Source organism: Hyaena hyaena, unplaced genomic scaffold (genome assembly GCF_003009895.1).
Source record: "Hyaena hyaena isolate Hyena2069 unplaced genomic scaffold, ASM300989v1 scaffold_45, whole genome shotgun sequence".
Taxonomy (NCBI): domain Eukaryota; kingdom Metazoa; phylum Chordata; class Mammalia; order Carnivora; family Hyaenidae; genus Hyaena; species Hyaena hyaena.
In genome coordinates this window covers 4,123,834-4,191,112 of record NW_024080677.1, presented here as the reverse complement: position 1 = coordinate 4,191,112, position 67,279 = coordinate 4,123,834, and the positions used below count along the sequence as shown (strand labels likewise).

Here is a 67,279-nt window from a genome sequence, read left to right as displayed (position 1 = left end):
TACCATACTGTCTTGATGATGACAGCTTTGTAGTAGAGGCTAAAGTCTGGGATGGTGATACCTCCCGTTTTGGTTTTATTTTTCAGTATTACTTTGGCTATTCGGGGTCTTTTGTGGTTCCATACAAATTTTTGGATAGTTTGTTCTAGTTTTGAGAAGTATGCTGATGCAATTTTGATTGGAATTGCATTGAATGTGTAGAGTGCTTTAGGTAGTAATGACATCTTAACTATATTTATTCTTCCTATCCATGAGCATGGAATGTTTTTCCATTTCTTTGTGTCTTCTTCAATTTCCTTCATAAGTTTTCTACAGTTTTCATCATACAGATCTCTTGTATCCTTGGTTATGTTTATTCCGAGGTAGATATTTTACTTCTTTACACAAATTAACTCATTCCACTCTTTACAAGAGCCTTTTAAGATAAGTACAACTAGTACCCCAGTTTTCCATGTGGGAAAATGGAGGCAAAGCAAATTTGAGTATCTCATCCAAGGTCACACAGCAGATGGCTATCAGAGATGGGATTTGAACTGAGTGGGTCTGGCTGTAGAGCTGAGTTTGTCAACCTCTGCACTGTTCACACGTTGGGCCAGATCATCCTTTGTTGTGGGGAGCTGTCCTGGGTGCTGCAGGAGGATGATTAGCAAAATCCCCGGCCTCTACCACGAGGCGCCAGCAGCACCAACACCGCTGCATGGTTGTAACAACTGAACCTGTCTCCAGACAGCAAGTGCCATATATCCTGTGGCAGGCATCTCCCCACCGAGAAGCGCGGCTCTGAGGCCTGGGCTGTTTGCTCTGTGCTGTGCCGCCTCTGAACCTACTTCCCGTATGGGGGAATCGACAGCTCCACCTCATCACGGAGGAGTTAAGTGCTCGCAGAGTGATGGAACGGGATGTTGAGAAGCTGAATGCTGTAGAAAACAAAGGAACAAAGGATGCACTGATAATTAGAGGGGTGTCTCAGAGGTGTGGAGGGTTAGAAGCATGATGTGAAGGAAGAAGATCAGGGCCATGTTCCCAGCTGTTGACTCTGGAGGAGATGAAGACAGAAGGTTAGTTATATTTGGGGCCAGTGAACTATCTATTCTGCACTGTCCAGTAAGGTAGCTATATGTGCCTGTTTAAAGTTAACTAAAATGAGAGGTGCATGTGGATGGCTCAGTCGGTTGGGTGTCTGACTTCAGTTCAGGTCATGATCTCAGGGTTCATGGGTTCAGGCCACACGTCAGGCTCTATGCTGATGGCTCAGAGCCTGGAGCCTGCTTCAGATTGTGTCTCCCTCTCTTTGCTCCTCCCCTGCTTGCGCTCTCTCAAGAAAAATTAATAAATAAATAAAAACATTTAAAAATTGTTTAAGTGAGGTGTGCCTGGGTGGCTCAGTCGGTTAAGCATCCAACTCTTGATTGCAGCTCTGGTCATGATCTCATGGTTTGTGAGATTGAGCCCTGTGTCAGGCTCTGTGCTGACAGCATGGAGCTGGCTTGTGATTTTCTCTCCCTCTCTCTCTGAAAATGAATAAAAACTATTTAAAATAAATAAATAGATACAAATAAAATTTATTTAATTTAAGTGAGAAATTCAGTTCCTTAGTCACACTAGCCACATTTAAACTTTCTGGTCAAGGTGATACCTGATTTCTTTAGTGTACAGTTAATTATCTTTTCCTGGCAACTAATAAGAAATCTATTGGGTGGTGTTTAAGATCATGTGACTATCCTGTTCCTCGTCAAAAGTTCCTCCTAAGATTTAGCATCCATTAACGATTCTTGTCTGAACCAATCTTTTCCATGATGGCTTCAATCCTGTAGTATTCCTGAGTTCTGTCTCTTCCACCCAGCAGACACTATGCGCAGAGCGGTTGCTGACATAATGGACTGGGGCAGAGGACAGTGTAATGCAAGGAAGGGACATCATAGTGCCGCTCTTTTGTGTAAGTGGTCAGTTCATTTAGAAATGTTGGCTTCCGTATACAACCTTGTTATAAGCACTCAAAGAAAGAGGACCCCCTTTTGTCTATTTCCAAGTGCTTAATATCACTGATCCCCATCATCTACAATAGAGGATCCTAATTCTTCCTTCACACGTGTGTTCTGATGGTTGAGTGAATTGTTGTAAAAGTAGTTGACAAAGGATAAACACAAAGGCCTAAATGACCTGTAATGGTTTCCTTCTCCCCAGAGAAGGTGGGAACGGCCCCAGAGGGAGGCAGCAAGACACACCTAGTGTAGACGGCAGTGACACCAGGTCAGACAGAGCTCAGGTGAGCTGGGGGCAGGTCTCTGCTCAGGGATGGAGGCTGCCATCCAGTCTCTGAAGTCAGGTGTGTTAGGAGAGGAGGTGACACTGCACATTGCCTTCAAGGGACCATAGGCAAAATGGCAGAAGGAGGGAGAACCACCCGAGTGAAAGGAACTCTGTGCCCTTGGAATTGTTCCTTTGTCTATAGAAAGACAGGAAGGGGGAAGACCAAAGAGAAACTGAGTGGAGGGCCCTAATAGGGGCTTCAGGATGGATGGAGTCAGGGTAAAACACAGACACCTGCTGTGGTTATTTTAGAAAACATGCTGGAAAGATCGACTGAGCTCACGGAACCAGACATGGAGTAGATGTGACCACCAGTCAGGCAGCAGCAGGTGCTGGAGGATGGTGCTCGGATGGGGCCCCCACAGGGATGCACATTGAAAATATGCCGAGGGCTCTCCCTGGCTGGGGTGCCGTGTCGCTCTCTTTGCCAGTACAAGCCTCCCATGGCGCTCAGAGCCATGGACTCCAGTAGAGTCAGCCCATCCCTGGAGCACGGGCCCCTCCTGGACCCTCACACAGAGCTTGAGCAGGGGTCTGTTGTTTCAGGAGCCAGTGACCTCAAGGACGTGGCCGTGTACTTCACCCAGAGTCAATGGACCAGCCTGGACCCCATGCAGAGGGCCTTGTACCAAGAGGTGATGCTGGAGAATTATGCCAATATAACTTCCTTGGGTAAGTCCTCCCTCATCTCTGAACCAGCTCTGCCCTCAAGTCCCTTGGCTCCTTGGTGGGTCTGGGGTCTCCCATACCCCCAGGACTGATGCTTCCATGAGCCAGGCTCCGTAATCCCCAGTTTCAGGATTAGCTAATGGAGAGAGATCTAGGCTCACTTTGGTTTTCAGCAGCACTTGCCTCTTCCCTGTTTGCTGGTGAGAACTCTCCTGAAAGGGGTTTTTGCTCTGGGCACAGACAGCTGAGAAGGCCCCTGGGGGCCCCACCTCCACTGCCCCCCTCTTCCAGTGCCCTGGAGTCCCTGCTCCCATCTCCCCTGTGTGCAAGCCTCCCACCACCCCCTGTACACGCTGCAATGACAGAGCCTCCTATTCTCTCCAATGGAGCCAGAGTAAGCTTCCCCACCCCGCCCCAGCAAAACAATCTGAGCGTCCCTTAGATCTCTAGATTGTCTCAGCACCGACCTCCCATGGTGTGCTGGGGCTTTTTCACCCGCCAAGGCAGAAGGTGGACTGAGAAGGGGCGGCCGGGACTCTCCTCAGCTTCCTGTTCCTTTTCCTTCTCCTTCAGGACCATTTCCATTCCCCAAACCAGAGCTGATCCTCCAGCGGGAGCGAGGAGAAGCCCCGAGGGGCCTGGATCCCTGGGCCCTCACAGGGGAGGGGACCCGGGAGGTGTCCACACAGGTGAGCAGGAGAGCCTGCCGCTGTCCTCTTCTGGTTGGCCTCCTCCCGTCTCTTAACGGTCACTCTCATTCAGAAAAGTGCCCCTCGCTAGAGTGTCAGCCCCAAACTGGAAAAGACTCATTGAAACATTTCATGTGCTGTTATTTTACCTTGGAAAGCCAAAGCATTTCAAAAATATGGGGTGAAAAAAGGCCTTTTGGGGGGGTCAATTTAGGAATATAAATGCAATACAGTAAGAACGTGTTTCTATAAAAACATTGTAGGTATGAGTGTGTATGAAACTGTACGTGAAAATAGAATTCTTAGGAACTCCTAAACCCTATAGATTAGCTTTCAAAAGAAAGCCTGTTCATTTTTTGGGAATGAATGGTTTCCCTTTTTGAAAGACACAGAACTGAAGTGAATGAGAACCATCCAGAGACTGGGTATTCAGCCCTTCTCACTCAGTTGGCCCTGTTCTCATGCTGTTCCAGGGCTTGTAAACCAAATGTTCCTTCCTGATTCAGCCCCACTTCAGTTTTCGTCAGTGCCTTTGGGTTGATTCAGCACTTCCTGCAGTCGGCCTGCTGTTGCCAGGGTTTCCCTTTGCCACAGCTGCACATTGTCTATTTAGTCTGCCAACAGCTTTCAACCAGCACTGCCCAATAGAACACTGTAGAACAGCAATGTTCTATATCTGCATTGCTCAATATGGTAGCCATTATCCTCATCAGCCCTTGAAATGTGGCTAGTGCAAATGAGGAGCTGAATTTTAAATTTTGTTCCATTTTAATTAAATTTAAGTAGCCACAGGTGTCTAGAGGCTACCTCACAGACAGTGCAGCTGTAAATGATTACAAGAACAGCCTCCACCTGCCTTTTTAGCTTCTGGATCCGTGGTTTCAAATCCCACTGGGCATCAGAATCCTGTGCAGGGCTTGTTAGAGCATGGACTTGCTGGACACCCCCTCCAGAAGTTCTGACTCAGCAGGACTAGCGTGGGACCTGGGAATTTGCATTACTAACACGTTCCCAGGTGATGGTGATCCAAGGACCACACTTTCAAGACTATTGCTCTTGAGAATCACAAACTATATCTTTTTTTAAAGCTTATTTATTTATTCAGAGAAAGAGAGAGAGAGAGAAGAGAGCGGGTGAGACAGCACAAGCAGGGGAGGGGCAGAGATGGAGAGAGAGAATCCCAAGCAGGCTCTGTACCATCAGGGCTCAACTCAGGGCTCGAACCCATGAACTACAAGATCATGACCTGAGCCAAAATCAAGAGTCAGATGCTTGGGGCGCATGGTTAGGCATCCGACCCTTGATTTTGGCTCAGGTCATGATCTCATGGTTGTGGAATCGAGACTTACATTGGGCTCTATGCTGGTAGTTCAGAGCCTGTTTGGGATTCTCTCTCCCTCTCTCTCTCCCTTACCTGCACTCTCTCTCTCTCAAAATAAATACATAAACTTTTAAAAAAAACAGTCAGACATTTAACTGACTGAGCCACCCAGGTGTCCTTTAAACTGTATCTTTTAAACTGTGGGTTGCAACTCATCAATGAGTTGTGCTCAGAATTTAAAAATTACCCTGGAAGTTGGGGTTGGGGAGGTGTCTGGTTGGTTCAATCGGTAGATCATGTGACTTTTTTTAAAAAAAAAGTATATTTATTTTGAGAGAGACAGGGAGAGTGTGAGCAGGGGAAGGGCAGAGAGAGGGAGAGGGAGAATCTCAACCAGGCTCTGAGCTGCCAGTGCAGAGCCTGATGTGGGGCTTGAGATCATGACCTGAGCCAAAGTCAGACGCTTAACTGACTGAGTCACCCAGGCGTCCTCTAAGATTTATATTTTATATGAAAATATTTATATTTATATATAGATATATATATTTTTATATAAACTGACCCTGAAGATATGATGAAATATCATTATTGGAGCATATACTCAGCGAAAGAAGGAAGAATGAGGAGGACATAGCATCAGTCTGACAGTTGTGCAGCTGGACTGGTAACCTGTGTCCTCATACTGTTAGAGTCGGCAGTTAGTTAGATTCTAACAGGATACTTGGAGGCCAGCACTGAGGAAGTCATGGCCAACTGTTGGGAAGGTCAGAGGCCTGTCCTGGCAACATTCCACAATAAGCCAGATCAAACCAGACAGACCCAAGATGGTGGATGCCATGACAGGAAATAGCTAAATACCTGATCAAATTAGAATAAAAAGCTCTATACCCTGCTACCCACCCCAAGTAATGAATATTCCACCCCCTAGTTAACAACTGTCAATGAAAGAAACCAATCCCCTATGGATGCAGCTCTCCCTCTCTCTTTCTCTTACCTACTCTCATATCTTAAGAGTGTTCTTTTCACTTTAATAAACTTTCCCACCTGTGTTTCTTGTCTACTGTGCTATGTGTCTGTCTTTGAAGTCATTCTCATGACAAGACCAAGAGCTTCAGCAGCTCCTTCAGGTCTGGCTGGGTCAAGGGGTCTCCCCAGTTCACCAGGCAACAATACCAAGGGGGGTTTGTGGAAAACCTAGGATATCATAAAGTCAAAACAGTGAAAAATAGAAAGGCAACTAGGAATTTTTAAAAAGCTGTGCAATAAAAGAAATATAGTCTTCATATATCATTTGGCTCTGCAGTGAGCACTGTTTACATGGCATAGGGAAAAGGGCTTTCCGAGCTGCTGAAATGAGATAGGGATATTGTTGGGTGACATCTGGGCACTGCAATCATTATTGCCACCAGACAGATTCTGTCTGTATTGTGGGGGCCAAAAGGGCCCAGAATGTGTAAACATTCCTTTACATAGAAGTGCACAAATTTGTGTGTGTGTGTGTCTGTGTGTGTAAACTCTTCTGATTAGCTTATCTTGAGTATAAAAGCATGGCTCATGAAAGTTGAGTTCCTCCAACATACAAGGACCCACTCCAGGATCCTAGATGGGTAGCATGAGCTGTCTGATATACTGGATATACCAAGTTAACTTGCTATACCAGGACCCAGTAAGGCTCCGCTGAGCTATGCTGCACCTTATTCTGCTTTCTGTGGCTACCTTATTCTAATTAGATATTCTAAAACTTTGCTAGTTAAATCTTACCTAACCATATGTAAATGTTGCATGAAGTTTTCTCAGGGCATTTGTCATTTGCTAGCTTATGGCAGTGATAATTTGTCATTTGCTAGCCTATGACAGTGATAACTTCGCATTGTTTCCATTAGTTTCATATTTCTTTAGTTTTTACCTTTTTTGGTGTAAATGTTCAGATAAATAGACATTAAATATTATACATATGCTTTGTAAAATTAAAAAAAATATGTTTATTTATTAATTTTTGAGAGAGAGAGAGAGAACCAGTCCACAAGTAGGGGAGGGGCAGAGAGAGACACACACAGAATGTGAAGCAGGATCCAGAGAGCCTGATGTGGGGCTCAAACTCACAAACTGTGAGATCATAAGCTGAGCCTAAGTTGGACACTTAACGGACTGAGTCACCCAGGAGCTCCTTGTAAAGTCTTAAGTGTATTGCATGTAACACTTTCCTAAGAAAATGCTGAATGAAGATGTTCACACAGCCATATTGTAATTAATGAAAGAAATGACTTGTGTTACATCAAATGTTGAAATACTTGTGTTTATCTTAATAAAATTTGTGTTCTAGTATAAATTATATTAGACCTTAGAAATGTGTAAAACCTCCCCCCCCATGGAGATTAATAGTTTAATTAACTTACAATAAATGGCCTTAAGTCTTTTTGTTTTTAACACATTGCCTCATAATATGGGGAAGATGCTCTTGGTTTTTTTTAAAGTTTATTTTTATGTAATTTGAGAGAGAGAGAGAGAGAGAGAGTGCAAGCAGGGGAGGGGCAGAAAGAGAGAGAAACAGAGGATCTGAAGCTGGTTCTGTGCTGACAGCAGAGAGCTCATTGTGGGGCTCGAACTAATGAACTGTGACCTGAGCTGAAGTCAGATGCTTAACCGACAGAGCCACCCAGGTATCCCTGCTCTCGTTTAAAAGTCCTTAAAAGGAGCATCTTTGATGTGTCCTGGCTGGGTCCAAGGACCCAGAAGGGGGCTAGGAGACAGGGAAAGGGAAGGGAAGGAAAATGAGTCTTTTCTTTGCTTGGAGCCTGGGGGTTTCACTGAAGACAGTTGTCTGGCATACCTGTCTTCTCAGTAATCCAGGTGTCCTCCATAATTCACTTGTGCCCTGGAGCCAGGGGTCTTGAGTCATAGGTTGTGGGAAACTTTCATGTGACCCCACTAGGTTCTTAGATGTTATCTGTTGTATTGGAAGACTGCAAAGAAATAATTAAACCCTTGACCTTTACGAGGAGGACATACATTGTCTGTTCTCTAATGCCTGCATAAGGGAGGGATGTAGGTCCTAACAAGAATAGAAGCAGGAAAAGGAGTGGAAAAAGCAGCTTTTCATGGGGTCCCTTTAAGTTCTCCTGTTTTAGCCTGATCCCAGATCCTTTCCCTGATTCCATGTAGCCAAGTGACTCTCCTTCCCCCACCCAGGCAGAAATCTGGAAATGCGTTTTCTCAGACTGGCGAACCATAGATGTTCTTCTTTCAGGGACACCATGCACAGCGGAAAGGGCAGGAGTGACCCACCCAGTTCTAGAAAAGGATGCATACTGAATCTCCAGGCTCCTCTCCCTGCTCAGCCGTTCCTCCTACTCATGGAGAGCAGGGAATGTAGCCAGGGCTCAAGATCCTCTGGCTCCTGGGGTCCCAGATACACTAGGTTCGGCCACTCACCACTGACAAAAACCCATGGGCAGAGAAGCGAGCAGTGGGGAAACAAGAAAGGAATTTATTTCAGTGAGCAGACTAATGTCTCCAAGACTGTCTCAAAAATGATGAAAGTACTTCCAGGTTTATAAAAGGAAAATGTGGGATAAAGTGGGTGGGTATGTGCAGGTACCCAGTGAAGGTTAAAACGATCATTGTCTTGGACTCCATCACTGATAGGGTCTTGCTGGCTCAGGCCACTGCTTGTTGCTTGAAGGGGTAGTTTCGGTTCCCATCAGTGGATACTTTGCCCTATGGGTCTTTTACCTGAGCCAAGAGACAAGTTGGAAAGAAGGACCCAAGTAAAAAGTTTGAGGTCAAAATGGAGGCAGCCAGGGGCGCCTGGGTGGCTCAGTCGGTTAAGCGCCCCGCTTCAGCTCAGGTCATGATCTCACAGTCCGTGAGTTCGAGCCCCACTTGGGGCTCTGTGCTGACAGCCAGCTCAGAGCCTGGAGCCTGCTTCTGATTCTGTGTCTCCCTCTCTCTCTGACCCTCCCCTGCTCACGCTGTCTCTATCAGAAATGAAAACCTTATAAAATTTTTAAAAAATGGAGGCAGCCTAAGTCCTCTTTGAGAAGGACCATTCTTACACAGCACAGCAGTGCTCGGCTAGTAGAAGCCATGTCTCTGGAGCTATTCTAAGGAGTACGAGAATCCTCAGAGTAAAACAAAGTCTTTCCACATTGGCAGTCCCCAACAAGAGCTTCTGGGGATAGGGCGGGGACATTTGCTTGGATTGCAAATATGGAAGGAAGACAGATTGCGGCTGGCAGGTCTATCTGTACAGTGGGGTGCCCTGACATGTCTTTGAGGACTGGCAGAAGATGAGCTATAAAACAGGCAATAGGAAGGACGCCGAATCCACAGGGAAGGCTGCTGAGCCATGAACTGAAATGTTTCCAGGGGCGCTTGAGCGTCCGACTTCCGCTCACGTCATGCTCTGACGGTTGGTGGGTTGGAGCCCCGCGTCGGGCTGTGTGTGTGTGGAGTCTGTGACTCCCTCTCTCTCTGACCTTCCCCTGCTCACGCTGTCTCTACCTCTCTCTCTCAAAAATAAATTTTAAAGAACATTAAAAAAAAAATCTGTTTCCAGGGGGGACCTGGAACATATATCCAGGTATAGGGTGGGAAAGGGATCTAAGGCTAAATGTTAATTGCTCTTTCCCTAAACTGTGCCCCATATTGGAAGTCCCAGCAGCACTTGTATCTTCAAAAGCCAAACCACAATTAGAAAACAAAACAACTTGCAAGCACTTACTTTGCCAATCCACTAGCTCATTTAATTATCAAACCTCAAAAGCCCTTTGAAGTTGGTATCACTATTATACCCAGTTAGCAGATAAGGAAACAGGCAAAGAAATGTGCTGCTCCTCCCACAGCTAAGAAGAGGTACAGCGGGCCTAGGTAGTCAATAGTTTCAACCAATACACGACTGGCTGTTCAAGTGATGGGCCCCAGCCCTCTCCCCACTGCAGCGCAGCCACAGAACCCAGGCAGCTTTGGCGCATGTGGAGCAATGGTCCCTTCAAATACCTGAAAGGGCCTCCGGAAGCGGCAAATGCCAGGGAACCCTGCGTGATTCGCAGGATGCAACTCTGTGGCCCGAGCCGGCTCCACGACATCCCCCGGAGGAGCGACCGCGAGGGGGCGCTGCAGGGCCCGCGGCTGGAGCCGGTGACTCTGGCTCGGAGTTTCCCAGAGAAGAGACGGTGGCGGTCGGCGCCGGGCTAGGGAACCACGGAGGCCGGGAAGTTTCAGGTTCCTAGAGAGGAGGGGAAACGGCCCTACGTGCTTCCGGCGGAGCGGGTCCTAAGCTTTCCCGGGAGCCCGGGCTGGTCGCCTTCTCGCGCGTTCGCTGCGTCTGGGGCGCGCGACGCCCGTGGTCGCCTGGGCCCCGGGTCCGGGGAACGAGTTCTTCAATACCCGGTTCTCCAGTCCCTGGGCCTCTGTGGTGAGGGGGGCGGTACCAGGATTCAGGGAGCCCCTGGCGGACAGAGGGCGTTTGCGGGGTGCCCGGCAGCAGGGTCCTACCCGTCCTCGAAGCCCGAGGGCGCCGCGTGACACGGGGACCCACCATGCTCCAGCTCACGTGGCACCAGGTGAGCGCGCATCCTCTCCGCCTCCGTCGCCCGCCCTGCCCACCTTGACCGGCCCTCCCTCCCTCTAACGCCGCGAGACCCGACCCGAGCGAGCAGCTGTCAGCCTGCGTCCAGAGGGAGTTGGCCCGGCGTCCCGGGCCTGGGGTCCTTGGGCCCAGCGTTGGTAGAAACGAGACTGGACCCAAATTTAAAGCCACAAGAAAGGCTTTATTGGGGCTTATGCTCGAACACGGGAGAGCAGCCCAAGGGAAAGAACCCGCAGCCTGACCCTCCGAGGAGAGGTCAGGGGGAGTGTTTTTAGAGATACTTAGGTGGGAAGAGGGTGCTGTCTATGCAGGTAGGAGCAGGGATTTATTAGCACCTGCGCACCGAAAGGTCATGCATCGCATGCGTAATGAACACGTTATATCTCCACCCCCGGGCATGATTTTTAGTATTATAATGAGGGGGAAAGTGGTGGAGGTTCGTCCCTGGGGTGGATCTTGGAGCACAGTGGTTTGGACCGGTCTGGGTTTGCTCCTCGGCCGTCGCTTTGCTCTGCAAAAGCAAAGCACAAATAGGCGGTAGGGAGTTCTGCAAAAAAGTGCTAACTGCCAGCGGGCAGCGGAGAGTCTCCCAGGTGCACATGGGTCCTGTTCCCAGGGTTCCTCACGGTTTCCCAGGCTTGTATCTTTCATTTTGGATCTGTCACCATCAGGTGTGTTTGGACAGGGGAGGAGGAGTTGAGTAGGATGGACCGATGAGAATGCCCAAAGGAAGACAATCAGGGTGGAAAAACACGTGTAGTGGATGGATTGGGATACATTTGGCAATCGAGGCTGAGGAGTAGAAATTGACTACAAAGTGGAAATTTGCATCATTGCATACAGCGAATACCGTTTTCACTTCTGACGGCAAATTGAAGTCTTTCCTTGGATAAATTCTAGTATTGTTATTATTTTTTGGTAGATTCCATTGGATTTTTACGCAGACATGTCATCTACAAATAAAGACAATTTTATTTCTTTCTTTCCTGTCTGGATACCTTTTATCTCTTTTTCTTGCCTAACTGCACTAGCTCTAGCTAGTTCTAGCCTCCATTTCAATGTTTAGTAGCGGTGGTGAGAGCAGCTATCTTTGTCTTATTCTTGACCTTAGGGCAAGCATTCAATATTTCACCATTAAGTATCATCTTCACCATGGGTGTGTCCTCCCCCGCCCCCTCTCCCGTAAGTGCCCTTTATCAGATTGAGAAAGTTCTCTTCTATGCCTAGCTTCCTGCAGGAATGGATGTTGAATTTTGACAAATGTTTTTTCTATGTTGGTTGAGAGGATTATATGATTTTTCTGTTTTACTTTCTTAATATGGCAAATTACATTGATTTTTTTTCCCAAATATTCAACCAACCTTGCAGTCCTTGGATAAAAACTACTTGTTCATGCTATATTATTCTTTGACTGTATTTTGGATTCTATTTTGTTAAATTTTTGTTTAGAATTTTTGCATCTATGTTTGTAAGAGGTATTGATCTTCAGTTTTCTTTTCTTGTAATGTCCTTGTCCCATAGAATGAGTTGGGAAGTATTCCATCCTCTTCATTATTTGGAAGAACTTGCATAGAACTGATTACATTTCTTCATTAGGTGTTTGGTAACCAGTGAAATCATCTAGGTGTGGAGTTTTCTTTCTGACAAGTTTTAAAATACCGTTTCAGTTCCTTTGTAGATACAGGGGTGTTTTGTTTCTCCTTGAATGAGTGTTGGTGATTTGTGTCTTTCAAGGAATTTGTCTAAGCTGTGGACATTAATGGCATAAAGTTGTTCATAATAATTCCTTATTATCCTTCTATTATCTGTAGTGGCCATCTTTTTTATAACGAATATTGTTGATTTGTTTCTTCTCTCTTTTTCTGATTAATCTGACCAGAGATTTGTAAATTGCATTGGTCTTCACAAAGAACTAGTTTTTCGTTTTGCTGATTTTTTTCTCCATTTTTCTGTTTTATATCACTGATTTCCACTTGGATCTTTATTTTGTTTGTTCTGCTAAGTTTGTGTTAAATTTATTATTTCTCTAGATTCTAAAGGTGAATCTGAGGTCACTGAAGACCTTTTTTTCTTTTTAAATTTTGTAACACAGGCATTTAATACTATAAATTTTTTCCTAAGTACTGTTTTAGCACCATCCCTCATTTCGGTACATTGTATTTTCATTTTCATTTAGCTCAGAATACTTTCTGAATTCTTTTGTTTTGTTCTTTGATCTATGTGTTGTTTAGATATGTGTTGTATAGTTCATAAGTATTTGGAAATTTTCCTTGTGTCTCTGTTATTTCTAATTTATTTATTTAAAAAGTTTTTAACGTTTATTTATTTTTGAGAGGTGAGCTGGGGAGGGGCAGAAAGAGAGGGAGACACAGAATCCAGAGCAGGCTCCAGGCTCTGAGCTGTCAGTATGAGCCCGATGCGGGGCTAGAACTCAGGAACTGTGAGATCATGACCTGAGCCGAAGTTGGATGCTAAACTGACTGAGCCACTCAGGCACCCCTCTGTTATTTCTAATTTAATTCTGTTGTGGTTAGTGAACATTCTTTGTATGACTTGATCCTTTTGATTTCTTCTTTATAGCCCAGAGTATGGTCTACCTTTTAAAAGGTTCCTTGGACACCTGAAAAGAATGTTTATTTTGCTGTTGTGGGTGGGGTGCTCTGTAAATGTCCACTGAGTCAAGTTGGATAATAGTATTGTTCATGTTTGCTACATCTTTGTTGAGAGGGCTTATGGAAATTTCCAGTTACAATTATGGGTTTGTCTCTCTGTGGAGCTCTCCCCACTGTGGTGTTCTGTCCGGTACACTCCCGCTGTCTTGGTCTCCTCAGAATCCACCAGAGAATCTGCCAGGCTTTGCCTCATGTCCCCCTCCCTGTGTTACAGCCCTGAAACCCTTCCAAGGAAGAAGCGTGGGGACTCTTAGGGCTTACCTCTTTATCTCCCATCTCTTGGGGACACTGTCCCTTGTTGCCGTTTGCCACTAACCTGGGCACTTGCTTGATGTAATTTGTCTTGTTTTGGTTTAGGCAGGATAAACCCGATCCCTTTGACTCCATCTGGACGAGAAGCAGAAGTTTTCACTCTCAGCATTTTTAAAAACATTTTCCTGTTTGGGGCATCCTGCTGGCTCAGTCAGTAGACTGTGTGACTCTTGATCTTGGGGTTGTAAGTTCGAGCCCTGCATTGGGTGAAGAGATTACTTAAAAAAAGTCTTTAAAAAAATAAAGACAAAACAAAACAAAAGATTTCCCTCTTTGTTTTCATCAGGTAGTCTGTTGCCATCTCAACTCCCCAGCCCTCTTGTGTGTGTTGTGTTTCCTGCTCTGTAAGTCTTTAGAAGTTTTTATTTTTTTTAAAATGTTTGTTTACTTGAGAGAGAGAAGTGAAATTAATAAGAGTTGGATGTGGGGCGCCTGGGTGGCTTAGTCGGTTAAGCGTCCGACTTTCGCTTAGGTCATGATCTCACGGTTCGTGGGTTCGAGCCCCGCGTCGGGCTCTGTGCTGACTGCCAGCTCGGAGCCTGGAGCCTGTTTCAGAGTCTGTGACTCCCTCTCTCTCTGACCCTCCCCTGCCCACGCTGTCTCTCTCTCTCTCCCTCCTAGAAATAAATAAAAATATTAAAAAAAAAAAAAAAAGAGTCGGATGCTTAACGACTGAGCCAGCCAGGCTCCCCTAAGTTTTTTTTTTGTTTTTTTTTTTTAATGTTCTCACTTTTCCGAGACTTCTCAGTGATATGCCTTTTTGTAGGTATTTTTCATTTACTGCCGTAAGTACTCTGTGGGTTGCTTCTCCTCCCTGTTTTTATTTTTATTAAAAAAAAATTTTTTTTAATGTTTTATTTATTTCTGAGAGAGACAAACAGATAGTGTGAGCAGGGGAGGGTCAGAGAAAGAGGGAGATACAGAATCGGAAACAGGCTCCAGGCTCTGAGCTACCTGTCAGCACAGAGCCCGACATGGGGCTCGAACCCACGAACCGTGAGATCACGACCTGAGCTGAAGTTGGACGCTCAACCGAGTGACACCCAGGTTCCCCTCCCTGATGTTTTAATTTTATTTATTTATTTGTTTTTTTTTAAATTTTAAATGTTTTTTATTTATTTCTCAGAGAGAGACAGCATGAGCAGGGAGGGTCAGAGAGAGAGGAAGACACAGAATCGGAAGCAGGCTCCAGGCTCTGAGCTGTCAGCACAGATCCCAGTGCGGGGCTCGAACCCATAAACTGTGTGATCATGACCTGAGCCGAAGTCGGATGCTTAACCGACCGAGCCACCCAGGCGTCCCCCGTCCCTGGTGTTTTTAAACAGATAGAATATTTTATCAAGTTTTAAAAAGCAGAGCACACTTTAAAAACCCGGAACTCATCCTTGGTTTTGTATGATGATCAGTCTCCTTTTTGTTTGCGTCCCCCTCTGCCAGCAGTTAAGATGCAGCTTTCTCTGCTCTTCTGATTTAGTCACTATTCGTCCTAAGATTCTGTCCATGCCCCTAGTTTACTCTCACTCTTCTGTTGGGCCTTTGTGTTATTGTCACTTTAGGGAGATTAGGGAGGGAGTAAAGTGCTATGGGCTGTGTTTATATAGCTGTGCATGTACACACAAAACCCAGGCAAAGGAGCCGGAGGGGCCTACGGGCACGTAGCCCAGGGCCGGGCCAACTCGCACAGACATCAGCAGGCGAAGGAAGGGGCTGTTTGTGGGGATGACCGCAAAGGGGTGCACTGAGTCTTGGGCTCGCCTGTTGCCGAGGGCAATGCTGGCCGCAGGCTGGCTCCCGCGGGGAGGAGGGGGCACAGGAGAGCTGCCTTGTCAATGCCACCACCCCCAGTGAGTCTCTGCCCCAATACTTAGGCTCCTCTGGCCTCACACAGGGCTTGAGCAGGAGCCTATTGTTTCAGGAGCCAGTGACGTTTGAGGACGTGGCTGTGTACTTCACCCAGAACGAGTGGGTGATCCTAGACCCTTCCCAGAGGGCTTTGTACCGGGAGGTGATGCTGGAGAATTACGCAAATGTGGCTTCTCTGGGTAAGACGTCTCTCCTTGCTGTTGTCTCCCTCTGCTCTTTGTGCATCTGGTTTCTTCCTTAGACATTACGGCCTCTCTGACCCTCATGGGCGGTCGCTACGAAGGCTGAGCTCCCCAGAGGCTACTGGGTGGGGAGAGTTTCAGATCCTCAGGTTTTGAAACCTGCTGTGCCTCTGGCTCCGGGAGGGACTCTCCCATGCGTGGAGGGAAAGGGAGAGCTCTTGGGAGCTCAGTAGGGCCCTTTGGCCTCAGTCTTTCAAGTTCTTTGAAGAAGATCTGGGGGTGAATGGGGGGTTATTCCAGGACTCCAGCCCCTTCTGTGGGGGTTTTCTGTCCTCCGGATGGCATAGGCTGACTTCTCTTCATTTCCCTCCCTGGCTCAGTGAATGAAGAAAGAAAAAGACAGCCAAGAGGGGACGCTGTTTCCTGATTCCCTTTATCTTTTGTTCCTGTTTCTTTCTCCTGGGCAGCTTTTCTCTTCACCAGACCCGCTCTGGTCTCCCAGCTGGAGCGAGGGGAGCTGCCGTGGGGCCCGGAGCCCTGGGAAACTGCGGGCAGGGAAGCCCTCGGAGGCTTCTGTCCAGGTGAGCATGAGAACCTACCGGCTGCCTTTTCTGCTTGGCCCGCTTGCTGATTTTCACATTTCAGTGTGTATGAAGTGCTTCTTCTCTTGTGAGACTGTCTTCTTTCCTCTGGAATCGTTCCATGTGATTCTGCGTCCATGGTGGTAGCCACCCACCAAATGAGGAAGGCCAGTCTCCTCCGAGAAAGATATGGCTGTGAGATTTCTTTGCATGTTCCTCTTTGCCTCTCCACCTCACCCCCTGCTCAGGGATGCCGACTGACTCAGCAGCTGTTGAACCATGACCGCTCGAGTCCTGTCTTGTGGAAACAGTGAACTTTTCCGCCAGTTTGTTTTTGCGAAGATGAGAATGTCAACCATCTTGGAGGGAAAATAGACTTCTGGGATCTCTCTGGCCATCCACAGCTTCAGAGTACATTATTTATATGGGAAAAGTTTTTTGTAATGTTTATTTATTTATTTTTGAGAAAGAGAGAGAGAAGGAGAGAGAGTCAGCAGGGGAGGGATGGAAGAGAGGGAGACAGAATCCCAAGCAGGCTTCACGCTGTCAGCAGAGAGCCCATTGCCAGGCTTGAAGCCATGAACAGTTGAGACCATGACCTGAGCTGAATCCAATAGTCAGGTGCTTTCCCGACTGAGCCACCTAGGTGCCCTGGGAAATTTCAATTTTCAAAGAGAGAGAGAGCGAGAGCGAGCAAGGGAGGTACTGAAAGAGGGAGAGAGAGAAAACCCCAAGCAGGCTCCTCACTGTCAGCACAGAGCCTGATGTGGGGCTTGAACCCATGAACCGTGAGATCATGACCTGAGCTGAAACCAAGAATCAGACACTCAACCGATGGAGCCACCTAGATGCCCCACATTTTTTTTAAAGTAAACTCTATCCCCAGCCTGGGGCTCAAACTCATGATCCTGAGATCAACAGTTGCATGCTTTACCAACTGAGCCAGCCAGTCTGTTATGAGTTCCCAAACACTGACTTAAATAAAAATAAAAAATAAAATTTTATAATTTTAAAAATTATTTAAAAATAAAATTATTTTCCTAATGGAGATTTTCACACATATGCAGACACCAACACAACACACTCCGTTTCCCTTGCTTCTGCAGCCACCTGAAGCATGTCATCTTCTCCTCCACTTAAGAAAACTTTTATTTTAACAGCTGAACTTTTGAAGCAAAACTTGTCACAAAAGAAAGGTGAACGACTTCCTCATTTTGAAAGGTATTGATACAAAAATTAAAAATAACATACTGTATATTTTTGCCTCTTATTCTGTTTTACCCCTTCTCTGCCTATTAAAATTTGTGGGCTCTTCAGACTTCACAGAGAATGGCCATGAAGAATGCACAACTCCCTGGCTACTCCCAGCCTTGGGTTAAAATTGTGCCTTTCAGATATGATCCCAGGACTTCAGGCTCTCTGGATAAAAACAGTGTTTTCCAAACTGTTTGCTTCTTGACACATGAGGTTGCCCTGGCCTAGTGCTAAAGGTCATATTAGCCTGCGGAAGGCCTTCATAGCAGAGGGAAAATAGCCTTAGGCTTTCTCTGTCTGGTTAGTTTTAGGATTTCACGTTCCTACTGTCACATTAAACCGTATATACAGCCTGTACAGCCTTTTAGGAAAATCACAAGAGTCATTACCAGGTCCTGTCTGAGGCTTTTGTCCATTCTTAGAAGGGTTCTTCACATGTGCGGTGCTCTTTTATTTTAGAGGCAAGGCTCCAGATCTCCTTTCCTTCCAGCTGACGTGGTGTTAGCCCTGCGCGGTCCCCTGAGTCACACCGTGGGAGCCTGCTGCTTTACCAGAGCCACCTTCACCAGACAGAGATCATTCTCTTCTCAAAGATTACGACATGGATAGTGTTGTAAAACATAAGCAGCTCGTAAGGAGTTTCAGTTGTGGGACCTTTGTGGTCTGAGGTGCTTGATCTGCCCTTTCTTGAACCTGGTGGCCTTCCTCTGACCTCAGGGGCTCTAGCGGCCCCTTCTCTCTGTCTGCCCTCTTATCCAGCCCGTTCACTTGGGAGAAAGCCACTGGTCTTCCTGCCCTAGTAGGTAACACTCTTTGCTGTTTTCTAGTCTTTTCCCTCCTTGTGGGAATGCCTCCCGGCCTTGCTTGCCTCCACCCGTGGAGTCTTCATTTCACTTGTGGGGCTTTGCTGTGTGGTGACGTTTGGTAGCCATTTTGTGTGCGTATTAGAAAATAGCCACACGGTCAGGGTAGATTAGAACCACTTGCTCCTGTTTCCCCTTCAGCACAAGGAGTTTCTTTTTGCAACATCAGAGGCTGACACTTGTGTGTTTTTGTTTTTGTTTTTGTGATACCAGGGGGTGAGACCAGAGCTGAGAAGGAAGAATCGACTCCAAAGGAACACATTTCTGAAGAAACAGAGTCCCACAGACTGACGTTAGGAGGGCTGCTGGGGGACGTTCCCCAGCACTTGGACTTCGGGAGCAGCCTAGAGCAGCAGCAGGGTCACTGCACAGCTAAGAAGACAAAGTCAAAGAGGGGAGCTTTCCCAGACGGGCCGGCCAGCTCTCGCGAGGCCTGCACCGTGGAGAGTGTGGAGAAGTGGGAGCAATTTGGGGAAGACGTTAGTGTCGGCACACGACTCACTACGGATCAGGCAGTTCCTAGTGGTCAGAGATCATATGAATGTAGAAAATGTGGCAGATATTTCAGTCGAATGGCAGATTTTCAGGGATGTCACGCTGATGAAAGGTCTTTTAAGTGCAAAGAATGTGGAAAAGCCTTCAGATATAACTCATTACTAGTTCGGCATCAGGTAATTCACACTGGAAAGAAACCATTTAAATGTAAAGAATGTGGGAAAGGTTTAAGTTCGGACACCGCCTTGATTCAGCATCAGAGAATCCACACTGGAGAAAAGCCCTATGAATGTAAGGAGTGCGGCAAGGCCTTCATCAGCAGCTCCGTGTACCTCCAGCACCAGAGATTCCACACGGGGGAGAAGCTCTATGAGTGTAATGAATGTTGGAAGACTTTCAGCTGTAGCTCGAGCTTTATTGTCCATCAGAGAGTGCACACTGGGGAGAGACACTACGAGTGTAAAGAGTGTGGGAAACGATTAAGTTCCCCCACGGCCTTGACTCAGCACCAGCGCATTCACACGGGGGAGAAACCTTTCGAATGTAAGGAGTGCGGGAAGGCCTTCAGTCAGAAAATCACCCTGGTCCAGCACGAGCGAGTTCACACTGGCGAGAAACCGTACGAGTGTGAGGTGTGCGGGAAAACCTTCAGCTGGTGTGGGCGATTCACCCTGCATCGGAAACTGCACACGCAGAAGATACCTGTGCAGGAGTAGGGCCGTCTGTGGCGGGGGGCGCTGCGCCTCCTTGGTTCTCATCGTTCTCATGCTCTTCACGAGCACGCTCTTTACAGGGAGAAAGGAAACAAACCCCCAAAGGCACCAGCGTACAAGAAATGTAACTGGCTGATCCCTCGTGGGGTTAGTGGTGTCCCTGAGTGCCCCGCGAGATGGATGAGGGAGGGGTGTGTGGGAGGACCTGCATCAGAGAACACCACTGTGAATGATCAGGCTTAAGGAGGAGATCTTAAAAAGTTTCTAGACAAGACAAAAGATCAGGAATACAAATGCGTTGGGCTTCGTAACAGCAGGCTTGAAAGTTAGAGGACAGTGGTGTATGCCTTCCAAATTCTAAGGGAAAATAACTTCTGCCCAGAATTCAGCATCCTCAAGTGTGAGTTTAGTATAAGGTATTTCAGACCTTTTAGGTCTTGAGTGTTTTTTGCCCATGGATCCCTTCTCAGGTGTGCAACAGCAAAAAAGGAGTCAACCAGAAAAGAATGGACACCCTGTCACCATCTGTATATTAGGAGTCCCCTAAACTCGGAAACAAAGGGCCCTTGTCCGCGTGGAGCCGTGTGCACAGTGGAGGACATTCCTAGTAGGGTGTACATTTTCAGAGACCTACCTCAGGTGCAGGGCCCACCCACGCTACACACTCTTTAGTTACTTACCACCACTCAAGTTGCATTCTGTGCCTTTGCAGAAGTTGGGGTGTATGTACCCTATGAGTCAGATGCAAGGCCCTATCAAATTCATCCATCTCAATGCTGTTCTTTATCGTGGAAAAAGTGGCCATTATTTTCTGTTACGTGTGGACGCAAGGGGAGGTGTAAATGTGTTCTGTCATAGCATCCCTCTTTTGCAAGCTGCTTGATTTTACCCAGTACGGGAAGCAGAGTAGTGGGTAATAATACCGAGATGGGCAGACTTTGTTATGAGTCCAGGTGTGTTAGCTTGGTTAAGTTACAGACACCACTAATTTCCTTAGTAAAATCTGGATGACCGTCTACCTCATATGTTTGTGTTGAGGATTCACTGCATTAATACACGCCATAGTGCTTCGAACAAGGAGTAGAACGTAATAAACAAAAGTGTTATTTATTATTATAGTAACATTGCCGAGCTCTGGCTTCTGTATACACCTGTGAAGCAGTCACCACAGTCAAGGTTATAAATAGCCGCAACCCCCCAAACATTGCTTGTGCACTGCAGCTGCTGATCAGCTGTCAATTTGGATAAGTTTTGCTTCTCTAGGATTTTATATAAATATCATATTGTATGTACTCTTATTTTTGGCCTGGTGTCCTTTAACTCAGCATAATTATTTTGTTATTCACCCATGTTGCGTGTGCATTATATCTGGTTGTTTTCTCTTTTTCTTTTCTTTCTCTCTCTTCCCCTCCCTCCCTCCGTCTCTCCCTCCATCCCTTCCTAGCAGTATTACACTATGGATATACCAAAATTTGTCCATTTATCTCTTGATGCCCATTCGGGCTGATTCCAGTTTTTGGTTATTATAAATAAAGCTGCTATGAACATTTGTGTTTTAAGTCTTGGTAATGACATATGCTTTTATTTTTCTTGGGTAAGTAGGAGTGGAATGCCTGGGTCATAAGGTAAGTATATATTTACATTTTTAAGAATCTTCAAAACTTGTTGAAAAGTATCACTTTATATCCCTGCCAGCATTGCATGAGACTTACACTTCCAATACATCTTTGGCTATGCTCAGTATTGCCAGCTTTTAAATTTTAGGTATTCTAATAGTGTAATGCTGTCTGACGATTTTAATTTGCATTTCCCTAATGACTAATGATATTGAGCATATTTACATGTGTTTATTTGCCTTCCATTATGTCTTAGGTCAGGTGTCCATATCTTTTGCTTGTGTTTTTATTGGGTTGTTTTCTTTCTTTTTTTAAATGTTTATTTATTTTGAGAGAGAATGAGCACCTGAGAAGGGGAGGGGCAGAGAGAGTGAGAATGAGAAAGAGAGAGAGAATCCCAAGCAGGCTTTGTGCTATCAACATGGACCCTGACCTAGGGGTCAGTTTCATGAATTGTGAGATCATGACCAGAGCTGAAATCAAGCGTCAGAGGCTTAATCGCTTAATCCAGGTGCCCCTGGATTGTTTTCTTTCTTTTTCAAAAATTATTTTGTTTTTTGTTTGTTTATCTTGAGAGAGAGGAAAAGTGTGAGGGGAGAAGGGCAGAGAGAGGGAGAGAGAATCCCAAGCAGGCTCTACACTTAGTGCAGATCCTGCCTTGGAGCTCGATCCCCTGAATGTGAGATTGTAGCCTGAACTGAAATCAAGAGTCAGAAGCTTAACTGACTGAGCCACTCAGGGGCCCCTGGGTTTTTTCTTTTTGGGTTGTTTATCCATAAATTGTGGCTACAAGTCTTTTTTCAGATATGTGATTTCTAAACCTCTTCTCCCAGCATGTGGCTTGTCTTTTGATTCTCTTAGCCTTTTGAAGAGCTGAAGAGTTGAATATTGGTGAGGTCCAATATATGTTTGTTCTTTTATGGATTATGCTTTCAGTGTCATATTTAAGAAATCTTGGCCTTACTCAAGTTTATAAGGATTTTCCCTATTTTCCTTCTAGAAGTTTTATTTATTTATTTTTAGTTTATTTAGAAAGAGCATGTGTGTATGAGGGGCAGAGAGAGAGGGAGAGAGAATCCCAAGCAGGCCCTGTCCTGTCATCATGGAGCCTGATGCCGGGCAGGGCTTGATCCCACAAACTGTGCAATCCTGACCTGAGCCGAAATCAAGAGTCAGATGCTTAACTGAGCCACCCAATTGCCCCTTCTAGAAACTTTATAATTTTAGATTTTATGTTTAGATCTCTCATGTTTTTAAAATTTTTCATTAAAAGAAAAAAAATTTTTTTTTTTAAGAGAGTAGCACAGGTAGGGGAGGAGAGCAGAGGTGGGGAGAGAACCTTCCATGATGCAGGCTCAGTCCCATGACCCTAGGATCACAACCTGAGCCAAAATCAAGAGTCAGATGCTAAGCCCATTGAGCCACCCACGCGCCCCTCTTACTGTAGGTTTTATAAGTGTCAAAAGTTTGCCAAAGTTTTGGCCATTCTAGGTCCTTTGCATTTCATGGATTGTAGAATGTTTGGCAGTTTCTACAAAACATCCTCGGATTTTGCTTGAGATTGTATGGAATCTATAGGTCAATTTGGGGAGGGGGGATTCACATCTTTTCATAGTCTTTTGACTCAAAAAACATGGTAAACCTCTCCATTTATTTGGATCTTTATTTCCTCAGTATTTTGTAATTTTTACTATATAGGTTTTCACATCTTTTCTCAGATTTGTCTAAATATATAATTTTTTGATGCTATTACAATAGTAAGTTTCCAAATGTTCATTCATGGTATAGAGAGATCTAACTGACTTTTGTATTTTGGCCTTGTATCATGCCACCCTGCAAAACACACTTATCCTAATAACATTTTTTTTTTTTTTAATATTCTGTAGGGTTTTCTAACATTGAAAATCATGTTCATAAATAACCATTTTGCTTTTTTCCAATTCTGGGTTTCTTTTTTTTTTTCTTGCCTTATTGCTCTGGCTAGTGGCTGGGGATAGTGTATTTAGGGAGAGCCTGTCCCTGTGGCATTGGCCAGGTGAAGGATGTCCAGCTTCAGACTTTTAATTTTGCTGATACATGAGCAAACTCCCTGATAGCTGTAAAGGCTCAAGGTTCCCACCTCTCTGGTTCACCTTGCTGCCTAGCTGCCTATAGGTCAGCACTGCCTGTACTCTGTCCCTCTGGCAAGGCTGTTATGGGAAAAAACGGGACACTTGTTTTCTGCTCCCAATTTTCTCCTCTGATTGCCCATGATTCCAGTTATTCTCACAACTTGGGGATTTTTATTTGGGTCTATCAAAGCTTCCTCATTTATTCTCCCTACCCTATAATACCAGATGGAAGAATTTCATGTCCAACATTGTCCACCTTTCAAGCTAGATCTAATTAAAATTTAAGAAAATGTTTATTTTTGAGAGTGAAAGAGAGAGTGCAAGCAGGAGAGGGGCAGAGAGAGAGAGGGAGACAAAGCACAGAACCTGACGTGGGGCTCAAACCCGTGAACCGTGAGATCATGACCTGAGCCGAAGTTGGATGCTTATTCGACTGAGCCACCCAGGCGCCCCAAGCTAGATCTAACTGTAGTAACTGGCTAATACTTTTTAAGGATTTGTGATGCAGGTGTGTATGTGTGTGTGTACGTCCACCTATATATGTGTCCCCATCTCTAGATTCATAGTATATGTTCATTTTCATAGGTTTAGAGAAGGGACAGTGTGAAAATAGAAGTCCTCACATGCTATTGTCCCTGAAAATCTAATTCACTTATTTAAAACAATTGTATATAAGCTTTACAATAAAAATACCATAGATTTTATAAAATACGTGGGTTCCGTGATACGCAAAATCTCAGTGTTAGGCAGCCTCCATGTGGTCCCCGGTGACTGTAATCCTTACATTCATGCCCTTGCTCATCGCGTCTAATACTGATTATGACTGGCCTGTGTTGGTAGGATATTGAGTTGATGATGGTGTATGACTTCTAAAGCTAGGTCATAATACTAGCTGGCCTCGGCCTTTTTATTTTTTATTTTAAAAAATTATTTTCTTAAGTAAACTCTACACCCAACGAGGGGCTTGAACTCACGACCCTGAGATCAAGAGTTGCATGTTCCATCCACTGACTGAGCCAGCCAGGTGCCTCTGGCCTTGGCCTTTTGAATCGTGTACCTTAGGTGGAAACTTGTAGCCACGCTGTGAGGAGTGTGTAGGAGCTTGAGTGGAAAGGAACTGAAGCTTTACACCAATAGCCAGTACGAATTTGTCAGTCATGTAAGTGAGTTATCCTGGCGGCTCAGTCCAAATTTCAGATGAGTGCAGCCCTAGGTGACACCTAAATGGAACGATATGAGAGATCCTAAGCTCTATTTTCCAGCCAAACCACTCCTGAATTCTTAGTCCACAGAGATTTTGAGAAAGAATGAATGTGTGTGGTTTTCAGCCACAGTTTCGGGGTGATTATGCCCCAGTAGATACCTATTGTGTACTCTCCGAGACAGGACTTGCTGTTATAGTTGGTCAGTAACAGCCGAATTCCTGTGTAAGCACTCAGCCAGCCTTAAGGGTTAACTTGCTTCAAGTTAACACTCCTTACCTGCTGACCTCTGGCCCTTTGCCTGTAACAGAGCTAATTTACTTTCTTTGAGATTTGCAGACCACTGGGCTTGAGCGGTGAAGAACCAAAACCTTCCCAGGCCCCAGAAGCCAGTCTGTTTGAAGCCACCTTGGCTTTTTGATGAGTCCAGCAATTACTTTAGCAAACGATTTTTCTTTTTTAGGCCACGCAAATGATTTTGCTAACTTCCCTTTGTAGCTGTAGATCTTGCCCTCCTTTGCAGAAAGAAGACAGGGGTCACGAATAAAGAACCGGACCCCCATGCACAACCTGGAGCACGGAAAATGTTTGTAGCAAGTTTGCACGTGATCAAGAAATGCTAGAGGGCACTGCACTCCTTTTGCTGATTACCCCAAACCTCTTTAAAACCTCCTGGGCCGGGCAGAAACCTGGATTTGGGGACAAAAGTCTGCCGTCTCCCCCGGTTGCCTGCCTCCTGAAAAAATTCTCACATTCCTTTCCTCCGGCAACAGGCAGTCTCAGACTTGGGTTTGGTAACAAAAGGAGCAGAAAGTCAGAGCCAGACATTCAGGATCCTTCTATCTCCTAGCAGTGGGAGGCCAACTCCCCTCTACAGCGTTGAAGGGCTTGGTCAAGAGGACGCGTGTATCTGAAAATGTGTTCAATAAAAATATCAAAAGTCTGTTGATTTTGGGAACCACAATGGCAAGCCGAGGTCACTGGATTTTCAAAAGCTTGGTCACTGTTTTAAGGGCACTGATTGGCCTACTTTCAGGGATGTTTGCCACCAATTGGCTCACGTTCAAGAGCTTGGGCTGCCATTGAGTTGCTAACTTTCGTAGCAACCGGGCACCACCCAAGTGGTGTCATTGGCTGAAGAACAGCGAACCAAAGTTATGCAGATAAACGGTAATTACTTGAATATGAAAGACAGATTCATTTTAATCTGTTCATTCTCCGATTTTTTTTAACTTCGCTCAGCCAAACCTTCAGAAGAGACTGTAAGGGATTATCCAGATCTTTATTTGTGGAAGGTATGATCCCCCCCCCCCCCCCAGCCAATGTTTACATTGAAATTATGTGCCAGTTACTGGGTGTAAAAATACCTCTAAACTCCAGATTTGTTGGTAAATTTGGAAAAGCTAAACAGAAGACATTTAAGTCAATATAGAATAAAATCATTTACTATAGGACGTGTTGTGTATATAGAGTGTGTCTGGCAACCTTAGTCACCATTATTTTGGTAGTTAAATGAGTCTGTCCTAAAAGGCACCCCAACACGTGCAAGCCCCAGGAAGGGGGAGGGCTTTAAAAGGGCGGATGGAAACCATAGTCTTTTTTTTTTTTTTTTTAATGTTTTATTTCTGAGAGAGAGAGAGAGAGAGAGAGAGGGACAGCATGAGCAGGGGAGGGTCAGAGACAGAGGGAGACACAGGATCTGAAATAGGCTCCAGGCTCTGAGCTGGCTGTCAGCACAGAGCCTGATGCGGGGCTCGAGCCCACGAACCGTGAGATCATGGCCTGAGCCGAAGTCGGACGCTTCACCGACTGAGCCACCCAGGCGCCCCGGAAACCATAGTCTTCTTAAGAGCAGCCCAGCCTGGGCCTCTAAGAGGGGACACCCGGAGCCAGTCTCGGAGTAGAGCCAGCCGACAACCGACGGGCATTCCGTTAACTGCGGCCGCACCTGGGCCTAGAGGCTGCGGCGGAATCGCGCGGCGAACCAACCAAGAGGAGGTTTCAGCGGTCGCTGCGGGAGGAAGCCCGAGCCAAAGACAGCGCCGACCGCGGCGAGCCCACAGTCCCGCCTCTTCCGCGGGGCGGGGCGAATCACGTGGGCCGGACCGCGGGGACCACCGAGATGGGCTGCCTCCGCGAAGCCTAGAGGGGCCCTAGGCGCTCGGGCTCACTTCCGTGTCGGCTTGCCGCCGCCAGCGTTTAGGCGTTTGGAGGGGTAGAGCGTCGGCTCCGGCGAGTTCTACGTGTCGGGTCCGCCCGGCGCCGGCTTAATCGCTTTTCCTGGCGGCTCGTCGGCGCCTCCCTCCCTTGAGGTTGGGCCCAGTGTCGGCTCACCCCGCTCCCTGACGCGGAGCTCCGGCGTCCGGAGCTCGTCCGGAGCCGCCCGAGGTGGCTGCGGGGCCTTCTAGAGCCTTGGTCCAGCCCCCTGCCCACCGAAGCGCGATCCTCTTTTCTGTCCCAAAGAACTTGGCCCCACAGCCTCCCGCGCCCGCTACCGACGACTCTGTTTGGGGTCTCTGATTCCCTGGGCAGAGATCCCGGGCGGGTCTCCCTCCGGTCAGCGTCAGTCGCTGGAGCACTGAGTATTTTACTGTTAATCCGCATCTTGCTATCTCTGTCCCTTCTCTCCGTTGGCTCCGTTTTGGGGGGAACGGCATGGTTTCTGTAAGCGCGCTTTTGGGTTTCTTCAGACGCAACCGTGGGGATAGGATTCGTCTTGGGTCCCTCCATCCGTTTCGTGTGAATTGGCGCAGGAACGAACGTTTGTGGTCTGAGCAGGCAGAGAATTGTCCAGAGGACCCGAGCAATTCATGAGGCTGTGGGGCCATCGGCCACAAAGGAGCCTGACAGAGTCCCCTCCCAGTGCTGGCAGTGAGGAGACTGGGAAGGCTACAGGCGGCTGTGGGTGCTCAGGACAGGGTCCATTGCACTCATGGCTCTTCTCCTCTTAGCTCCTAAGGTTCTTGCTTTTCCAAATCAAGAAGGCAGTGCACGAAACCAGGGGACATCAGCCATGCTCCAAACAACCTGGCCTCAGGTGAGCTGAGCTTCTTTCAAGTCTTTTAAAATCACATTAGCTATCTGGTAATCAGGAAAGGCCCAAGAAGGTCCGACTTGGCCACGCTATGATTTCCCCCCCTTAAATGTATCTCCACAGCTCTGGCCGCCCACAGTGGTGGAGGAAATCAGAGTTTTGTGTATGAGAGTGATGGGTTTGGATTGCGTAGGGCTAAGTGGGAAAAGAGGCGCCCCAAGCTAAGAAGTCCTCTCGGAAGGTGGAAATGCATGTCACGTGCAAATTAAACTTGCCTGCTGACATCAGAGAAATTCTCTGTTGAAGAGATTGTCCCGCAAATTGTAGACGTGTCCCAGACAGACCCGCATGGTTCTTTCCATAGGCGCTTTGTCAGTGCCGCGTACACAGTGTTGGGTAACGCAGACAAGTTGCCTTTTTTCAGCAGGTTCTTTGAGCAAAATCGACAGCCTTTAAATAAATCAGTAATTACATGTTGCTAAATACGGTGCTTCTTGCAAGTGTAGTTGGCCTCACCTGGGAGGTCGTTAGAATTGCAAAATCCAAGGGCCCTGCCCTAGACCCAGAATCAGACCCAGGAGGAGGGTGTGTGGGGCCAGGAATCTGTTGTAACAAGCTCCTCAATGATTCTTACGTGCTTGCCTTTTTAAATTTGAGAAGCCCCAAAGAATCTCCCTCTCAAGGTAATGGTCAGGGAAGCCCTCATGGCAGAGGTAACGTGAAGTTGCGATCTCAAGGATGAGATAGAAACTGTTTTGGAAACTACTGAGGAGACAGCTAAAGAAGAGGTTTCCAGAAAGTAGGATGGCAAAGGCCCTGAAGTCAGGGAGAAAGCTGGGTGTACTCTACAGAGACAGGGAGAGATCAGAGGAAGTAGTTCACTGTGAGGTGGGAGAGAGAGGCTCATCTGTAAAGACTTTGGTTTCTATTCTGAGTTCAGTGGGAAGGCACTAAAGGACTTTAAGAAGGGTAGGTGACATTGTTGGATTTATGTATTAAAAAGATTTTCCAGGGGCACTTGCCTGGCTCCGTTGGTTGAGCATGTGACTCTTGATTCCCGGGTTGTGAGTTCAAAACCCCATGTTGATTATTTAAAAAATTTTCCCCCCAGTGCTATTGGTGAGTTGGTTGTAGAAGGATGTGAATCAGTTAAAAGCATATTGTAGCCTGGGACACCTGGGTGGCTCATTCAGTCAAGCGTCTGACTCTTGGTTTCTGTTTAGCTCATGATCTCATGGTTTGTGAGATCAAGCCCTACATCTGGGCTCTGCCCTGATAGTGCTGAGCCAGCTTGGGATTCTCTCTTTCTCTGTTTGTTTCTCTGACCCTCTCCTCCTCATGCTCGCTCTCTCTCTCAAAAATTGAAAAAAAAAAAAAAAGAAAAGCATACTGTAGTCCAGATAAGAGATATGTATTTTTAAATGTATATGTATTTTTAAATAGACTTTATTTTTAGAGAAATTTTGGGTGTATTAATAAAATGGACTAGAAAGCAGTTTCCATACACCCCTTGCCTCCATAAACACATAGGATAGCTCATTATCTTAAATATATAGATATAGATAGATTGATTGATTGATTAAATAAACTCTGCCCCCAGCATGGGGCTCAACCTCATGACCTCAGGATCAAGAGTTGCATGCTCTACTGACTGAGCCAGCCAGGCTCCCCTAAGAAAATTTTTTGAGTGCGATTGACACACAGTGTTACCTTAATTGAAGCGTACAACATAGTGATTTGACAAGCTTATACATTATGCTATGCCCACCGCAAGCATAGTTACCATCTGTCACCATGTAACATTATTACAGTGTCATTCACTATATTCATTATGCTGTCTCTCTTATTCCTGTGACTTAATTCATTCCATAACTACAAGACTGTGTCTCCCACTCCCCCCTCACCCATTTTGCCCAGCTCTCCACCTCTGTGACCATTAGTTCTCTGTATTTATAGATCTGATTCTGCTTTTTATTATTATTGTTTTTAGATTTCACATGAGTGAAATCATAGTGTTTGTCTTTCTCAGTCTGACTTATTTCATGTAGCATAATACCCTCTATGCCCATTCATGTCATTGCAAATGGCACAGTCTCATCCTTTTTATGCCTGCCTAATATTTCAGTGTGCATATGTACATGCATGTATATATGTGTGTATCTCACATCTTCCTCATCTATTTGTCTATTGATGGACACTTAGGTTGCTTCCATATCGTGACTATTTAAATAATGCTGCAATAACATAGGGGTTATCTTTTTTTGAATTAGTGTTATTGTTTCCTGTGGGTAAATACCCAGTACCGGAATTATTGGATCATATGGTGTTCTATTTTTATTTTTTGAGGGACTTCCATATTGTTTTCTACAGTGGCTGCACCAAGTTATATTTCCGCCAACAGTGCACAAGGGTTCCTTTTTCTCCACACCCTCACTAACATTTGTTATTTCTACACGTTATTATCCTTTGGTTTTGGCCGTCTTCACATGTGTGAGGTGATGTCTGGTTTTGATTTGCATATCCCTGATGATGAGTGATGTTGAGCATCTTTTCATGTGTCTGTTGGCTTCCCGTAGGTAGTCTTTGGAGAAATGTCTGTTCAGGTCCTCTGCTCATTTTCTAATCAGACTTTTTTGTTTTTGTTTTTGTGTTAAGTTGTATAATTTCTTTATCTATTTTGGATATTAACCTTTTAATGGCTATATCATTTGTAAATATCTTCTCCCATTCGATAGGTTGTCTTTTTGTTTTGTTGATGGTTTCCTTTGCTGTCCAGAAGCTTTTTATGTTGGTGTAGTCCCAGTAGTTTACTTTTGCTTTTGTTTCCCTTAGAAAACACATCTAGAAAAATGTTGCAATGGCTGACATCAGAGAAGTTACTGCCTGTGCTCTCTTCCAGGACTTTTATGGTTTCAGGTCTTACATTTAGGTCTTTAAACCAGCCTGAGTTTATTGAAGATACTGTCTTTTCACCACTCTATACTCTTGCTTCCTTTGTTACAGTTTAATTGACTGTGTAAGTGTGAATTTACTTCTGGACTCCTGAATTCGTTCCATTGGTCTCTCTATTTTGTAACAGTACCATACTGCTTTGATTACTACAACTTGGATAGCATCTCTCGAAATGTGGAATAGGGATACTTCAGCTTTGTTTTTCTTTCTCAGGGTTGCTTTGGCTTTTCTTGGTCTCCCCATAACCAACATTCCTCCACCAGAATGGTACTTTTGTTACAATTGATGAACCTACATTGACATATCACAGTCACCCACAGTCCACAGTTTACATTAGGGTTCACTCTTGGTGTAGAACATTCCATGGGTTACAAATTATAATGACACGTATCCAACATTATAGTATCATACAGGGTAGTTTCAAAGTCCTCAGAATCCACTGTGCTATACCTTTTCGTCCCTATCTACCGTTGATCTTTTTACTGTCTCCATAGTTTTGTCTTTTCCAGAATGTTATGTTGTTGGAATCCTACTGTATGTAGCTTTTACAGATTGGTGTCTTTCACTTCGTTTTATGCATTTGAGTTTCCTGTATGACTTTTCATGGCTTGATAGCATTATTCTTTTTAGCGCTGAATAACATTCCATAGTCTGGATATACTGCATTTTATCCATTCACCTACTGAAGGACATCTTGGTTGCTTCCCAGTTTTAGCCGTTGTGAGTAAAGCTGCTGTAAATGTCTGTGTGCAGATATAAGTTTTCAACTCATTTGGGAAGATCCCAAGGAGCACGATTGCTGGATCATATCGTAAGAGTACGTTTCGTTTTGTAAGAAATTGCCAAACTGCCTTCCAAAGTGTCTGTACCATTTTACACTCCTGTCAGCAGTGAAGGAGATTTCCTGTTGCTCCACATCCTCGCCAGCATCTTGTGTTTTCAGTGTTCTAGATTTTGGCCATTCTGATAGGTGTGTAATGGTGTCTTGATGTTTTAGTGCACATTTTCCTGTGACATATGAGGTAGAGCATCTTTTCATATACCTATGTGCCATCTGTATTTCTTTGTGAGGTGTCTCTTCTGGTCTCTTGCACATTTTGTAATGGGGTTGTTGTTACCTTTGAGATTTAAGAGTACTTTGTATACTTTGGTTAACAGTCCTTTAGCAGATAGGCTTTTTCTTTTCTTTTTTAATGTTTATTTTATTTTTCAGAGACAGAGATTGACAGAGTGAGAGCAGGGGGGGCAGGAACAGAGAGAGAGGGAGACAGAATCTGAAGCAGGCTCCAGGCTCTGATCTATCAGCACAGAGTCCCATGCAGGACTCAAACCCATGAACCATGAGATCATGACCTGAGCTGAAGTCAGATGCCCAACTGACTGAGCCACCCACATGCCCTGCAGATAGGCTTTTTCAACTATTTTCTCCCTGTTGGCTTATTTTCTCACTTACTTATGGTATTATCCTATTCTTTCTTCCCCTTCCTTCCTTCCTTCCTTTCCTTCTTTCCTCCCTCCCACCGACTCACCTATCCATCTATCCATCCATCCATCCATTCATTCATCCATCCATCTATCTATTTAAAGTTTGTCTGTTTTGAGAGGGAGAAGGGGCGGGGCAGAGGGAGAGCCAGGGAATCCCAAGCAGGCTACGCATTGTCAGCCCAGAGCCTGTTGCGCTGCTCAATCCAAGAACTGTGAGATCATGAAATCAAGAGTTGGATGCTTCATCTACAGAGCCACCCAGGTGCACCTTTCTTTCAGTGTTTAAAAGGAAAATTTGGTGCACCTGGGTACCAGGCTCAGTTGGTTAAGTGTCCGACTCTCGGTTTGGGGTCAGGTCATGATCTCACAGTTTCATGAGTTCAAGCCCAGCACCAGGCTCTGCACTAACAGTGAGGAGGCTGCTTGAGATTCTCTCTCTTTTCCCCTCTGTCTCTCCCTTTCCCCTCATGCCTTCTCTCTCAAAATAAATAAATAAACTTAAAAAAAAAGGAAATAAATAAAACATAAAAGGAAGATTTATTTGTAAAGTTTTATTTAGTTCAATACACTTAAAAGGAAATCACAGTACAATAAAAGATTTAAATCAAGGCCTCAGAATTTTATATAAACATTATGACTGAAATCTAAAAGTATTGGTATTGCATCTCAAATTTTCCCTGTTAATTTAAAAACTTAAATTTACATGCCTGCTAGGTTATTAAATGAAACTAGAATTAACAAACATGCCAAATGCTTCCCTTTGAACTGTAGACACAGTTCCCATTTTGAGTTTTACCAAAAACCCCGCGTGTCTTTAAATGTGCATCCAGTGTTCAGTGTAATGTGGTAAAAGAGCAACATTTAATAGAATTCTACTGCATTAACCTAAATACACTTACTGCTTACACACATCCTGTAGTACAACTGAGAAAAGCTGAAAATTGTTTAACGATGATAGTTTAACTCAATTGTTCGTAGGTGAATGTTTATATTCAAAAGAGGAAGCATAAATCTGAAGTATGGCCTTGTAATGTAGAGTTTAATTCCTGCTCATCTCCTCTTTCGAAACTTCTTTTTTTCAGAGTGTTTTGAGTAGTCTTCCACATTTACTTTTCCAGATGACTTTATTATTCTTATTATTTTTAAAAGTAGGCTCCATGCCCAACGTGGGGCTTGAACTCAACAACACTGAGATCAAGAGTCACATGTTCCACTGACTGAGCCAGACAGGCATCCCTCAGATGACTTTAAATGACCTCTTTTCTCTGCATAGATGTCATTGACTTTTTTGGTGGGAGAGTGGGTTTTCTTGAAATCCTAGGCACAATTGGACGTAATTGGCTTGTTTACAGATTTGATTCTTCCCGTTTAGAAACACTGTCTCCCCTTTATTCACTTTCAGTTTTCTTTATCTTCGTCTTGCACATTTTTGTTAGGTCTAGGCTTAACCATTTGCATATGAATGGCATCTAATTTTCTTCCATTTTATCTTCTTTTTTTTTTTTAAGGATTTTATTCTTAAGTAATCTCTACATTCATCATGGGGCTTGAACTCACAACCCTAAGATCAAGCATTGCATGCTCCACTGACTGAGCCAGCCAGCTGCCCACCATTTTATCTTCTAATTGTTAAGGTATTTAGGAAAACTAGTGATTCTGGTTTACTTATCCTGTATCTGGCTAACTTCGAGTTATCTTGTCAGTTCTAAATTTTTTCCATTTGTGGGGCACCTGGGTGGCTCAGTCGATTAAGCGTCCAACTTCGGCTCAGGTCATGATCTCACAGTTCATGGGTTTGAGTCCCTCATCAGGCTCTGTGCTGATACCTTGAAGCCTGGAGCCTGTTTCAGATACTGTGTCTCCCTCTCTCTCTGACCCTCCCCCAACTTTCTTCCCCCTCTCTCAAAAACAAACTTTTTTTTTTTAAGTTTTTTAATTTTTTTTTTTTTTTAATTTATTTCTAGGAGAGAGAGAGAGAGAGAGAGACAGCGTGAGCAGGGGAGGGTCAGAGAGAGAGGGAGTCACAGACTCTGAAACAGGCTCCAGGCTCTGAGCTGGCAGTCAGCACAGAGCCTGACGTGGGGCTCGAACCCACGAACCGCGAGATCATGACCTATGCGAAAGTCGGACGCTTAACCGACTAAGCCACCCAGGCGCCCCAAAAACAAACATTTAAAAAAATTATTTTTTCCATTTATTCCCTTGGCTCTTGGATATTTTTAGGCAGATAGTTACTTCATCTGCAGGCAAAGATGTTTATGCTCATTTCCTATGTGCTCTTTTTTCAGTCTTCTGCAGAAAGTAAAGTCTCAGCTCATGGTAAGGGATCAGCCATCAACTTTAGTGGGTATGCTCTGGTATTTTACTTATGGTGGCATTTGCTGGTGTTTCCTGACCCTCTTCATAACTTGAAAAAATTTTATTTATGGTCAAACCATTTTTCAAATTCGTCTAGCAAATTCATGTTAAGCATCTGGTACCTGCCAGGCACTGTGCTGTGTGTTAGCAAGCCAGTGACGAACAAAACTGAGTCCTTGCCTCATGGACCTCTGTTCTGCTGGGGGGGGCGGGGATCGATCATGAACAGTATAGTTTGTTGGATCATGAAAAGGCTGTGGGGAAAAATAGGGTGATGTACGCAAGGGTCATTCATAGGAGGAAGAATTAGTATATGCATGCCAACTTCCTTAAAGCAGTCTGTTTTCCTTTAATTATAGGCATTTTTTTTTTCATATTCTGGAACCCTGGGGACATTTGGGAGGAGCTGGGGAGGACAGTGGGGGAAGAAGAGATTGGTGGTGCCAGGCTGGGAGGAGGGAGTGGTGGGACCAGCCCTGGAGGCGCTAGGTGGTGGGGTTTGACCTGCTGCACGTGGAGGTGAACTTGGGCTCACCTGTGAGCCTCTACTTGCTGTCCTCAGAGGCCCTTCTGCTTTGGCGAAGCAGTGACCACCCTCAGGACATCATGGTTCTGCCTAGTGTGGGCATTTCTGGCTCGTATTTTGGGGGCCCTTTGGACCTCGTCATTGCCCAGTTTAAAGGCCAGCTCTTGCTTTGAAGCGTGTCCACATTCGTTCTTCTTTCAGTGTCTCCTTTTGAACCAAGTTCTCTCATTCTGGTTGTTTGAAAAGGACACCGTTGTAAGGACCTGGTGTGGAGTGCACAAACAGCAAGAGGGCCAGCATTTATCTTTGGGATACATTTCATCCCGCTTCCCCCAAAAGCAGTTAGTGTTCCTTCCCTTCTCCCTGGCCCTGGCGCCGACCCCAGTGCAAGGCTGCTCCCCAGAGAGAGGGTGGCACACAGGTTAGGGGCTTGTTGAGCCCCTCTTGGGAGGTCTTCTCGTTTTTGCTGGCTGCAAGAACAAGGCTGACTGCATGGGGTCCTGCGTATCTCCTAGGAAGTGCGCTCTAGGCGGGGGATCAAGGCGAGAAGGCACAGAGTCACGAAACCCCTACAAAGTGAGATCCAGTTTCTGTGGTCCCTCCTGTCCCGACTGTAGACACAGAGAAAGGAGCCAGTGGATACCATTAGGGACTGCCCTTGGGTTTCACAGAAGATTCAGAGGCTCTGGCTCCCAGGGTGGTGTGTAAGGCTTTGAAATAGCTGACGCCTCTGTCCACACTGGGGGAGGGAGTCTGTGTGGCTTGGTGGGAGCATGGTAGAGATGGATTGAAAGGTGCTGTTGGGAGTTAGGAGTTTGAAAAGCTGTTCTCCAAAGACGGGGCAGCACCCCGTGATGGTGAGGACCGGGGGTGAGCCATGTTTGAGGGGAAGCTCGTGAGCCTGGTATGGGAGGCACCCTGGTGTGTGGGAAGGGCCCAGGTTTGCTGTTTGAACTGTCTGGGCTGAAATCCCAGCTCAGCCAGTTCCTGGCCATGTGGTCTTGGGCAAAGTCATTAATCTTTCTCAACCTTAGTTTCATCATGGGAAAGCGCGAGTCATAATTCCTACCCCATATCTGTGTTTAAGATGAAATGAAATACACATTTTGAAAGTACCCACCTAAGAACCTGGTGCCAAGGGTCTTAATTCCCCCCATCCTTGGGGACACGGAAGTGGCTCCAGGGGGAGGCAAGGAGGGGCCCATCTTGGCAGAAGGGATGGAGCTCAAGACTGGGTGGGGGATGAATCTGTGCTCAGAGACGGGGCGCTGCTGACCTGCTCTGAGGATGGGTGGTCAGAGAAGAGGCCAGAACAGGCAGGCTGCAGGTTGCCCTCAAGAGAGCTTTCTGATCAGGTAAGGAGACATAAAAAGAATTTTGCAAAATGCTGGAAACATCTTTAAGGTGTGCTTCCTCTGTACTAGTGAAAGATGCTGGGGAAGACTAAGGAGACGCTGGGTGCTGAGAACAAACAGGGTGTGCGTTTGTTTGGGTGGGTGGTGACGGGGTGAGTGGCAGCGGCCTGCAGGGGCTGGTGTATAGAACAGAGGGCGAGGGGATTGTGGAGTACAAGAGGGTGGGAGGCACCAGAGGGACAGGGTCGAGAACATAGCGGTGGATGCAGTAAGCAGGCGGGGAGCCCCCGCTGCCAGGCTGTGAGATCGAGGTGACCGTCTGGGGCCTCAGAGCCACGTGGAGGGGAGAGCGTCAGAGTCTCCCATTTGGAAGTGGGAGCAGCGGCCGAGGGCTTGCCCCTGTGGGGTGCCGGGCGCCGCTCTTCTCAGCAGAGCAGACCTTCCATGAGGCGCAGAGTGGCAGACCCTGGGAGGCCCACCCCTTCCCTGCAGCCCAGACCCCTCCTCCGCCCTCACACACGGCTTGAGCAGGGCGTGTTGTTTTCAGGAGCCAGTGACCTTCGAGGACGTGGCCGTGTACTTCACCCAGAATCAGTGGGCCAGCCTGGACCTTGCGCAGAGGGCCCTGTACCGGGAGGTGATGCTGGAGAATTATACCAACGTGGCTTCCCTGGGTAAGGTCCCTCTCCGTGGTCCTTTGTGACATTTTAATGTCTTCCTCTGATGGTTTGGGTGTTTAGCTCCAGAGGTTGATTCTGCCGTCACGAGCCTCTGCAGATGTTGGGGGAGGAAACCCCTGGTTCCCTCAGGTTTTGAACTCAGACTTCCCTACGTGCCAGGGTAGGGCGTGGTTCTGGGCCCGGAGCGGAGGGGCTCTTCCTGGTGCCCTCAGTGAGCCCTTTGTTCTTCTATGCTGCCCTGCTCTGGGGGTGTTGGTTTTCTGCCTGTGGGGGAGTCTCAGGATACCCGGACCCGTGTTCTCCCTGAGGGCGTCTCTCTCTTCAGGTCGGGGCGAGGGTGCAGTTTCTTCTTGAGGAGAACCGCTGTCTCCATGCCATGCCTGGGAGCGCAGCTTGGAGCCCTTCCTCAGAACCCCTGGGCAGCTCACGTGGTTTCCTGGGCATCTCATTCTCCCTCCTCCTGTCCCCCCCCCCCCGCCAAAAAAACCTGTTGTGGAGTGGGCCAAGAGAGATCTCAGGAAAGCTCTGGAAGTCTCCCCTCAACTCTCAACTTGTTTTTCTCTCTTCTTGCTGGAGTAGCGTTTCCGTTCCCCAAACCTGTTCTGGTCTCCCAGCTGGAGAGAGGGGAAGCAGCGTGGGCCCCAGATCCCTGGGGAGCAGAGGTTTTGAGAGGCATCCGTCCAGGTGAGTAAGACAACGTAGCGGTTTCTGGTTTTGCCTTCCCAGTTTATTTTATATATTTTTTATTTGTTTTAAGTAGGCTCCACACCCAACGTGGGGCGTCAACTCGTGACCCCGGGATCGAGAGTCCGAGGCTTCACTGCCTGAGCCAGCCAGGTGCCCCTGCCTGGCCAGTTTATTAGATGTGGTTCTTCTGCAGCAGAGAGCGTGGCTCCCCGTTGTTTATCAGGACTGCTCAGTGCACCCTCTGACCCCTGCCCGGTCCCAGCCCCGAGCCCAGGAAAGCCAGTCCCTGGGAGTGCACGGCCACTGACCTCCCACAGACAAGCCGTGACCCAGAACCTCCTAAATCACTTCTCTTCTCATGTACCAGTGGAAGTACTTAATAGTAGGCCAATTTTATGCCAAGAAGTAGATTTGAGCCATACTTTAAGGAAAGTAGGATTCTGTGGGTCAAACCGAGTTATTTGTGCCACAGCTGTGACTTCTGTATTTAGGCCTTCAGCGGTGAAAAAACTGCCTCTTAACTTTCCTTTTGAGTATTTAAACCACCTGTGATGTCCATAAGTCATGATCGTTAGGTCTACGTTGTATTTGTCTCGCATACAGCTGTAGAGGGAAAGGCAAGTACTCCTCCCGCACCACTGCGCCCAACACACCCCCCCCTTCCCACACACCCAACACATACAGACTGAAATTTACCTGAGACCGCTCGCTGGGCCTGCGAGTTCTCGATAACTCGGATTTTCTTTCTTCTGGAAGGAAGGTTCCAGGCCTCGCTTGTCATCTGTGCTGGGATTTTGTCAACAGTGGTTCTTTCAGCTGAAGTGCCCCTGTGGCCTACAGCTGTCCAGTTCAGTTTGCGTCCCAGCAGACTTGCCGAAAGAATCTTTTGTCCCAGTCTATTATGTGGAATATTTAAAAGTCACTGGGCAATTTATCTGGAATTTAGGATGGCTTCCTGACTTCCAGGTGGGACGTTGAGCTCCAGTGTGTTTGGGTTTGCTTAGCAGCCTGGTGGCCCCCTGGTCGTGCGGGAGCTGCGTCTCTTCTCCCCAGGAGCGCTGACTTCCTTCTCTCTTCGGGATCTCTCCTTTCTCTCTCTCTCCCTCTCCCTTTTGAAACATTTCCATTTCTTGCTGATCTCTCGTATGTTTCCCATTCCGTACCCTCCCCCCCACCCCTGCCTTCTTCCCACCCAGAAGCCCTCATCCTTCCCCTTTCCCTTGCCTCAGTCCACCTCCCAGCCTTCCTCACAGGAGGCACTTCCCGGTCTGTTTCCGGGGTCATCGCTTCTCCAGCCGTACATTATCGTTTTCCTCTTTCTCTCTTGTCCTCCTGGGTGGGCGCTTGTGGCCATTTCCTGAGAACATTTTTCAAAGTCATGTTCCGCCAGAGAACACGGGGAGCCCTGTGTCCGCGCACTTGGGTAACTGGGAACACCTGTGGTTTCTTGGGCAGGCGGTGAGTCCCGGATGGAGAGCGAGGAGCCGGCGGTGAAGCAGGAGGGCTCTGCAGACACACAGGTGCACAGAGCGCCGGGGGGAGGACGTCTCCGAAACGTTTCCCAGCACTTTGACCTTAAAAGCAAGGCGACGTGGCAGACTTTCAGCCTGAATCCGAATCTGATCCTTCGGGGGGGAATGAAGTTCTATGAGTGTAAAGAGTGTGGGAAAATCTTCAGGTACAACTCGAAGCTCATTCGGCACCAGATGAGTCATACTGGCGAGAAGCCCTTCAAGTGTAAGGAGTGTGGCAAAGCGTTCAAGTCCAGCTACGACTGCATCGTACATGAGAAAAATCACACCGGAGAGGGGCCCTACGAGTGCAAGGAGTGCGGCAAGGGCTTGAGCTCCAACACGGCCTTGACGCAGCATCAGAGGATCCACACCGGGGAGAAGCCGTACGAGTGCAAGGAGTGCGGGAAGGCCTTCCGCCGGAGCGCGGCGCACCTGCAGCATCAGAGACTGCACACGGGGGAGAAGCTCTACAGATGCAGGGAGTGTTGGAAAGCCTTCGGCTGCAGGTCGCTCTTTATCGTCCACCAGAGGGTCCACACGGGGGAGAAGCCCTACCAGTGTCAGGAGTGCGGCAAGGCGTTCACGCAGAAGATCGCCTCTGTCCAGCACCAGAGGGTCCACACGGGGGAGAAGCCCTACGAATGCAAGGTGTGTGGGAAAGCCTTCAAGTGGTATGGCAGCTTTGTTCAGCACCAGAAACTGCACCCCGCGGAGAAGAAGCCCCTCAAGGCTCTTGGGCCACCGCTGAGGGGTCCCCAGCACCCCTCTGCAGCCCGACCTGCTGTCCCTGTGCAGGGCCCGTGCCCGGCTCCAGCCGTGGCCGTGCCTTCACTGACCCTTCCACGTGCTGTGCTCCTTCCTGCCTCCGGGCCTTTGTTGATGCTGCTGCCCGCATCCGGAATGCCTTCTTCACCTGTCCAGATAGTGTGTGTCTTCCAGGGCCTTCCTCCCACTGTGAAGCCTTCCCCAGTTATCCTGACCCCTTCCCCACACCCCTCGTGAGCTTCGTCTCGGCGCTTAATGGCTCTTAGGCCCGGCACACGTTCAGCCTCGCTTGTTTTGTTTGTATTTTTTCTCTCCGTTTACATACATTGCAGTTGCTTTCACATAAACTCCACTATAATTTATATATGTTGAGAGACTGTGTTTATATATTTTCCTGCAGTAGAAAGTGAAACCGACTTGACCTCTGCACTGGTCTCTTTCAGGCTTTAACAGTAACAGCCGCGTCTGCACTGTGGGGGTGCTGATGGTGGAAGTGATGGTGGGACACTTCGTTGCGTTAGTGTGTCTGGGAGAGAATGCCCCATCCCCCCGCCTGGAGCTAGGTCATTGCGATCGGAGCCACGCAGCTTGGGGGAGGCCAGGAGGCTGCCAGGAACTTGGGGCAGGGGTCCAGGGGGGTTGTGGGGGAGGGAGCGCTGGGATCTGCTGCCAGCAGTGGACTCAGAAATTCATGCAGATTGCTTAGGGGGCTAAGGTGGTCCGTGAACAGGACTGAGTTATGTGCCCTCATTGAGGGTCTCCTGCGTCTCTTGAGGGTCTCCTGCATCTATGCGAAAGGTCATGGAAATAACTGGTGGAAAACAGCATGTGTGCAATGATTACTATCATGTATGTGATTGAGAGCAATCATGTCTTTAAACACAAAGTGTTTCTTTTTTTTTTCCTTTAGTTTTAGTCTTGATATCCATCTAGATGTTTTTAACTTTTTCTAAGTAAATATACATGAAGGTATTCATCTTTGTTCCACGTGTTGTGTCCGTTTTTCCTGGTGGGCATTCTATGTTTCTGTTTGTAAGCTTTGGCTCTTGTATTTTATGTGCCCCAGATGGCATGGAGTGTAAATATGAATTTGATGAGCTATGAAAGAAGTAGCATTAGTGAGAAGCCAACTTGGGGGAAATCTGAATAAGCCTCTAAAATTAGTTTTTAGAAATAGAGGGAGCGGTATGACGGGTCAGTGGCTAAGCTTCTGTGACAAGTCATTGAAGTGGGATTTTGGGTTGTTCTTAGTTTTGACCTTGATGGGCATCTTTTACAAGTATGTAAAGGACTACATGAAGCAATTTCTGGAAGAAGGGTTTGAGTCCTGCATTATCAGCATTAATATAAAGTAACTCCTTAAATACTGATGGAAGCAGTCATATATTTTATTCTTTTAAGTTGCTGTTGCTACCTAGATGCTTCTCCACAGCAGTTAGCAGAAAAACCTTTAATTAGTGGTTCTTGAACTTTACCGCATGTCTGAATAACCTGGTGTAAAAAGAGGAATAATCTAGCTTAACTCCCAGAAGTTCTAATCTTGGATATTTGTGCTGACGCAGAGACATACACTGAGAGAGATGCTCTAAGCAGAAAATGGCTGTGGGCTGATTGGAGGTTGATATGTTAATACAGGGTGTGTGTGTGTGTGTGGGGGGCACTGTCTTATTTCTTAGTGGATCTGAGACAGAGAGAGAGAGAGAGACCTCTAAAAGCAGTGTAGGTGGTGTTGGTTTAGAAGAAGAGAGAAAAGCAATTGAAATATGGCCAGTGGGGAAAGAAAGAAAGGGTCAAAGAGGTCTGAGGTGGCTATGAGGCTGTCTAGAAGTCTCCAGTGCCAGAGGCTTGCAAGGGTTGACATTGGCTACCTTACGCTGTTTGCTTGCTGGCTGAAGTAATGAAGAAGTATTTTCTTATTATAAAGTTAATTTCCCTCCAAGGAGTTCTCGGGTTAAAGAGAGCACACACTGGCCGCTGCGGATGATTGGGAACTGAACAGTGGTCAGAACAGGATGCGACGGGGTCTGGGATGTGGCAGAAGGTGGTACTCAGAGCAGTATTTACAAGCTTGGATGCATTCTTCAGAAAATGAGTTTGAGGCCTTGAATTCAGAAAGCTGGAGACGGTGTTTGGAGATGGGAAACAAATTAACCAAAAACTAAAGACAAGAAAAACAGACCAAAAAACCCCAAAACAAAGTTGGCAAAAATCAGGTCTACAATAGAGTTTTTAGTGAAAATGGCAGTTGGACATGTTAGCATTCATGTGCTCCTGAAACCCCGCTACATGAGCAAATGATTAAAAATTAAAAGGCACTGACTTGCAAGGACGATGCTAATACGATGGTAACCGTTTCGAGGCTGGAAAGCGGGCAAAGAGCTGTGACTTTGAACAGCCGTACGGGGGCTGCTGAGCAGCTGTCTATGCGGCAGATTTCCCACAGCCACCTGGGAATTGAAGATGCAGGTTTCCATGGAAGTGGAGGGTGCTGGCGGGGCTGAGAGTAGAAGGTGCTAGGTCTTCACGGAGCACTTAGATTCTCAGGTCACCCCTCACCCTCTCTTCCCTGGAGCAGGAAGACAGGAGTGTTGGAGGTCAGGGGTGCCCTGTGAATGTCAGGTCCTTCTCCCTCACCTGCGAGGCTTCTGCTGCTGCTCCCATCCAGACTGCTGCCAGCTGGACTGGTGTCCCTTCTCAGCTGGAAATCAGAAGAACTTTCTTTGTTGAAGAGAAAAGAGCCATGATCCTGACATACCAGATTCCTCCACGAAATGGCTTTCTAGAGATGTTCCAACCATGCACGTAGAGCTTCTTAGCCAGGCTCCCCGCCCCCTTAGCCAGCCTTTTAATGCTCTGTTCTTAGATATAAACAAATAGCTAAGGGTGTGAATGAGGCTGGGGCAACGGAAAAGCCCACTGGGAACGGACTCTGCGGGAAGAACAACGTTTATTCTAAGGTTGGAGAAGAGGTTTGTGTCCGTGAAACAGCGTAGGCTGCTCCAAAGAAGGAAAATTCAGAGAATGAAACAAAGACCTCTTGAAAACTAAAAGTTGGTACCAGAAGTGAGACTTAGAATAAGCACTGGAAAATACAGTCAAGGGAATCACCCAGGGAAGCATAGCAAACATAGGGGTGCAGTGTAGGTGACCTAATGTGTGCTAAGGGAGAGAGGAAGAGAAAAACAAGTCCTAAAAGAGATGCTTGCAGGAAATTTCCCAGAACAGAAGCCCCAGGTCCCATGCCTTCAGCAGCATGTGTCAAGGGGAGCACGTTACCCAACCTCAGGCCTCCATGCCTCTGTGCATTCTCCCTTTTGTCTTCATCTCTTACTTCACCTCCTGAAGACTTTCCTTTGTTCTGCTCCCTGAAACGGCCTATCCTCTGGTAGCAAAATGTCGCGTATGTTCAACCTCTTAGAACATTGTCTGTATCTCTGTGCTCTGATCCAAACCTGCCTGTTCCTTGAGGATTCTGCTTTCCCAGCCTGACAGGGTGGGCCCTTTTCTTTCACATTGCTGATACCAGATACCCTGGATCCTCGTTGTTTCTCTTTGCCAGTTCTAGACCATTCTTTGCCCCTCTGCTCTCCTAAAAACCACCTTTGAATCTCATGTCATCAAGCCGTACTGCTGGGCTTCTGGCTCACATGCCATTATTTCTGGAAGCTTGTAGCTCTTGGCCTGCTCTCATTCTCTTCAGTATTCTTTTTTATTTTTAGGTTTTTAGGTTTTTGAGAGAGAGAGAGGGAGACTCAGAGAATCCCAAGCAGGCTCCTGATTCTCAGCTTGGAGCCTGGCGTGGGGTGGGGCTCAATCCCGTGAACTGGGAGACTGTGACCTGAGCCAAAATCAGGAGGTGGACACTTAACTGACTTGAGCCACCCAGGCGCCCCTCTTCTACTTTATTCTTAATCCTGGTGATCTCAATAGCTGATCCTTCCAGAACCTCACCCTCTCCTTTCCTTTGTGGTCCTGCATTTTACCTCAGCCACTCCTCTGATCAGATCCTAGACCTTGTTGCTACTGAACAGCACACTTCCTCTGTGCTCTCAGCACTGTGAGTATCTGGCTGTGTTATCTCTTTCCAGTGCATTCCCTTTAGAATCCTGATGTGGACTGTCCTTTGTCCTTCACCCAGCTTGAATTCCGTGCTCGTGCTTGACTGCTAGGACATTCTTTCACAGTCTCCCTGAACTCCCTGTCCTCTTGCTTAGTTGTGTTCACTTGGTTAACCACCGCCCCCTCCCCCACCGCCCTTGACTAAAGGCAGTTTTTTGCCTTCTCCGTGCCTGCACCCACACTGCCAAAAGTGATCAGAGAAAACTGCCATGCTCAGTCATTTCGCTTAAGTTCATGGCCAGTTATTGCAAGCAGGCCCTTAATGCTTCTCGACTGTCATACTATAGTTCTGGGGTCCACGTCGCTCCCCCACTTCTCTAGACCACTGTTCTGTAGCTTCTCTCTTCTGAATTCTGCAGTGTGTCCGTCTCCGTCCTTGGGCTCAGCTGATGATCGTTTCTGCCCCCTGCCGGGAGAACAGCAAGCCCCAGGGAGCCTGGGTGACCCCCGAAGACACGTGGAGCCACACTGGGCCCAGAATTACTGTGGCCACCACATCGTGCCCATCTGCCTTCCAGCTTGCAGTGTCTGGTTTTCCCCCACCATATCCTCAATCACTTCCACTAAGGCACATCCGTCTCTAAGGTCCATCTGCACAGCCATCCACTTCTGGTTCCCAACTCTGTCAGCCAGGGTTGAGTTGCTGACTGCAGAGCCACCTTAACTAGTTTTACGTGAAAACAGATTTGTTACATATTACTAGTTAACTTGCAGAATTTCCAGGAGAGAAACAAGGGAGGATGCCACAGTGGCAGAAGCCAAGAAAAATAACTAACAAGGACAGCACCTCATGGTTCAGTGGGAGCCCGGCAGCTGCGTGTTACTGGATGGTCACCTAACCCCATTGAAGAGAGCGGCCACCAGGAGGTTGGTTCCTACATATTCTGTAAGTACCCGCACAACCAATTTGGTAGGAGACCGTAGGGCTCCATGATCTTCTGTTTTCAAGGATGTACCTGCTGCTGAAGTTGATTATATGTGTACATCCGAGTAGCAAGGGCTTCTAAGAATCTTTGGATTCTACCGGGGAAAGTGAGGTTTATAAGGTGGAGAAGTCCTAAAGTGGGCAAAGGATTTTCAAAATATTTTGGGCAGCCATAAAATATCAGATATTAGTTAGAGGCACAGAAGATGGCTGAAATGACAGAAGGCTCACTATATTTGTGGGTGGGGAAGATCAGTACCATCAAGATTTCAGCTTTTGCCAAATGAATTTATAAAGTTAAAGGCAATTTCAACAAAAATTGCAAAGGAGATTGTATATGGAGCCTGACAAACTGATGCTAAAATTTGTATTTAGGACAGTAAAAAACAAAGGATAGCTAAGACAACTTTGAAGAGCAAGGTGGGAGATTTTGTTCTACTAGATATTAAATATAATGATCATTGAAAACAGAACAAAGCAAAACCCAAAAAATCTTATAAAAATAGATATGCTGTAATATGATTTGCATAAATTAAAAATCTAAACCAGTATGCTATTTAATAATATATACATTGTATACAAAATTATACATATTCAAAATATAAAGTTCTAGAGAAATGAGATCAAGCATCAGTGGCATAGGCTGAGAAAATATAAAAGACATGTCCATCTCTCTCCTACCTTCTTTATTTCTCTCTTATTACTTTTCTCATTTTGTCCCAAATGCCAGGAACCTAATCCCAAATGCTGCTCACCAGTTGCCCACCACCCTTCACTGTTGCCACCTCTTTCTTTTCTGATAACAAGTAGATATTTTCAAAAATATCTTGAGCTAATGATTCTCAATGCATAAAAGGTGGTCTTTTACTCTCCCTGCAAGTAGATCATACTAGTGTCTTCGTGACTGTCCAGAGGTTACGTAACTGCCTTTCCTCTAAAAATCATAATTTTAAAAGATAGATGATTGAATGTATTGCTTAAAGAAAACATTGTCAGTTTTATCACATGAAGCCCCAATTATAAGATTGGCTCATGTCTTCCTCTGAAATGAATCAGTAATCAGTGTTATAATTTTATTTCTGCTGATCTACTTGCTAATTACAATGAATTTATGGTGCTCCAGGAAATTTTAATTGGCCTAAAAGTTTCAATCTACTTCTTTTTGCTGCCTCCACAAGGATTCCTTGGAGGTTAATAATGATTAAAATAGATACTTTTCTTGTTTGCCACAGTACATTGCATGGGAGACTTCCTATCTCAGGTTTGTATACCAGGAAGATCCAGAGATGGTAAACGACCTTACTCAAGGTCACAGTGGTTGGGGACAGAAATGAAATATTTTGATGCACACTTTCAGCTTTTGACATTAACTTTCTAAGAAAAACAGTTGCAAGTATAGCAGTTTTCAGTGTATCAAATAATTACTGATGTGGCAGAGATTTTTTTTTTTACTTGCCCTCATTTTGCAGGCAATCTTAGTAGCTTTGTTATAATCTGTTCTTCAGCGACGACTAGCATATTGGTTAATCATGCAGGAGTGATGTCCATTAGACTGTAAAAGTGTAAATAATGAATCTTAACCGGATAGGCAGCAGAAATATGAAGCCACACTGTGCCTTTTTCTGAGAGGGGAGATTCTCTTTACAGGTGCTATGTTCTGGGAATAGGGCAATTTTCTTGTACTTCTCCGGTCTCATCTTCCCTTAAACAAGGTGCCTAGTTGTTTTGAAAATACTGAGGTGTCTCCATTCATTTGTATAGATTATCCACTTTTATTGACCATATAAAGCAGCTTTATTTTTTTTACACTTTTTTTTTTTAAGTAAGCTCTGTGCCCAACATGGGGCTTGAACTCATGACCCCAAGATCAAGAGTAACATGCTCTCCTACTGACAAGCCAGCCAGGTGCCTGCATATAAAGCAGCTCTTTAAAATAACAAAAAACAGAAAACAAAAAACAACTGGTTTTCTAATCACAAGAAATACTTAGACCAAAAATCTTACCTAGAAAAGCACCTTGGCCTGAATTTCATCACTTTTTCTTTTCTTTTTCTTTTCTTGTTTGTTTTTTGAAAGAGCGAGAATCCCCATGCAGGGCTCAATCTCTCAACCATGAGATCATGAGCCAAAATCAAGAATCAGATTCTTAACTGACTGAGCTGCCCAGGCACCCTGAATTTCATCATTTTTAATACTTGGGTATACAAGTATACCAACAAGTATACAGACATGCATCCAATTACACAATCATGCACACATACATGCATGCATACACAAGTTATAATATGCATATACTATCAGACTCCTTGTTTCAGTTAGCAGAATATCCTGTGCATGTCCTGGTCAACAATTGATGTTAGTATTATGTTTATTAGCTGCATGATATTACATTGCATGGATTTGTATTCTTTACGTAAGCAGTTATTATTGAACACACAGGATATTTCCGTTTGGAAACTCTTAAATACTTGGATGAGCACCTAGGACATACATAATTGTTAAGAGTCTTTTTTCTGGTTTGTTTCTGCATACTTCTTGAAGATAAAAGGGATTATTTTCAATGCAAGGGGTCACTTTTGTTCTTCCTGTTTCCCTCTTCCACCATTTCTTCCGAGTTAATCCGTGAATAATAAATGGCATTGCTTTGCACATTTAAAAAAGTTGACGGGGCGCTTGGGTGGATCAGTTGGTTAAATGTCTGACTTTGGCTCAGGTCATGATCTTGCGGTTCGTGGGTTCGAGCCCTGCGTCAGGCTCTGTGCTGAACGTTTACTCAGAGCCTGGAGTCTGCTTCAGATTCTGTGTCTCCTCTTTCTGCCCCTCCCAGCTCATGCTATGTCTCACTCTAGCTCTCAAAAATAAATTTAAAAAATGTAACAAAAAAAAAAGTTGACGTAGGTGCCAGTGTCCCATGGATGCTGGAGACGGTCATGCTGTGTCTAACCACGTATGTGATTCTCTATTAGTGTCTGGGGGTTATTAGTCTCACTCTCCTTCTGCAACTTGCCTTTTTCCTCTTAATGTTGTGCTTGAGTGATATTATTAGAGGACTGTGGTTCAGCAAAATGAGGGTGTAAACCAAGAAAGAGAAATATTTACAGTCCAGGAAATGGAAGACCCCACATTGCAGAATAGTGAAGGGCTGGGAAGACAGTTGTACATCTGTCTTAGGCACCAACCAGTTCGAACTGGGAGTAGGATGATGAATCACTGTGGGAATTAGGCCTCCAGGAAAAAAGAGAAAAAATATTCTCATTCCAGTCCCATTATTGTACAGTGTTAGAATACCAAGGATAAAGAAAAGATCCTAAGAGGTTCTCGAGGTTGGGTGGTGATGGGGAATGGGTCATACATCAAGGGACAACAATCAGGATGAATGACAGATTCCTCACTGGCAATATAGAATGACCCAAGATGGGGGAGCAATTCCTTTAAAATTGAGGAAAATCACTTTCTTTAAAAAAATGTTTATTTTGAGAGAGAGACAGGAAGAGAGAGAATGCCAAGCAGGGTCCATGCTGTCAGTGCAGAACTGGACGTGGGGCTCGATCTCACGAACTGTTAAATCATGACTTGAGGCTAAATCAAGAGTCAGACACTTAACCAACTGAGCCATCCAGACGCCCCTTGGAAAATTATTTTCAACCTAGAATTCCATTCCTAGCCAGACTGTCCGTCAAAAGTAAATGAATGTGGGGCACCTGGCTGGCTCAGTTGGTAGTGCATGCAACTCTCTATCTTGGGGTCATGAATTTAAGCCCCTCATTGGGGCTCACACTTGGTAATATATATATTACCGTTGGAGGGAAGGCCCTCAGCTTTTCCCCATTGAGGATGATGTTAGCTATGGGTCTTTCATATATGGCCTTTATGACCATAAGATATGTTCCTTCCATCCCTTTCTTTCCTGAGGGTTGTTTTTTTTTTTAAATCAAGAAAGATGTTATATTTTGTCAAAAACTTTTTCTGTATCTATTGAGAGGATCATGTGGTTCTTATCCTTTCTTTTATTATTGTGATATATCATGTGGTTGATTTGCCAGTACTGAACCACTCCTGCAGCCCAGGAATAAATCCCACTTGATTGTGGTGAGTAATTCCTATAATATATTGTTGGATTTGGTTTTCTAATATATCATTTTTTAAAATGTATGCATGAATGTGTATGTATACATACACACATACAATTTTTTTAAAGCCCCAATGGAATCATACTATAGATCAATGCTTCTCAAATTTTAGTGTGCTTAAGAATTATCTGGAGGAACTTTTTTTAAAAAAGTTTTTATTTTAATCACCTGGTGTTCATCCCCTATTTCACCCATGCCCCCACCTACCTCTCCTCTGGTAACCATCAGTTTGTTCCCTATCAGTAAGAGTCTATTTCTTAGTTTGTCTCTCACTCTTTTTTCCTTTTCCTCATTTGTTCTGTTTTTTAAATTCCACATATGAGTGAAATCATATGGTATTTGTCTTTCTCTGACTGACTTCATTTAGCATTATATTCTCTGGCTCCATTCATGTCATTGAAAATGGCAAGATTTCAGTGTTTTGTTTTTATGGCTGAATAAAATTCCATCGTACACCACGTCTTTATCCATTCACCAGTCAATGGACATTTGGGCTCTTCCCATAATTTGGCTATTGTTGATGATGCTGTAAACATCAGCGTGCATGTATCCCTTTGAATTAGTGTTTTTGTATTCTTTGAGTAAATACCTAGTAGTACAATTGCTGTGTCATAGTGAGTTCTATTTTTAACTTTCTGTGGAAATACTGTTTTCCACAGTGGCTGCACCAGTTTGCATTCCCACTGATAGTGCCTGAGGGTTCCTTTTTCTCCACATCCTCACTAACACCTGTTGTTTCCTGAGTTGTTGATTGTAGCCATTCTGACAGGAGTGAAGTGACATCTCATTGTGGTTTTGATTTGCATTTCCCTGATAATGAGAGATGTTGAGCATCTTTTCATGTGTCTGTTGGCCATCTGGGTGTCTTCTTCGGAGAAATATCTGTTCAGATCTTCTGCCCATATTTTAATTGAATTATTTGATTTTGGGGTCTGGAGGACTACTTAAACACAGATTCCTAGGTGCCATCCTCAGAAATTGGCACACCACAGGGATTACAGCTCAGTCTTCCCAAATACCAGTGGACAAGTCATCTGGAGTTCTGCCACCACAGACCCTCTGAATGTGCATGACAAAAATCATGTCCCCATCCCTGCCACTTCTCTTCCTATTCCTAGGGGAACAGCTGTCTTCATTCTAGATCCCCCTTTCTTTTCCAGGAAAACACAAAGCCTGCATGGCATCCTCTTCTCAGTCTAGTTAATTCTGTCTATAAACTTAACACTTTTAATAGCAAATGTCTGCTTCTAAACAAAGGTATTGTTTTCATGGCAGTAGACTCCAAATTGCTGTGTCTTAAAGAAACAAGCACTTATTAACTGCGCTCACAGGGAGAGAAAAATTCTGATTTTAGTATCCAAGATATCTAGCTACTCTCCTGGGAGAGGAAAAAAATGTTTACTCCTTGATGACTGACAGCAGCAAAACCAAGGAAACAAATCACAAGCTACTTTCTTAATCAGCCTGCCACATCCACAGCACGCCAGATGCCACACCAAGCTCTGGAATATCATCGGAGGAGACTTTGAGTAATGTTTCCTGCCTTGTCCTTGACTGATTTACCATGTTCTTTACAACATCTTTCCCCCCTAAATGACTGCATGCTCGGTCTGTTTGATTTTCTTTTTTTTTTTAATTTAATATTTTTATTTATTCCTAGGAGAGAGAAGGAGACAGCGTGAGCAGGGGAGGGTCAGAGAGAGAGGGAGTCACAGACTGAAACAGGCTCCAGGCTCTGAGACGGCAGTCAGCGCAGAGCCCGACGCGGGGCTCGAACCCACAAACCGCGAGATCATGACCTAAGCGAAAGTCAGACGCTTAACCGACTAAGCCACCCAGGCGCCCCTGTTTGATTTTCTATCTACTCCCAAATGGAGGTCCATTATGGAGATAGTGAGAAACAGGTTGGTAGAGACCTCCAGGGAATAGCAACAAACTGGAGCTAAAATGATAAGTGTTCCTTAGAGACAGACCTGTTCTAAGATGCAGTGGTGCTTCCCTAACACCAGTGAGATTCATGACAGCGGTTGACACGTTGGTAGATTCATTAAATTCATTCTTTCATTCTCTTAAAAAAATTTTTTTTGGGTGCCTACTATGTAATAAGCCCTGCACTAGGACTGGAGACACGATGGTAAACAAGTCCTCACCCTCCTGAATGCTATAATCCTTTGTGGGAGATGGATAGTGGGGTAGATAATTGAAAAAATTATTAATGTTGGCAAGCATTTGAAAAGAAATTTAATGTTTATTTTTGAGAGACAGAAAGAGTGTGAGTGGGGAAGGGGCAGAGAGAGGAAGACAAAGAATCCAAAGCAGGCTCCAGGCTCTGTGCTGTCAGCACAGAACCTGACACAGGGCTCAAACCCATGAATTGCAAGATCATGACCTGAGCTGAAGTCAGATGCTTAGCTGACTAAGCCACCCAGGCACCCCTGACAAGCATTTGAAGGAAAGATAGAAGCCAGGGAAGGGGGAGGGCCTGAACACATGAAATTCAAATTCATTTGAAATACTGAAGGAAATCTAATGTGGCTGGGGATGGAGAAAATTAAAAAGTATAGAGTCATTTTGCCAGTGCAATATGCTTATTTTAAAAAATATTTATTTTGAGAGATCAAGTCGGGGAATGGCATAGAGAAGAGGTAGAAACAGAGAATCCTAAGCAGGCTCCATGCTCAGCACAGAGCCCAAAGCAGGGCTTGATCTCAAGACCATGAGCTCATGATATGAGATGGAATCTAGAGTCAGACACTCAACCGACTGAGCCACTCGGGTACCTCTAGAGCAATTTGCTTATTAAGTAGAGATTTTTAAAAAAACTTTTAATGTTTTTTAATTTATTTCTGAGAGAGAGAGAGAAAGCGTGAGCAGGGGAGGGTCAGAGAGAGAGGGAGGTACAGAATCTGAAGCAGACTCCAGGCTCTGAGATAGCCGTCAGCACAGAGCCCAACGCAGGGCTCGAACCCACAAACCATGAGATCATGACCTGAGCCAAAGTTGGACGCTTAACTGACTGAGTCACTCAGGCGCCCCTAAGTAGAGATTTTTTAAAGGTCTATCCTAAAGCAAGTAAGTGTGGTCCTTGGACTATTTTCATCCATACATTTTATTTTGAAAATTGTTAAAGCTCTAGAGAAGTTGGAAGAATGGTACAACAAATGTCTATATACCTTCTATATAGATTCAACAATTGTTAACATTTTTTTCACATTTGTGTTGTCTATCTTCATATATATGTATGTTTGTCTTAAATCATTTGAAAGTAACTTGTAGACATTATGTTTCACTGCTAACTTCTTCAACTGTTTCCCCTGAGCATTTAAGGCCATCCTCCGTAAACACAATACCATTCTCACACCCAAGACAACGTACCAACAGTTTGATGGTATCATCTAATTGTAAAATTAGATGTCCATTGAAAAATTTCTTCTAATTTCCCCCTAAGTGTTTTGTTTTGTTTCTTTTCCCAATCCAGGACTCAGGTTTTTCCATGGATTTGGTGGTTATTTCTCTTCTAGAATACAATAGTCTTTTGCTTTAAAAAAAAAAGGTGATATCAATTACTTTTTATTTTATTTTAAATTCCAGTATATTTAATATATAGTGTTATATTATTTCCAGGTGTACAATATAGTGACTCAACAAATACTGATTTATTTTTTATTTTTATTTTTTATTTTAGAGAGCAAGCAGGGAAGAGGGGCAGAGGCGAGGAGAGAGAGAGAGAGCAAGGGAGAAAGAGAGAATCTTAAGCAGACTTGATGATCGGGGTAGAGCCTGAGGTGGTGCTCGATCCCATGACCTTGAGCTGAAATCAAGAGTTGGACACTCAACCAACTGAGCCACCCAGGCACTCAAACAAATACTGACTTTTTAAAAAAAAATGCTTTATTGAGGTATTATTTTTACATATATATAATTCACCCATTTCAACTATACAGTTCAGTGATTTTTAGAAACTTTACTGAGTGGTGGAAACATGACCGCAGATCAGTTTAACAGTAAGATCCCTCATGGCCAAGCAACCACTAATCTACTTTCTTTATAAAATTTGCTTTTAAGGAACCTTTACTTTAAGTAGCATATAGTATCTGGTCTCTTATATTTGACTTCTTTCACTAAGCATAAGGTTTATCCATGATGTCGCATCGGTCAGTAGTACACGTATTTTTATTGCTGAATTAATATTCCATTGTGTGGATATACCAAGGTTTGCCCTTTCATTAGTTGATGGACATTTGGGTTGTTTCCAGTTTGGGGGCTATTGTGAATCAAACTGCATGTATGTGTCTTTATGTGAACCTATGTTTTCCTTTCTCTTGAATAAGTCTTTAGGAGTAGAATTGCTAGATCTTATAGTAGTTTTATGCTTAATTTTTAGAAACTGCCCGATTCTTTTCTAAAGTGGCTGCACCAACTAACATTTCTACCATTAATGTGTGGGAATTTGCATTTTGCCACATCCTTGACTAGCCATTTCTAGCATTTCATAACTCTCATGTGAGTTCAATTTGTATTTCTTTAGCAACTGATGTTAAACATCTTTTCACGTGCTCATTAGTCCTTTGTATATCTACTTTGGTGAAATATCTGTTCATATCTTTTGCCCATTTTTTAACTGGGTCGTTTGTCTTATTCAGTTGTAAGAGTTCTTTGCATATTCTGGATACAGTCTCTTACTTGGATACATGTTTTGCACATCTTCCTGTTTTTTGCTTGCTCTTTCACTTTCTTAATGGTGTCCTTTGAAGTGCAAAAGCTTTGAATTTTGGTGAGGTATAATTTATCATTTTTTTCTTTTTTAAAAAATGTTTTTATTTATTATTGAGAGACCGAGAGAGACAGAGCATGAGCATGGGAGGAGCAGAGAGTGGGGAAGACACAGAATCTGAAGGAGGCTCCAGGCTCTGAGCTATCAGCACAGAGCCTGACGCGGGGCTTGAACTCACAAACTGCGAGATCATGACCAGCGCCGAAGTTGGACGCTTAACTGACTGAGTCACCCAGGTGCACCTATCATTTTTTTTTCTTGTATGATTGTGATTTTGGTGTCATATCCATGAAATCTTTTCCTAACCTATTTTGTTCCTAACCTTGAAAATTTATTCCTAAGTTTTCTTCTACAAGCTTTACTGTTTTAGCTCTTACATTGACTTAAGTCAATGGTCCATTTTTAGGTAATTTGAGTAAAATCACTGTAGGTTTTGTGTGAATGGTCTTTATCAGGCTGAGAAAGTTTCCTTCCCTTCCTAGTTTGTTGAGAGTATTTATCAAGAATAGGTGTTTGATTTTTGTCTACTATTTTTTTCTGTCTCTATTGAAATGCTGTGTTTTTCGTCCTTTGTTTTATTAATATGGTGTTAATTATAACATGTAATGTAAAACATATACTATGGTGTTATTAATATTGATTTTTGGATGTTAAACTGACCCTGCATTCATGGGATAAATCCCACTTGGTTATGGTATATAATCTCATATACATTGTTAGATTCAGCTTACTAATATTTTGTTGAGAATTTTTACATATATTCATGAGGGATGCTAGCTTATAGTTTTCTTGTGATGTCTGTCTGATTTTGGTATCAGAATGGTCCTAGCCTCAACAGAATGAATTAGTAAGTGTTCCTTTATCCTTTATTTTCTGAATTTGTGGAATATCGGTATGAATAGCATCATTGAAAGCCATCTGGGTTTTTTTTTTTCTTGTGCAGAAAGATTTTGAATGATTAATTCACTTGTTATAGGTCTATTCAGATGTTCTATTTTTTCTTGAACCAGTTTTTGTATTTTGTGATTTCTTAGGATTTTGGATAAATTTCTCCCAAGTTATCTAATTTGTAAGAATTAAGTTGTTTGTAGCATTCCCTTTATTTTCTGAGGGGTCAGTGGTAATGTCCTCTCTTTCATTACTAATTTTTGTGATCTGTATCACCTCACTTTCTTAAGGCAAGTAAGGATCTGTCCATTTTGTTGGTCTTTTCAAAGAATCAATGTTGGTTTTATTAATGTTCTCTTTTTTGTTTTCTATTTAATTAAATTTTGCTATAATATTTATTACTTTCTTTCCTATGCTCACCTTCAGTTTCTATTTCTCTTTTTCTAGATTTTTAAAATGAAAGATTAGATCATTGATTTAAGATCTTCTTTTTTTCTTTTCTTTTTTAACTTACATCCAATTTAGTTAGGATACAGTACAATAATGATTTCAGGAGTAGATTCCAGTGATTCATCCCCTATGTAGAACACCCCGTGCTCATCTCAGCAAGTGTCTTCCTTAATGCCCCTCGCCCATTTAGCCCACCCCCCCACCCACAACTGCTCCAGCAATCCTCAGTTCCTTTTCTATATTTAAGAGTCTCTTATGTTTTACACTTCTCCCTGTTTTTATATTATTTTTGCCTCCCTTCCCCTATGTTCATCTGTTTTGTATCTTAAATTCCACATGAGTGAAGTCATATGATATTTGTCTTTCTCTGACTAATTTTGTTTAGCATAATATACTCTAATTCCACCCATGTAGTTGCAAATGGCAAGATTTCATTCTTTTTAATTGCTGAGAAATAGTCCATTGTATATATATACCATATCTTCTTTATCCATTCATCTGTCGATGGACATTTGGGCTCTTACTGTACTTTGGCTATTGCCAATAATGCTGCTATAAACATTGGGGTGCATGTGTCCCTTTAAAACAGCACACCTTTATCCTTTGGATAAATACCTAGTAGTGCAATTTCTGGGTTGTAGGGTAGTTCTATTTTTAATTTTTTTGAGGAACCTCTATACTGTTTTCCAGAGTAGCTGCACCAGTTTGCATTCCTACTAGCAGTGCAAAAGAGTTCCCCTTTCTCTGCATCCTCACCAACATCTGTTGTTGCCTGAGTTGTTAATTTTAGCCATTCTGACTGGTGTGAGGTGGTATCGCGTTGTCGTTTTGGTTTGTATTTCCCTGATGATGAGGGATGTTGAGCATTTTTTCATATGTCTGTTAGCCATCTGGATGTCTTCTTTGGAGAAGTGCCTATTCTTGTCTTTTGCCCATTTCTTCATGAGACTATTTGTTTTTTGGGTGTTGAGTTTGATAAATTCTCTATAGATTTTGGATACTAACCCTTTATCTGATATGTCATTTGCCAATATCTTCTCCCATTCCATTGGTTGCCTTTTAGTTTTGCTGATTGTTTTCTTAGCTGTGCAGAAGCTTTTTATCTTGATGAGGTCCCCGTAGTTCATTTTCACTTTTGTTTCCTTTGACTCTGGAGACGTGTTGAGTAGGTAGTTGCTGCAACCGAGGCCAAAGAGATTTTTGCCTGCTTTGTCCTCTAGGATTTTGATGGCTTCCTGTCTTATGTTTAGGTATTTCATTCATTTTGAGTTTATTTTTGTGTATGATGTAAGAAAGGTTCATTCTGCATGTCAGTGTCCAGTTTTCCCAACACTATTTGCTGAAGAGACTGTCTATTCCATTGGATATTCTTCCCTGCATTGTCAAAGATTATTTGGCTATGTTTGTGGGTCCATTTCTGGGTTCTCTATTGTGTTCCATTGATCTCTGTGTCTGTTTTTATGCCAGTACCATACTGTCTTGCTGATCACACCTTTGTAACAGAAGCTAAATCCGGGAATGTAATGCCTCCCGCTTTGGTTTTCTTTTCCAGGATTGCTTTGGCTATTCGGGGTCTTTTCTGGTTCCACACAAATTTTAGGATTATTTGTTCTAGCTCTGTGAAGAATGCTGGTGTTAATTTGATAGGGATTGCATTGAATGTATAGATTATTTTGGATAGTATCAACATTTTAACAATATTTGTTCTTCCAATCCATGAGCATGGAATATATTTCCTTTTTTTGGTGTGTGTCTTCTTCAAATTCTTTCATAAGTTTTCTATAGTTTTCAGTGTAGAGATTTTTCACCTCTTTGGTTAGGTTTATTCCTAGGTATTTTATGGTTTTTGGTACAATTGAAAATGGGATTGATTTCTTGATTTCTCTTTCTGTTGCTTCATTATTGGTGTATTGAAATGATTTCTGGGCATTGATTTTATATCCTGCAACTTTGCTGAATTCACAGATTGATTATAGCAGTTTTTTTGGTGGAATCTTTTAAGTTTTCTATATAGAGTATCATGTCATCTGCAAAGAGTGAAAGTTTGTCTTCCTCCTGGCCAATTTGGATGCCTTTTATTCCTTTGTGTTGTCTAATTGTTGAAGCTAAGACTTCCAATACTATGTTGAATAACAGTGGTGAGAGTGGACCTCCTTGTCATGTTCCTGACCTTAGGGGGAAAGCTCTGAGTGTGGGTCTTTCATATATGGCTTTTATGATCTTGAGGTATGATCCTTCTATCCCTACTTTCTTGAGGGCTTTTATTAAGAAAGCATGCTGTATTTTGTCAAATGCTTTCTCTGCATCTATTGAGAGGATCATGTGGTTCTCGTCCTTTCTTTTATTGATGTGGTGTATCATACTGATTGATTTATAGGTATTGAACCACTCCTGCAGCCCAGGAATAAATCCCACTTGATTGTGGTGAATAATTCTTTTACTGTATTGTTGGATCTAGTTGGCTAGTGTCTTGTTGAAGATTTTTGCATCCACATTTGTTAGGTCTGTAGTTCTCCTTTTTAGTGGGATTTTTGTCTGATTTTAGAATCAAGGTAAAGCTGGCCTCATAGGATGGGTTTTGAAGTTTTCCTTCCGTTTCTATTTTTTAGAACAGTTTCAAAAGAATAGATGTCAACTCTTCTTTAAATGTTTGTTAGAATTCCCCTGGAAATCCACCTGACCCTGGACTCTAGTTTTTTGGGAGAGTTTTGATTACTAATTCAATTTCTTTACTGGTTATGGGTCTGTTCAAGTTTTCTTTTTTTCCTTAAAATTTGTAAATGTTTTATTTATTTCTGAGAGAGGCAGCATGAGCAGGGGAGGGTCAGAGAGAGAGGGAGATACAGAATCTGAAGCAGGCTCCAGGCTGTGAGCTAGCTGTCAGCACAGAGCCCAACACAGGGCTTGAACCCATGAACCGTGAGATCATGACCTGAGCTGAAGTTGGACACTTAACCGACTGAGCCACCCAGGAGCCCCAAATTTTCTATTTCTTCCTGTTCAGTTTTGGTAGTTTACATGTTTCTAGGTATTTGTCCATTTCTTCCAGTTTGCCCAATTTATTCTTTTATTATTGTTTGTATTTCAGAGGTGTTGGTTCTGATCTGCCTTCCATTCTTGATTTTATTTATTTGGGTCCTTTCCTTTTTCTTTTTCATCAAATTGGGTAGGAGTTTATCAATTTTGTTAATTCTTTCAAAGAACCAGCTCCTGGTTCACAAATCTGTTCTAGTGTTGTTGTTGTTGTTGTTTTATTTCGATAGTGTTGATTTCCACTCTAGTATTTCTCGTCTTCTGCTGGTTTTGGATTTCATTTGCTGTTCTTTTTCCAGCTCTATAAGGTGCAAGGTTAGGCTGTGTACCTGAGACCTTTCTTCCTTCTTTAGGAAGGCCTGGATTGCTATATTCTTCCTTCTTATGACTACCTTTGCTGTGTCACAGAGGTTTTGGGCTGTGGTGTTATCATTTTCATTGGCTTCCATGTACTTAAGTTCCTCTTTAACTTCTTGGTTAGCCCATTCATTCTTTAGTAAGATGTTCTTTAGTCTCCAAGTATTTGTTGTTTTCCAAAATTTTTCTTGTAGTTGATTTCAAGTTTCATAGCATTGTGGTCTGAAAATATGCACAATATGATCTCAATCTTTTTGTACTTGTTGAAGGCTGATTTGTGTTCCAGTATGTGATCTGTTCTGGATAATGTTCCATGTGCACTTGAGAAGAATGTGTATTACACTGCTTTGGGACGAAATGTTCTGAATATATCTGTTAAATCCATCTGGTCCAGTGTGTCATTCAAAACCATTTTTTCCTTGTTGATTTTCTGCTTAGATGATCTGTCCATTGCTCTAAGTGGGGATGTTGAAGTTCCCTATTATTATGATATCATGTCAATGAGTGTCTTTATGTTTGTGATTAATTGATTTATATACTTGGATGCTTCCACGATGGTGGCATAAATGTTTACAATAGATCTTCTTGGCAGAAAGACCCCTTTTTTATGATGTAATACCCTTCTTCATCTCTTGCTACAGTCTTTATTTTAAAATCTAGATGGTCTGATATAAGTATGGCTACTCTGGCTTTCTTTTGGCAACCATTAGCATGATAGATGGTTCTCCATTTCTTTACTTTCAATCTGAAGGTGCATTTGGGTCTAAAATGGGGCTCTTGTAAACAGCATATAGATGGTTCTGGTTTTCTTATCCATTCTGTTCCCCTATGTATTTTGATTGGGGCATTTAGTCCATTGACGTTTAGAGTGAGTACTGAAAGATATGAATTTATTGACATTGTGTTCCATGTAGAGTTGGAGTTTCTGGTGGTGTTCTCTGGTCCTTTCTAGTCTTTGATTTTGATTTTTTTTTTGTTTTGTTTTGTTTTGTCTTTTCTCCCCTCAGAAAGTTCCCCTTAAAATTTCTTGCAGGTCTGGCTTAGTGGTTACAAACTCCTTTAGTTTTTGTTTGTCTGGGAAACTCTTTATCTTTCCTTCTATTTTAAATGACAGCTAGCTGGATAAAGAATTCTTGACTGCATATTTTTCTGATTCAGCATGTTGAATATATTCTGCCACTCCTTTCTGGCCTGCCAAGTTTCTGTGGATAGGTCTGCTCTGAACCTGATCTGTCTTCCCTTATAGGTTAAGGACTTTCCCCCCTCTAACTACTTTCATAATTCTTTCCTTTTTTGTGTATTTTGTGAATTTGACTATGATATGCCTTGTTGATGGGTGGTTTTAGTTGAATCTAATGGGAGTTTGCTGTGATTCCTAGATTTTTATTTCTGTGTCTTTCCTCAGGTTAGGAAAGTTTTCTGCTATGATTTGCTCACAAAAACCTTCTACTGCTTTTTCTCTCTCTTCATCTGCTGGGACCCCTATGATTCAGATGATATTCCTTTTTATTGAGTCATTGAGTTCTCTAATTCTTATATTGTGCTCTTTTGCCTTAGTTTCCCTCTTTTATTCTGCTTCATTATTCTCCATAAGTTTGTCTTCTATATCATTGATTTGATGCTCTACTTCATCCATCCTTGCCACCATAGTATTCATTTGAGATTGAATCTCAGTTATATCATTTCTAATTTCATCCTGACTAGATTATACTTCTTTTATCTCTGCAGAAAGGGATTCTATGCTTTTTTTCAACCCCCAGCTAGTATTTTTTTTTTAATGTTTATTTTTGGTAGACAGAATACAAGCAGGAGAGAAGAGAGAGAGGGAGACACAGAATACGAATCAGGCTCCAGGCTCTGTCAGCACAGAGCCTGATGTGGGGCTCAAACCCACAGACTGTGAGATCATGACCTGATGCTTAACCTGAGCCACCCAGGTGCCCCATCAGCTAGTATTTTTATTGTCATTCTAAATTTTGGTTCAGACATCTTGCTTATATCTGTTGATTAGGTCCCTGGATGTCATTTCTTCCTGTTTTTTCTTTTGGGGTGAATTCGTTGATTTTTGTGATTTTGGAAGAAGGAAAAGAATTAATAAAATTTAAAATAAAATTAAAAAAATTAAAAACAACACACACACACAAAAATCAAATAAAAGAAGGTAGGTCCTAAGTGTGTGTTTTAGTCTGGTTATTGAAGGAAGCTTGATAGAATAGAGAAAAAAGAGAAAGAAAAAGGGGGGAAAAACCGTAAGAAAATGTAAAAAATTTAAAAAGTGTACACAATAAAATAGAATAAAATGAAATGAAGAAAGTAGACTAAAAATTTACAAAAAATAATGAAAAATATAGTAAAAAATTAAAGAAAAATCTTTTTTATAAAAATGAAAACTAAAAATAATTTTTTTCTTTCTGTATCTAAAAATAAGAAAAGAAAAAAAGATGGACCAGCTAACAGAATGAAACCCAAATGAAATTGCATTCAGTTTCCCCTAGAAGTCAAACTATGAAGCACTTTATAGTCCATATACTAAGCAGAGGGAGAGATTTGTGGTCTTCCTATGGGGCTTGGTTGGCACAGTTGGATGGGGCTTGGTGTAATGGCTCTGCTTTCCACTAGGTGGCGCTGCTTAGCTCACTGGGGTGGATTGTGTGGCTCAAATAGGTGTGTATGCACAGGCACAGGAAAGGGGAAAATGGGGTCATCCAGTTTCCCAGTCTTTAGCATCATTACTCTGTGCTTTTGTCAACTGGCAATTAAGCACTTGTCTTTTGTCTCCAGCTTCCGTCCCTTGACTCTTGCTTCTGCACTGTGTGCAGGCAAGCCATCAGCCTGCCAAGCAGCACCTCCCTCCTGAATTTTATCTCACATGGGGCTGTGTTTCCAATCCTCTCACTTCTGTGGGCCCTGCGGCTTGAACCCATTCCGACCTTCTGGGGGAGGGTCTTCCCAAGCAATAGCCAGGGGCCAGCCCACCCCCAGGAACCTTCATGCAACTGTGGTGATTGAGAGGCCGAGAGATTGCAACTGGTGCCAAGCCAGCCCAGAAAAATTTTGTGCAGTTGTGTAGAAGCAGCGGTTCAGGGACTATGGTAAATTGCAACACACATATGGTGCCAGGCTTCACTGCACCCTAGGGTCCTTGTTCCAACACCAGCAAACATGGCTGTTCTCCAAGGTCCGCTGGGACCTTCGCCTGTGGGGAGGCTACACGGCCTCTACCAAATGTCCTCCCGGCAGGGGAGCTGCCTCTCCCTGTGTGGTCCAAGGAACTTCCGGACCTCTCAGACCTCACTATCTACTCCTGGGGATTCGCTGTTCACACCAGAGCTCCTCCAGGAATCTAGCTGTGGTGTTTCTGACTCTATGTTCCTGCTAATAGAATCGTAATGGTACTGAAACCCTCTCCTTTCTTCTTTCTCCCTTTCTTGTTTAGTCCTTTATAGGTGCTTCCACTCTTTCTCTTTCTCTCCAGCTGCTTTTGGGGGGAGTGCTTTTCCTGTACTGTCCTTGCCTATCTCTATCTTCTGTCCATAAACAAAAATAGCTCCCTATCATCCGTGGCTTCTCTCTACCCCAGTTTACCTCTCCATGCAGTGTACTTGCTGAGTTCTATGGCTCAAGATATACAGATTGTTGTGTTAGTCTTCAGATCAATTTTCTAGGTATCCAAAATGATTTGGTGCTGATCTAGCTGCATTTCAGGGAGGAGAGGAGCAGAGAACTTCCATGCTGCTCTGCCATCTTGGCCCCCTTGAAAATTGATATTCTCTTTCTTTTCTAATATAGGCATGTAAAACTATTTCCTTTTAAATATCAATTTCATTGCATCCGATACATTTTAATATGTTGTGTTTTTATTTTCATTCAGATCAAAATATTTCCTTTTTTTAAAAAAAATGTTTTATTTATTTCTGAGAGAGAGGTAGAGACCGCATGAGCAGGGGAGGCTCAGAGAGAGGAGACACAGAATCTGAAGCAGGCTCCAGGCTCTGAGCTGTCAACACAGAACCTGACATGGGGCTCGAACCCATGAACCATGAGATCATGACCTGAGCTGAAGTCAGATGCTTAACCGACTGAGCCATCCAGGCGCCCCTGGATCAAAATATTTCCTAATTTCACTTGTAATTTTTTCTTTGACCCATGGGTTATTTAGAAATGTGTTCATTAATTTCAAAATATTTTTGCTTTTCCAAAATTCCCTCTTGTTGATTTCTAATTTAACTCCACTATGGTTGAAGAACAAACTGTATGATTTAAATGATCTTAAATCCATTAAGACTTGCTTTGTGACCAACCATATTGTCCATCATGGAGAATGTTTAAGCAAATATGACTTATGCTTTTGTTGAGTGGACTGTTGGATAGACATCTTTAGGTCAAGTTGGTTCATAGTGTTGTTCACTTCTTATATGTCCTAGCTACTTTTCTGTGTGTTTGTCAATTATTGAAACTGGAATATTGAAGTGTCCAGTGGTTATGGTTGAATTGTATCTTTCTCTTTCAGTGTTGTCAGTGTTAGTTTTGGGACTCTCTTGTTAGGTCCATATATATTTATAATTGCTTTGTCTCTGCTGAATTAAGCTTTTTATCATTATAAAATATCTTTTTGTCATAAGTAACATTTTTTTGGTCTAGAAGCCTATTCTGTCTCACTTTCGGGAACTACTTCAACTCTGTATGGTTACTTTTTGCATGGCATATCTTCTTACAGTCATTTTGCTTTTAGTTCATTTGTGTCATTGAAATCTAAATTGTGCTTTTTAAACAGCACATAGTTTGGTCATTTAAAAAATCCATTCAGTTGGGGTGTCTGGGTGGGTCAGTCAGCCAACTGACTGGCTCTTGATTTTGGCTTGGTCATGATCTCAGTTGTGAGACTGAGCCTACTTAAGATTCTGTCTTTCCCTCTGCCCCTCCCCAACTCGTGCACATGTGCTCTCTCTCAAAAAAAAAAAAAAAAATCCATTCTGCTAATATCTGCCTTATGATTAGAGTGTTTGTTTACCTTCAAGGTAATTACTGATATGGGTAGGATTTACAATTGCAACTTTGCTATTTGTTTCTCATATGTCTTATGTCTTTTTGATTCCTGTGTTCCTCCATTACTGTCTTCTTTTATGTCATATAGATATTTTTCAGTGCACTGTTTACATTTCTTTGTTTTTTTAAACTATATTTTTTGGAATTAGTAGTTTACAATTTTCTTTGTAGTTTACAATTAACGTCTTCAAACAGTGTGACCTCTACTTGTGCCTGCAGGAGGCGCTTCGAGGATGCACATCACACTCCATAGCCTTCATCCCAAGGGAAAAGCCCCTCCAGAGCCCTCTATCTCCAGCTCCCTTGGGAGTTTGCTCAGGAAATTTGGGGCACCTACGTCCTGGACTCATTTCCTGGACCTGGGAAAATCACCCATTGCCTGTGCTGTGCCTTAATTTATTCTCGGGCTCTGGGGTTGCTGGGTTAGTGTTTTATTTGTTTGCTTTTTTCTTAATTTATTTTTTCCAGCTTTAAAAAGTAATTGACATATATCACTTTATAAGTTTAAGGCAGATAGCATGATGACTTTATTTATATGTATTTTGAAATGATGTTGTTTTGTGCTAATAAAAGGGTGGTTAATCCCCCTTCCCCCAAAAAAGTTGTTTTGTAAAATGTCCCCCAGTGTTGGTTTGCATGGTTACTTTCCCAGGTTATTATTTTTTCCCTTCCTTCTCTGTATTCCCTGTATCCTGGAAGTTTGTCTAGAAGTTTGATCAGGTTCTGGTAACATTTCTGGCGAAAAAACTTCATGATAGGGCACCAGGGTACAGCATGCGACTCTTGAGCCCCATGTGTGGTGTAGAGTTTAATTAAAAAACAAAAACACCCAAAATACTTCATGGTGGTGGTGTTATCTTACATACTGCGTTCCAGAAGGCACTTAATGCCAAGATGATGCTAAGTTTGATCACTTGGTTAAGGTGGTGATTGCCACAAGATCTTTTTTATTGTAAAGATACAATTTTCTCTTTGAAGTTACTTTGTAATTTATGGCATGATTCTTTAGCATCATGCTAATTTATTTTTCTCCAACAACTTTTTGTTCTAATGGTTTTAGTGTCCATTAGTGACTTTTGCTTGAATTGATCACTGGGGATTGTAGGAGAGTGCTTTTCCGATTCTGTCATTTCTTCTGCATTTATTTGCTGGCATTCTTCTGTAAACATCTTCTTATCTCCTTCTACTTTGATTATCACTTGGACTCATATCTTTAAAAAAGTATTACTCAGTGTGTTACAATCAATTTCAGTTATTATTCTTAAAGTGTCTCCCATTTGGTCCCTTCAGCATGGCTCCTGTGTCCTCTGGCCATGTTCCCATTAGTCTTTGAGCATTTTTGTGCTTTCTGGCCCAACATGATGTCTATGCTTACTTCCCAGCCCCAGCCTGGAAGTCAACTATTTTCCAAATAGTCTTGTTGTGGGGGATGGTATTTAAAAACAAGAGCTGGGAACTAGGTTTCTTGTGTTATCTTGAACATGGATTGTACAAAGTTGGCATTTGATATATTTAGTCTAGTTCATGGGTGTGGGGCTGTTGGACTTTTATGTGGCTTTCCAACTCTCTGTGTGGAAACCCAAACTGCTGGATAAGCAGATATCTGTGAGCTTGGTGCTGAAAGATGGTGATCAAGAGTCATTGACAATTGGTTCTCATTTGAACTTATAGCCAAAATGATGTTTTGTGTAGTTGTTGTTGTTTGTTTTAGTATAAGAAAAGAGTAAACAATCTATGAGTAACCGACATATTTAATTCGTACTGTTCTCTTATTCCAAATAACTGACGGTGTCTCGCGTGTTGAAGGCTTTCAATAAATAAGTTTTGAATAAATAAATTACTAAAGCATCATTGTATAAATAGTTATTGCCTTCATCATAATTCAAGCTGTAGCTTAATGTCATCAGAAGACTAAGCAGTAAATATATAGAGATTCATGAGCTATAAATTATAAAATAGACTTCACTATGTATTACAATACAGATAAATGATATCTACAGAGACTAGTTTGTTTATAAATTGAACAAACGGGAATATTTCCATAATTATAGGATTACTTTAAGGACATAGAGCAAAAATTATCTTAAAACATTAAGGAAATGGATATTGGTAGATAAATGCCATTAGCAAAGGGAAAATGAATAATGTGAGAAGCAACGAGTTTATTCTTATTGGTGAGAAAAGGGGCAAAATTAGGCATTTAAAAAATTTTATTTAAATCCAAGTTAGTTAACATACAGTATAGTATTGGTTTCAGGAGTAGAACCCAGTGATTCATCACTTACGTATAACACCCAGTGCTCATCCCAATAAGTATTTTCCTTAATGCCCGTCACCCATCTGGCCCATCCCCCCACCCATCCCTCCTCCAGCAACTCTCAGGTTTTTGGTTTTTTTTTTTGTCTGTATTTAAGAGTCCCTTATGGTGTGCCTCCCTCCATTTTTATCTTATTTTTCCTTCTCTTCCTCATGTTCATCTGTAAAATTAGGCACTGTTTACAACTTATTTTACCTGCACTCAGAGGTATTGTCATGTGAACGAGTCCAACACTAGCTCTAGAAATAAAGGGCAGAAAACAAAGATGATTCGAGTCCTTTCAGTTCATCCAGCTGCACACATACCGACCAAAAAATAGCCTCATTTTGTTGTTGGGATCAACTGAGAGGTCGTCTGACTTTTCTGGTATGCCAGTATCCAGAGAGGGGATTGAGTCCTGCTCAAATCTCCACTCTAATTTTTATTCTACTCGAAAAAAGAGCCACAGAGATTCACCAATTATGAACAGTTTCCATGTTTGGTTTATTATTCTCTCTCTCTCTCTCTCTCATAGACATGTGCACCCACAGTATTTTTTTTCCTGAAGCATTTGAGGGTAAGTTACAGACATCATGTCCCTTCAGCCCTAAATACTTACATGAATATATTCAAGAGCAAGAACATTTTCTTAATGTAACCTCAACATAGTTGTCAAATTCAGGAAATCAAATATAGAGCCAATACTATTTTCTAATTTATTGTCTACATTCCAACCTCACCAATTGTTTCATTAGAGTTGTTTACAGATATTTTTATTTCTAGTCCAGGATCATACATTGCATTTGGTTTTCATATCACCCTAGGGTTTTAAAATTTGGAACAATTCCTCAGCCTTTCTTTGTCTTTCATGACTTTGGCATTATACAGCTTGGCTTTCTCTGAAGTGTTCTCATTATTAGATTCAGATTATGTATTTTGGCCCGAATATCCCAGAAGTGATATTGTGTCCTTCTCAATGTGCCTTACCATGAGGGTTGATTTCATTTTCGATGATACAAACATCAATCATTTGTTAAGGTGATGTCCCCTGGATTTTTCTACTGTTTAAGTACTATTTTTCCTGTCGTAGTTGATAAGTACTTTTGTGGGAGATATTTTGGACTTATATAAATATGCTGCTCCTTATCAAACTTGTACCTATTCTTGCCTTAATCATCACCCTGATTTTTAAATATAGATGATATATACCTGTCTGTATAATCTGTGGAGCATAAGACAGAACTTTAATCAAGTTTTATAATTCTATTAAATTATTCTTGGGAGGTGAAATGGCTGCAGAATGCCATTTCTGAAGCAAGCTTCAGACTATTTATTCAGTAGACTGACAAACAAGCCAATCAGGTGAAAGCTGCCAGATATTGCTAAGCAGAGCTATAAATAACACCATGGGGAGAAAGAATCAATTCTAGCTGAGACTGGAGCCTCTTAAGTCCTCAGGTGG

At 43.8% G+C, this 67,279-nt stretch overlaps 2 protein-coding genes across 7 annotated transcripts; both read left to right on the top strand.

The window, feature by feature from the left end:
• The first annotated feature begins 10,443 nt into the window (after positions 1 to 10,443).
• Positions 10,444 to 21,061, top strand: ZNF620 (zinc finger protein 620). The gene is made up of 4 exons (XM_039230367.1): positions 10,444 to 10,553; positions 15,479 to 15,605; positions 16,076 to 16,189; positions 18,520 to 21,061. The coding sequence occupies exons 1-4, from the start codon at positions 10,530 to 10,532 to the stop codon at positions 19,515 to 19,517; spliced, it is 1,263 nt and encodes a 420-aa protein (XP_039086298.1). The 5' UTR covers positions 10,444 to 10,529; the 3' UTR covers positions 19,518 to 21,061.
• Positions 21,062 to 26,500: 5,439 nt separating this feature from the next.
• Positions 26,501 to 40,161, top strand: ZNF621 (zinc finger protein 621). 6 transcript variants are annotated; one of them, XM_039230360.1, is made up of 6 exons: positions 26,501 to 27,107; positions 27,395 to 27,480; positions 34,203 to 34,233; positions 36,701 to 36,827; positions 37,413 to 37,517; positions 38,976 to 40,161. In XM_039230360.1, the coding sequence occupies exons 1-6, from the start codon at positions 27,099 to 27,101 to the stop codon at positions 40,034 to 40,036; spliced, it is 1,419 nt and encodes a 472-aa protein (XP_039086291.1). In that variant the 5' UTR covers positions 26,501 to 27,098; the 3' UTR covers positions 40,037 to 40,161. The 6 variants fall into 6 exon arrangements, with proteins under 6 accessions (XP_039086291.1, XP_039086293.1, XP_039086296.1 ...); XM_039230366.1 differs by having other exon boundaries at positions 26,667 to 26,755; XM_039230365.1 differs by lacking the exon at positions 34,203 to 34,233 and having other exon boundaries at positions 26,515 to 26,755.
• Positions 40,162 to 67,279: the final 27,118 nt, after the last annotated feature.

What these genes read in the sequence shown, in the direction of transcription:
- ZNF620 (XM_039230367.1), top strand. Translation starts at nt 10,530, where the DNA reads ATGCTCCAGCTCACGTGGCACCAG. An exon ending in CGCAAATGTGGCTTCTCTGG is followed by an intron (nt 15,606 to 16,075) that starts GTAAGACGTCTC and finishes TCTCCTGGGCAG; the next exon opens with CTTTTCTCTTCACCAGACCC. An exon ending in CCTCGGAGGCTTCTGTCCAG is followed by an intron (nt 16,190 to 18,519) that starts GTGAGCATGAGA and finishes TTGTGATACCAG; the next exon opens with GGGGTGAGACCAGAGCTGAG.
- ZNF621 (XM_039230360.1), top strand. An exon ending in TCCAAACAACCTGGCCTCAG is followed by an intron (nt 27,481 to 34,202) that starts GTGAGCTGAGCT and finishes CTCTTTTTTCAG; the next exon opens with TCTTCTGCAGAAAGTAAAGT. An exon ending in TTTGAGAGGCATCCGTCCAG is followed by an intron (nt 37,518 to 38,975) that starts GTGAGTAAGACA and finishes TTTCTTGGGCAG; the next exon opens with GCGGTGAGTCCCGGATGGAG.